Here is a 53222-nt window from a genome sequence, read left to right on the forward strand (position 1 = left end):
TGCAGCATAAAACGCATTTTTACCATCATACTGTCTTTGGTGAAATTAATATGAGATTTATGAATTATGGAAACATCATTTCAGAGATTAACTGCTCTTACTATGAGCTTTAATGCAGGCCCTGGAGAAAATATATGTACAACAAGAGGAGAGATGGATACACCTAAGTCCATGGTTTACTTAGGATGGAGACTATGTAGACACAATCACTGGACACAGTCCAGTTTTGTCCTCTCTCCCTCCTAAAATAACCTAGTTTAACTTAACTTGTTTTCTTTTTCTCTCACTCAGTCTAATGGCATGGTCAGAATCCATCAACCTGAGGCCTAGCACAATTATTGGATGTCTCGAAACCATGAGATGTGATATGATAACCTTTCCACAACATTTTCAGGTGTCATGAACACATTACTAAATTTGGCTTTGATCAGACACATGGTGGTAAGTAGTGTTATAGATTGCATAACTACCTCAACCCTGTATTATATAAAGGAGGGGAATGTAATGGAATATATTAATTTGATCATTGACAACGCTATGCTAAGGTTTAGTAAAAAAATCCAGCAGTTCAAACAGTTAAAGAAGAGAATCCAGCTTTCCAGACCAGAGTCCAGTTTCCTCCTGATGACGTCTTACCACTCCAAGAAGACAAGAGAACTCTGAGACTTTATATGAACAGTTTTGTTTTGTTGGTTTTGTTTTCTCCTTCTGTTATTATATACACCATCTGTAACATGTAGTCTCTGCAGAGGCCCACCCTCTGCAAGACCAATATCAAAGCATCGTATTCATGAGGGACCACCCCTCTGGACAAAACTTTCCTCTCTCCCTTTTCCATATTAATATTAACATATTGTTAGTTAGCATAGGATATTATATTCTGTTATTTTTGGCTATTTCATTGAGCAAACCCATTCGAGTTTTTCCAACTAAACAAAGGGGAGAATGTGGTAAAAATTATTTGTGGTAAAGATTAATATCGAAAGTTTTAGCTGAATCATTTGAGAGGGGCCACACCTGGCCCACCCTGAGATTACATATGCTACTGAGAAGGACCTCCACTTTCGGGGAGGAAAAATGGGATGCCAAACCTCCTCTTTTCAGGGAGGAAAAAACAGAACGCAACTGGAAAGGAGGGAACTTCTGGGAGGCAGGACATGTTCAAAGAGCTCTCACTCTTTTGCCTGGCAATTAGTCTAGTGGGAGGTCCTTGGACCTGGCAGACCCACATGTTTTGCTCCTTTTCGGGCGACTGCGTTTTTCTAACGAGCAACTGTAAATTGACTGGGGTTGGTGAGTTTAACCCTAAATTCCTTTTAACTAGCTTAATTGGGAACACTCTGGGATTGCATAGGCTAAGCTTAGAGTTAAGACTATCTGTATTTCTACTTCCTTATTTCCTTAATTGGTTTCACCTTTGTGGTTTAATTAATTCCCAAGTAATAAAACCTGATCCTTTATGAACTAAAGCTCAGAGGCTCCTTTTCTTATTGGCCTGGGAGGAATGTATAAAAAGGAAAGTTCAAAGGGGAGATTAAACCTAAAAGAGTCCCTCATATTTCCAGGACCCCAATATTAAGGTGAGTCACCCTAATAACACTCCATATATCAAATTTTGGCCCTCACAGTTGGTAGCATTCTTCATCACTGGCCCTCATGGATGATCAGAGCTCTTAAATCTTTCAAAATTGCTCATTTTTACAATGATGTTGTTATAGTATAAATTATTCTTCTGGTTCTATTCATTTCATTCTGCATCAGTTCTGACAAGTTTTCCCAGGTTTCTCTGAAAACATTTTATTCATTATTTATAACATTCTATTATATTCTTATATCATAATTTCTTTACCTCTTCCCCAGTTGATGGGCACTCCCTTAATTTCCCATTCTTTGCTACTACAAAAAGAGTTGCTATAAATATTTTTGTACACATGGGTCCTTCTCTTTCTTTCTTTAATCTTTTTGGGGTATAGGTCTACTGGCGACATGGCCATAGTAATTTTTGGGGCATAGCTCCAAATTGCTTTCCAAAATATTTCAGAATGGCTAGAACAATTCACAATTCCACCAACATTTGTCATTTTCCTTTTTTACCAACTTTGCAGAAGCTTACAGTTTAAAAAACTAAGGAATGGGAGCAGCTAGGTGGTACAATGGATAAAGCACTAGCTGTGGATTCAGGAGGACCTGAGTTCAAATCTGCCTTAGACACTTGACACTAACTGTGTGACCCTGGGCAAATCACTTAACCCTCATTGTCTCATCAAGAAAAAAAAAAGTTAAAAAAAAAACAAACTGAGGAACCCTAGAGTTGCTTACATTTATTAGGCAAATAGCCTACCCCATGAGAATGGACTTTTGCAAAATATACTAAATAGTCACTAAAAATCATGACAAAGTCTCTCACTCACAGGACCTAGCCCTGTACAAGAAAGAGATGTCCAGAGTAAAGGCTAATCCTAAGGCTGTTACCTTGCTGAGATGATCCTGATCTCTGACCTCTGACCTCTTGACTAAGAGGTGACAGGCCTCAGATGGGAGTCCAACAGGGTGAACCATCAGTAGAAATGCTGTGCCCTGTGAGAAAGCAGGCTCAGCATAGCAAAAAAAAAAAAAAAAATGACCTGCCCAATGTAACAATTGTAATGATGCCACCTGCTGGAGACTTACTGTAGAAAAGCTCTGCCATGAGGTGAAGGTCTTTGAGGGCAAGACCATGTGTCTTTTCTTTGGCGTCACTTCATTTGCTGGTGGAAGGAAGAAGGGGGAGCCTGGCGCTCTGACTCAGGCGCTTCCCTGAGGACTCTGGCGGAGAGCGGAGCTAGGAATGCTCTCTCCCTTTAATAGATAGAGGAATCTAGGCCTTTCTCTCTCTTTACCAAGTTCTTATTCTCCTTAATAAATGCTTAAAAGTCTAACTCTTGCTAAAGCTTATAATTTATTGGCGACCACTCATTAGATATTTTAGACAGACTAGCTAGAATTTTAGTCCTTAACACCAGCATATCTACAGGAAAAATAGAAAGACTTCAGAACCCTAGATCATGACAGCTTTGAACTGCCTTGAGACACACACATTTCCTTCTCTGCTACTATCTACTATATGATGTGTCCCCTCTTCCCATTGACTATGTATTGGGTGGGGGGCGAATTAATTTTTGGGAGGCAATCAGGGTTAAGTGACTTGCCCAGGATGCACAGAAAGTAAGTGTCAGATCACATTTGAATTCAAGTCCTCCTGACTCCAAGGCCAGTACTCTAAGCTACTGTGCCATCTTGACTATGTATTTGATTTTTTATTTTGTTTTGTTTTGTTTTTTCTATGATCCTTTAAAAAATTTAAATAATAAACACTTTTATTTAAATTTTGAGTTTCAGCAGGATGATTTCAGAGAGGCCTGAAAAGACTTATATGAACTGATATATAGTGAAGTGAGCAGAACCAAGAAAACATTGTGCAAGGAGACAGCAATATTGTTTGATGAAGAACTGTGAAAGATTTAACCATTCTCAGCAATACAACCAGCTAAGACAATCCCAAAGGACTATTGATAAAACATACTATTTACCTCCAAAGAAACAACTGATATTAATGAAACAGAAAAAAAAGTAATTTTTTTTTTAGTGAGGCAATTGGGGTTAAGTGACTTGCCCAGGGTCACACAGCTAGTAAGTGTCAAGTGTCTGAGGCCGGATTTGAACTCAGGTCCTCCTGACTCCAGGGCCAGTGCTCTATCCACTGCACCACCTAGCTGCCCCCTAAAATTTTAAAATTAAAAAAAAATTAAATTTTGAGTTTCAAATTTTACCCTTCCTTCCCTCCCACTCCTCCCCCCACCTCCTTGACTATGGATTTGGAAGGAGAATGGGATACAGGAGAATGGGGTAATTGACAGGTGGTTACAATTTTTACTGTGCTATTTCATTAAATGCTTTTGCTTTGAGCTAATTTTTCTTCTGGCTAGTAAAGGTAAACAAATGCTGGGGGGGGGTGGAATTATGAGCTATGGTTTTAAGAGTGGGGATCCACAGAGTACTTTGAACTTGGAGTAATCATCCCCTCAACCTAGGAATACAAATTGCTGGGTGCTACAAATATAACTAGCTGATTAGGTGGAACTATATACTCACCCATCAGTCTAGTGGTCTTTCCAAGTTCTCTCTGACAGATGCTCAAGAGATTTCCCTTTTCCACCATTATCCTGAGTATGGATGGGCTGCCTTAAAAACCAGGATGATCAGATGTAGAATTTGGTAATGATCTCATACATAGCTGCAAATTAACTAAAAATAGGAAAATATATGGCTCCTTACACCACCACCCCATATCTCACCAGTGAGAGTCTCCAGGTTCTCAACTCTTTTTTTTTGTTGTTGTTGTTTTGTTTTTGTTTTGGTGAGGTAATTGGGGTTAAGTGACTTGCCCAGGGTCACACAGTTACTAAGTGTTAAGTGTCTGAGGCCAAATTTGAACTCAGGTCCTCCTGAATCCAAGGCCAGTGCTCTATCCACTGCACCACCTAGCTGCCCTTTTTGTTTTTGTTTTTGTTTTGAGGTTCTCAACTCTTAAGACAGTTCCCAGAACAACCCACTACCCAGGAGAGGATGACAGGAATATGCTCTTCCACCACCCCTTCCCCTCACCCCCAAGGACCTCCAGGACCAGGATACTAAGGAAAGACACAGAGTAAGGATGAGAGAGAAGTTTCTTCCTACAGGCAGGAGCTTTGGAGAAAGAAGTGTTTGGGGTTGGAAAATTTGGGAGAACCTGAACAGACTTAGAATAAACACACTTAAAACTAGAAGAGATCTTTTTTTTTTTTTGGTTAGAAGAGATCTTAAAGATGATTTAACCCAACATTCTAATTCTTATTGATAAGGAAACTAAGGCTGAGAGTTGAAGTCAATAAATATTCATTAAGTGCCTACTATGGGCCAGGTACTGGGGACACACATACAAGTTTTTTTAAAAAGTCAGTCCCTGCCCTCAAAGAGCTTACAATCTAATGGAAGAAGACAATACCCAAAAGGAAATTTTGAAAGGGTCGGGGTAAAGAAAATTACTATAAATGATGGAGAACTTCCAAAGCATTGTAGCTGGTGGGAAATGGGAAGAACCTGAAGCCAATGGCTTCAGTCACAGTCAGAGGTCCAGAGTACTTTTTTTTTTTTCTGGGCCATGGGGGTTAAGTGACTTGCCCAGGGTCACACAGCCAGTAAGTGTCAAGTGTCTGAGGCTGTATTCGAACTCCTGAATCCAGGACCAGTGCTTTATCCACTGCACCACCTAGCTGCCCCCAAGAGTACTTATAAGACTCGAGGACCAGGAAAATCCAATGATGCCCAAGGACATACCGACAGTCATTTATGAACAAATGGAATCTGAACCCATATCCCCTGGTCTCCCAGCTCCTAGAGGGCTTGTTGAATTGGATAAAGCCAAAAGCAGATTAAAAAAAACAGGCTACCAGAAGTGGGATTGGGAGGTTAGCTCCCGTTCTCTCCTTTCCCCAATACCCCCTTCTTCTGCACGTGGATCTCCTTGGGAATCTTGCAGGAAAAAGAGAGAACCCCAGAACGGGTATTTGGAGGCAGTGAGGAGTAGGGGGGGAGGGGGCCCCTTAGCTCAATCTCACCCTTGCACTTTCGTTTTCTCGCTTCTGACAGGGAAAAGGACTAAACTTGGGCGTGGCGGTTGTTGTTTGTTTTGTCTTTGCCCGCCAAACAGAGAGCGCTGCTGAAGGCTGATTGGAGACCGGCTTTCCTCGCTCTGCGTCTGGGGGCGGAGCTGGCCAGGGGCGGAGCTGCCTTTGTGCACCGACCCTCGGATTGAACGGTACCTGGGAATCTAGCTAGTGTAGGTTTTAGAAAACCCACTTAAAGCGATCACTTCGTGAGATCAGGTGAGACATTTGGGGTGGAGGGAACCACAGTGCCCCGGTGTTTAACCCCCTCTGTCCCTCTCGGGCTTGGGGGGTGTTGGGGCGGGGGGAGGAGGGGTGGCCAATTGAGAAGTGTTGCCCCAGAGGGTTTGGAGAGCGCAGAAAAACTGGAGCGACTTCATTCGCTCTTCTCTTCTCCCTCTTCCCTCCCCAACCCCCACCACGCTGGGAGCAATGGTGGTTGAGACAATTTGTCTGTGACCCAGGCTTGCTTGGGAGAAGTCCTCCAGGAGCTAACCCTAAAGAGGAAGGGAGGGAGGGGAGAGTGATTAGGTGTCCATTACCTGCCTACTGCTTTAAAAGCCTTGTATTTCCTGAGGTTAGTGTTCTCCAAGACCCACCTGTATTGAATCATCATGACCTCTCTTTCCCACCTGGGTCCACTCCAAGTTCTTAACCCCCAAGGGTGACCAACGCACGCCATTCCATGTATCAGTCTCTCTACAGCATGGCCCTACCACCTGACCCTTCCGTCTTTTTCTTTGGATTGTCACCCAAACCAGGGATACACCCTTCCCCCCACACCCCCCACCTCCCCACTCTTTTTGGTCCCTCTCCCCTCCCCCACCCCTTTCCCCATCCTTATCTAGCCTCCAATTTCCTTAAGTGAGGTATCTCTCACTGTTCTGTGGTCATCCCACCCCCTCCACTCTGCTTGCCCAGGTGAGCTGGTCCCATGAACCAGGAAGTACAAATTTTTGAGGTGCTCCGGGATCTGAAAGATGCGGAGTTCGAGGTCTTCAAGAAAATTGTGTCTCAGCACCAGGTGGAAGCGTCAACCTGGTCACTTCCAACTGCCTCCCGAGTAGATATTGCCTCCCACCTGGTGAGCTCTTACGGCTCCAGAGCCCTGAGTGTGGTGGCCCAGACTCTGGACCGTGTCCCTGTTCGGCACCTTCGGGAAAAACTTGAAGAGCTGAGGCTTAAAGACTGTACTTGGGAACAGGAGACCAGCATCACCTCCCATACTAGAAGAGAAGCACCCATAGGATTAGGTAAGATCTGACACCCATTCTTAGCCTGGCATAGCTCTGCTGATCTTCGGTGTCCCCTTTAACACTCCTTAAAGCTTTTAATTGCCATATTGTTCTGTTGCCTGATCTTTGTCTTAAATAGTTAAGGACCGGAAACCTAATGTAATGTGATCAGCATTGGGTTTGGAGACAGAACTCAGATTATAACCCTGGCCCTGCTATTTTCTATCTTTGTGACACTGGGCATTGGATTAGTTGGCCTCTGAGGTCCCTCCCAACTCTGGAGCTATGCATCTAGATGGTGTCTACTTGGCATTGCTCTTCATTGCCTATTCAGTTAGTGTCCTTCACATCAGTGATTTAAAAAAAACTTTTACCTTCAAATTTAAAAAAATTTAACAGGCATTTATTATTTTTTCCCTTCTAGCTCCCCTCAGCCTATTAAAAATAGACAAAATAAGGGGCAGCTAGGTGGCGCAGTGGATAAAGCACCAGCCCTGGATTCAGGAGGACCTGAGTTCAAATTTGGCCCCAGACACTTGACACTTACTAGCTTTGTGACCCTGGGCAAGTCACAACCCCAATTACCTCACAAAAAAAAAAAAATAGACAAAATCCTAGTAACAAAGATGCATAGATAATCAGTCATATCCAAAAAGGTGTCTCATGCTGAGCCAATCACCTCTCAGGAAGTAGATAGCATTCTTTAGCATTAGTCCTCTGGAGTCATGGTTGGTTTACCAAAGCTGTTTCTTATTTTAAAATCCTTCTCTGGGTCCTACTCATTTCACATTGCATCAATTTATAGAGTTCTTCCCAGGTTTCTCTGAAACCATCTCTTTTGTCATTAATGGAACAATAATATTCCAGTATATTCATATGCCATCATTTGTTCAGCCATTTCCCGACAAATCAGTATTTAACCTGTGCCCATTGCCCTCATTTCCCCCATTCAACCAAGCTTTAGGGACAGGAGACATCAAAGATGATGACCAACTTTACCTTGCCTTGTCTAGCTGAGCCAGTGGTGACTCAGGAAACATTGATGAAGCTATCCAGGCATGTGGGGCATGAATGGCGGGAGCTGGGCATAATGTGCCTGGGCCTTCAACAGCACCAACTGGATAGGCTAGAGGAAGACAACCCCTTCTTAGCCAGCATGCGAATCTTCCACATGTTCCTACTCTGGAGGAACCGAGAGAAGGAAAAGGCCACAGCCACCAGACTCTACCAACTCTTGTCCAGTGAAAGCATTTCCATTAGCCATGAGGCCCTTGCTGTACTTCAGGAAGCTATCTGATCCCTGCTCAAAGGAGGGAGAGAACACTTCAGATCTTCTTTCTAGATAAAGGTAAGATTCTTCTATTTATAGTTATGAACAACCTGAGCTCTGGCAAATAGAACATGTGCGTTTAAATCATCGAACCACAGGATTTAGGTTATACAGGAACAACTAACTGTCTAGCTTTCCCTTGTGCCCATTCTATTTTTTTTAATCTATCTATCTATCTATCTATCTATTTATTTTGCAGGGCAATTGGGGTTTAGTGACTTGCCCAGGGTCACACAGCTATTAAGTGTTTAAGTGCCTGAGGTCGGATTTGAACTCAGGTCTTCCTGAATCCAGGGCCGGTACTCTATCCACTGCACCACCTAGCTGCCCCTTGTGCCCATTCTATTAATGATACCACCACAATCTCAGTCTTATAGGCTAGAAATCCTAGAAGCTGACTTTGATGTTTCCCTCTCTGTCACCCTACCCCCCAACACCCCCATCCAACCCATCACCAATCTTGTCAAAGAAGAGAGGTTCTACAGCAAGGGCTTCTTTACCTGGGATCCAAGGCTCTTTTGGGAGCTCTGGGTATTCTCTAGTGTAGGGTATGGGTACTCCCTCCCCCAACCCAGCCAACAGCCTCTTCATAGTTTAATAAGTAGCTGGTCTTCAAGGGGTGATATTACTGAAAATTCATCTCCCTCAGCCAGCCTGGAGATCCACCACCTCAGATTTGACCAGGCTGGTCCTTAGGTGGCAAAGTATATATGCAATCCATCACCAGGAATGATTAGGACACAATAAATGCTTAAACAATATTTCTTTTCCCTCTTTCCATCCATCTTTCCCTTCCTTTCTTCCTTCCTTCCCCTCCCTGAACCTCCCTCCTCTAAGAGTTCTTAACTTGGCTTCTTAACCTAGAGAACACAAAGCCCCTATGATTCTATAAACTAGGATGGGGGGGGGGAGAATCTTTATTTTAATATAATTGGTTATCTTTGTAACACATGTATTTTATTCTATGCACTTAGAAACATACTTCTGAGAAGAGCACCACAGGTTTCACCAGATTACTAAAGGAGTCCATCTTACAAAAAGGATGAAGAACCCCTTGTAATATGAGTGAGATTTTCCCCATCCTTAGAATGCAAGTGATTTAACTGTAGTACCAATCAGTTTATAGACTACAAATTCTTTGGTAGCTTAAGCGTTAAAAATGTTTAGCTATCTTTGGTAGCTTAAGATTTTTTAAAAATTAGATATTCATTACCCTTTGACCCAGTGGTACCACTGCTAGGTCTGTATCCCAAAGAGACCATAGAAAAGGGAAAAGGACCCATATGTACAAAAATATTTATAGCAGCTCTCTTTGTGGTGGTAAAGATTTGGAAATCAAGGGAATGCCACTCAATAGGGGAATGACTAAACAAGTTGTGTTATATGAATTGTAATGCAATACTATTGTGCTGTAAGAAACAATGAGCAGGAGGGGTTCAGAGAAACCTGGAAGCACTTACATGAACCGATGCTGACTGAGAGGAATACAATCAGGAGAACATCGTACACAGTAACAGCAACTTTGTGTGATGAACAATGGGGATAGACTTGGCTCTTCTCAGCAGTGCAACAATCCAAAACATTTTCAAAGAACTCATGATAGAAAATGTTCTCGAAAGAAAGGAGGGGGGAACATGGTTTCAACCCTATTCTCATTAGATTTGACTCAAAGAGGGAATAACATATTCATTTGGGATAAAGAAACTTAACTCATTCTTTAGGGAAACAAAAGGGGAAGGGAAAGGGGGGGACTGATAGAAGGGAGGACAAAAGCAAGGGAGAAAAGGGTAAAGAAAAGAGAGGGGGGTGATAAAAAGGGAGGGCAGATCGGGGGAGGCAGGGGTAAGAAGTAAAACGTCGGTGAGGAGGAATAGGGTGAAAGAAGGGGGGAAAAGTACAAAGGGGGTAAATAGAATGGAGGGGAATAGACAGTCAGTAATAATAACTGTGAATGTGAATGGGATGAACTCTGCTATAAAACGGAAGCGAATTGCAGAGTGGATTAAAAACCAGAACCCTACAATATGCTGTTTACAAGAAACACATTTGAAGCAGGGAGATACACACAGAGTAAAGGTAAAAGGCTGGAGCAGAATATATTATGCCTCAGCTAAAGTAAAAAAGGCAGGGATAGCAATCCTTATCTCAGACAAAGTGCAGGCAAAAATAGATCTCATTAAAAGAGATAAGGAAGGAAATTACATCTTACTTAAAGGTACTATAGATAATGAAGTAATATCAATATTAAATATGTATGCACCAAGTGGTATAGCATCCAAGTTCTTAGAGGAGAAGTTAAATGAGTTACAAGAGGAATTAGATAGTAATACTATACTAGTGGGGGATCTGAATCTCCCCCTCTCAGAATTAGATAAATCTAGCCAAAAAATAAATAAGAAAGAAGTGAAAGAGGTGAATAGATTACTAGAAAAGTTAGACATGATAGATGTCTGGAGAAAATTGAATGGGGATAGAAAGGAATATACCTTTTTCTCAGCAGTACATGGCACATTTTCAAAAATTGACCATGTATTAGGGCACAAAAACATCATAGTCAAATGTAGAAAGGCAGAAATAGTAAATGCATCCTTCTCAGATCATGATGCAATAAAAATTACATGTAAGAAAGAGCCAGGGAAAAGTAGAATGAAAATCAATTGGAAACTAAATTTCATTCTAAAGAATGAATGGGCCAAACAAGAAATCATAGAAACAATCAATAACTTTATCCAAGAGAATGACAATAATGAGACAACATACCAAAATCTATGGGATGCAGCCAAAGCAGTGCTTAGGGGAAAATTTATAGCTCTAAATGCTTACATGAATAAAAAAGAGAAAGAGGAGATTAATGAATTGGGCATGCAACTTAAAAAGCTAGAAAAAGAACAAATTAGAAATCCCCAATTAGACACTAAATTAGAGATCCTGAAAATTAAAGGAGAAATTAATAAGATTGAAAGCAAAAAAACTATAGAATTAATCAATAAAACTAAGAGCTGGTTTTATGAAAAAACCAATAAAATAGATAAAATATTGGTTAATTTGATTTAAAAAATGACCAGAAAATGTTCTCAACATCCAGAAAAAAAGAACTGTGAATTATCAAATACAGATGGAATCATACTGTTGGGTTTTTTTCCTTCTCTGTCGGTTAGTGAATACAGAAAGACACCAGTTTTTAAAGGACCACCCTTTCAGGGAGGAGACCTGAAATTCACCACACCTTTAAGTTCTTTAAGAGCACAAAAGGGTGCTTAGCGAATCTTTTGCTTTTTATTTTTGTTTCTTTTGCTTTTCTTTAAAACTCAATTTTGTAAACTAAGTGACTTTTCAAAGACATTTTAAGTATATGCTGTGAGTGGGGCCATTGGTTCTAATGGTTTTTTTTCTCTTTTATGGGATTCTGTTTAACTAAAAAAGAGGGTTATTGAACCCTATTGCTTGATACCTCACTGAAAACATTGAATATTGAATCTTGCTAATTGAAGTCTTTCTTTTTGATAAATTGATCACCACTTTAAGCATTTGCTGTTATACTAGAGAATTCATGTATAAGATGATGTGGTTTACTTGCTAAAAGAAGATTATGTAATAATGTCTAATATAATCAGCTATTTACATTCATTTATTACTTATATGTCATTATACTCTGGGTATGGTTTGGAATTATTGTATATATCACTTATATATTCTCAGTTATGCAGCATAGCACGCATTTTTACCATCATACTGTCTTTGGTGAGATTGATATGAGATTTCGGAAGTATGGAAACTTATCATTTCAGAGACTAAGTTGCTGTGAACTCTGATGCAGGCCCTGGAGAGAATATATGTGCAACAAAAGGAGAGACAGGTAAGTCCATGGTTTGCTTATGATGGTGACTATGTAGAACACAATTACTAGGCACAGTCCAGTATTCATCCTCTCTCCCTCCTAATTTAACCTAACTTAACTGAACTTATTTTTCTTTTTGTCTCACTCAGTCGAACTCACCTGTGGCCTAGCATAATCACTGACTGTCTCGGAACCATGAGATATGGTATGATAACCTTTCCATAACATTTTCAGGTGTCATGAACACATACTAAATTTGGCTTTGATCCAGACACATGGTGGTAAAAAGTGTTATAAATTGCATAACTACCTCAACCCTCTATTAGAAGTCCAAGGATATAAAGGAGGGAATGTAATGGAATTTATTAATTTGATTATTGACAATGCTATGCTAAGGTTTAGTAAAAATGCAGCAATTCAAACAGTTAAAGAATCCAGCTTTCCAGACCAGAGTCCAGAATCCAGTTTTCCAGACCAGAATCCAGTTTCCTCCTGATGACATCTTACCACTTCAAGAAGACAAGAGAACTCAGAGACTTTATATGAACTGTTTTGTTTTGTTAGTTTTTACTATCTCCTTTCTGTTATATTATACACCATCTGTAATATGTACTCTCTGCAGAGGTCCTCCCTTTGCAAGACCAATGTCAAAGCATCTTTTCATGAGGACAAAAAAATCGCCCCTCTGGACAAAACTTTCCTCTCCTCCTTTTCTATATTGTCGTTAACATATTATTAGTTTGCAATAGTTATTATATTCTGTTATTTTTTACTGTTCTGTCAAGGAAACATTTCGTTTCTTGAGGAATCAAAGGGGGGAATGTGGTAAAAAGTTTTTAACCATCGGTTAGTGAATACGGAAAGACGCCAGTTTTTAAAGGACCACCCTTTCAGGGAGGAGACCGACGGCCGTGCATGGGCTACATATGCCAGTCCGGCTGCTAAGCACTCCACTTCCCGGGGTGGGAACTTAAAAGGCAAGGAAAGAACAGAAGTGGGAGCTCTTTTCGGCTCTCCTTGTTCGCTGGCTGCGCTGCACACACAGAGGCTGACAGAGGTTGGACTGGGCCCGGCTCGCCGTAGCAGCACGTGCTTGACTCGGCTCTCCCCCCCAAAAGGTGGCCTTGGGCTTTTGGTGAGTTTTATACGGAATATAGACTAAACTTAGACTTAAGACTATTTGTTTTGTATTTCTACTTTCCTATCCCTCTAATCAACATCACCTTGTAATTTCCAAATAATAAAAGCTCTAACTAGAGATCAGAAGCTTCTTCCATTTACTAGTCTGGGAGATAAATAAGGGAAAAGGTTAAAAGGGGAGGTTAATGCTCTAGTATCCAATTTTAAATCTCACATTCCCCTTGTGTTCTGATTTTTTCACAAGATGATTGTACACATACAGCCTATATCAGACTGCTTTCCATCTTGGGGAGGAGGGAGGGAAGGGAGTGTGGAAGAAAAAATTTGGAACTAAAAATCCTGTGAAAACAAATGTTGAAAAGTATCCTTATATATAACTGGAAAATAATAAAATACATTTTAAAAATTAGATATTCTTTACTAATGTAAGATGGCTATTGAAAGGAGCTAAGGCAAATGCTAACTTATCTACTCTACAAGTTTAACGAAAGATTCAACTATTTGACTTCCATTTGTGTTTAGGTATAGCCACCAATCAGCTTAAAGGTCAGATACCTAAAATAGTAACTTCTGAGCTATAAGGGACCAGTCAGAGTGGGAGAGAAGTTGGAAAGCCAAGCTTAACCAATATGGTGGAAAGTTTTGATAGCTGAGAAACAACTCAGAGAAAGGCCAGAGAGGCTACGTCTGAGATGGCAAAGATGAAATCATGTAGATGATTTCTTATGTTATGAACCTGTTACTTAGTAACGGCTATTTTAAGTAAGATATATAGAATGAATGGCAGGTGATCGCACTAGTGTATATCTGATGGTTTCTTTCTTCCTAGTCCATGTTTATTGTATTTGTACCCCTTAGATTATGTTAATTTGTGGGAGGAATCATGGTGTAAAAATATCTGTGGATCCTGAGGCTCTGGGTCTTTGGGTGCTAGACCTGAGACTGACTCTATTGTGAGGCAGGATCCCTCTCAATAAACCTATTTTTTTTTTTTTGGCTTGGAGACTTTGGTTTTTGTTTTGTTGTTTTGTGGGTTTTGTTTTGTTTTTTGTGATGCAGTTGGGGTTAAGTGACTTGCCCAGGGTCACACAGCTAGTAAATGTGTCTGAGGTCAGACTTGAATTCAGGTCTTCCTAAATCCAGGGCTGGTGCTCTATCCACTAAGCCACCTAGCTGCCCCTAGATTTTGGTTTTTTCTTCATCTAAGACTGTGACTTAGAAATCTTTGCAACAGTGAAGAACCCCAGTGAAGCTGGGAGTGGAGGGAGAGGAGAAAAGGGGCGTGGGGGGCTACACCATTGTCTGGATATGTCTTTCTACATCCTTTGCTCTTACTCCAGTTTAGCCAATGGCTTTCTCCTTTTCCTAGGTCAACTGATACCAAGAAGGAAATGCTCTGGATTGTTGAACACTTGGAAATGTTTATTCCCTGACTATAAATGAATAAATTGATGTTCTATTTGCAACCTGGCCTCTGGTGAGTTTGGGTGGGATTGAGCCCCTTCTCTACAGCTTGTCCTTCCCCTGAGTAAAAGAGTAATCTATGTTCTGGACGTGCATAGCTGAAAGATTAGACACTGGATGCTTATGGTGTAGTGCCCCCATGAAGCTCAAACTGAAAAAGCCAGTTGTCCTTACTCATTAATGGTTCACCCATTACATTCAGCACTAGTGAATATAGATTTCAGAATTAAGTGATTTCCTACCTGCTTTTCCTTAAAACCTCTAATTCATCAAGAAACAAGGACAGGGTTACACAAAAGCCAATGGTCATTTTTATTTGTAATGGGCATCAGTAGATCTCTGATCTCACTGATAACAGGGAACAGTTAAATATTACTTGAATCAAAACACTTTACATATGTTGTCATATAGTGGATACTCACGATAGCACTAGAGGCAGCTATGTGGCAGAATGTAATACGGCACCATGCCAGGAATCGGGAAGACCCATGTTCAAATCCATTCTTACAGACTTAATAGCTGTGCAACTCTGGGCAAGTCATTTAACTTCTGTCTCAGTTTCTTCAACTATAAAATTAGGAATAACAACAGCACCTAACACAAGGTTGTTGTAAGAATTAAATGAGATTTGAAGTGCTTAGCACTTCTACCTGGAACATAGGTGCTTAATAAATGCTTATTTCATTTGTATAATGACTATATGGCTAACTACTTACTGAATATAACACATGGATATTTCAAAAGTACACGCATATCTATGCTACTGAGCAGTTAATCACAAGCAAAACACAGCTAACAAACCAAAGTTGCAAAATTACATTAAAAAATAGTTCCGAGGGCAGCTAAGTAGGTGGCGCAGTAGATAAAGCACCAGCCCTGGATTCAGGAGGACCTGAGTTCAAATCCAGCCTCAGATACTTAACACTAGCTGTGTGACTCTGGGCAAGTCACTTAACCCCAATTGCCTCACCAAAAAAAAAAAAATAGTTCCAAGGGGCAGCTAGATGGCACAGTGGATAAAGCACAGGCCCTGGATTCAGGAAGAGGACCCGAGTTCAAATCTGCCTCAGACACTTGACACTAGCTGTGTGATCCTAGGCAAGTCACTTAACCCTCATTGCCCCACCAAAAAACAAAAGGTAGAAAATTTAAAAAAATATTTCCATAGCTAATCTCAACAATATAAGGATCTAAGACAATTCTGAAAGATTGAGGATAAAAATGCTGTCCACCTCCAGGGAAAGAACTGATGGAGCCTGAAGCAGATCAAAGCACTTTTTTTTTTTTTTTTTTGCAGGGCAATGAGAATTAAGTGACTTGCCCAGGGTCACACAAGTAGTTATTGTCAATTATCTGAAGCCATATTTGAATTCGGGTCCTCCTGAATCCAGGGCCAGTGCTTTATCCACTGTACCACCTAGCTGCCCCCAAAAGCACATTTTTTTTTTTAACTTTATGTTTCAGGGGTGGGGGTTGGATGTTTTGCAATGTGGCTAATGTGGAAATATGTTTTACATGATTGAATATGTATAATCTATAGCAGAGTGCTTGCCTTCTCAAGGAGTGGGAAGGGGAGGGAAGAAGGTAGAGAAATGGAACTCAACAATTTTTAAAAGAATATGAAAAATTGTTTTTCCGAGTAATTGAATAAAAGAATTTTTAATGTAATTCTAGCATATGACCAATGTTAAGGGCTAAAATTCTAGCTAAACTGTCTAAAATATCTAATGAGTGGTTGCCAATAAATTATAAGCTTTAGCAAGAGTTAGACTTTTAAGCATTTATTAAGGAGAATAAGAATTTGGTAAAGAGAGAAGAAAAGGCCTAGATTCCTATCTATTAAAGGGAGAGCACATTTCTAGCTCCGCTCTCCACCAGAGTCCAAAAGAAAGAGAGTGAGAGTGAGCTCCAGTCTCTTCCTCCCACTAGCCGGTCCTGACGCCAAAGAAAAGACTCCTGGTCTTGCCCTCAAAGACCTTCCCTTCATGGGCAGAACTCTTGTACAGTAAGTCTCCAGCAGGTGGCGTCATTTCAATCGTTACACCAATAAGGACAAAATGTTGTGTCTCTTCAAAAAAATCTGCTTTCTGGAAAGGGGAAAGTAAAAAAAATGCAAAGAAAATTTGTTTTCTAAAATGGGAAGATGAAATCCCTTTTTGAGATAAAAATGACCATAGCAAAACACATCTGAAACTTTCTAATTCAAAGAAGTTTCCTGCCATTCAGACTGCTTACCTGAAGCAACACACATTCCTCTAGTGTTAGAAAGGAGGCCTCTCTGGATTCAAACTCAAAATCTGAGGTGGGTCAAGGAAATCCTTTAAACTTGTTCTTTGGGGTGTTTTTGCAGGGCAATGAGGGTTAAGTGACTTGCCCAGGGTCACACAGCTAGTAAGTGTCATGTGTCTGAGGCCAGATTTGAACTCGGGTACTCCTGAATCCAGGGCCAGTGTTTTATCCACTGCGCCACCTAGCTGCCCCCAGCAGGCCTTTATTTTTTAAAAAATCCAATATAAACTCATGTAAGAATTAGATTTATCTGATCCCTTAGATATTGTTAGTCAAAAAGAAATGCTTTGGGGCAGCTAGGTGGCGCAATGCATAGAGCACCGGCCCTGGAGTCAGGAGTACCTGAGTTCAAATCCGGCCTCAGACACTTAACACTTACTAGCTGTGTGACCCTGGGCAAGTCACTTAACCCCAATTGCCTCACTTAAAAAAAAAAAAAAAAGAAATGCTTTTTAGATTCAAACTGTGCTCCTGATCACTACCCCTTAACTGGGAAGCTGTGCACCTAATGCCAAATCCAGAAAGAAGGCCAGTAGTAAATAAGGAATAAACCCATTTATCCCAGAGGAAAGGAAAACAAGTCTAAAGAGGCATAGATAAGAGAATATCGCAGTCTATACAGAATGAAGAATGAGATAGCTCACTCAAGAGAGTCTCAGATCTGGGGGCAGCTAGATGGCGCAGTGGTTAAAGCACCGGCCCTGGATTCAGGAGTACCTGAGTTCAAATTCGGCCTCAGACACTTAACACTTACTAGCTGTGTGACCCTGGGCAAGTCACTTAACCCCCATTGCCCTGCAAAAAATAAAAAAATTTTAAAAAATTAAAAAAAAAAAAAGAGAGAGTCTCAGATCTCACCAAAAGGAAAATTCCTAAAAGTCTGTTGTGTAGGGAGCCCTTAGGGATAGATACGATTGAGATGCTACCTCCTCTACTTGTCTTATCTTCTTCCTAAACTTTCTCTCCCTTCATAGACCTGAAAAGAGTCTGGAACTCTCTCCTCACCAATGAGGACTGCATTATGCAAATAGCCTTGAGCATTAATATTACTATGATGAACCTCTCCAAGCTGAGCTAGGCTGGTCCTCAGAAATCAGGAATCATCTGGTGCATTGCTGGGTTCACTGGAAGCATTTCTAATTTTGTAAAATGTGGATGGTGAGGTTTATCAATACTAGATTAATATGATCATTTACTTCTGTGAAGGCCAGTGTTGAAAGTGGATTTGGGAAGCAGCTAAGTAGCTCAGTGGATAAAGCTCCAGCCCAGGATTCAGGAGGACCTGAGTTGAAATCTGGCCTCAGACACTTGATACTTACTATCTGTGTGACCCTGGGCAAGTCACTTAACCCTCATTGCCCTGCAAAAAAAAAAGAAAAAGAAAAAAGAAAGTGAATTTGGTTGGGGTAATGCCCATCAATTGGGGAATGGCTGAACAAGTTGTGGTTTATGTATGTAACGGAATACTATTGTGCTGTAAGAAATTATGAGCAGGCAGATTTCAGAGAAACCTAGAAAGACTTAAGTAACAGCAGCACTGTGTGATGATCAGCTGTGATAGACATCTCAGCAATACAATGATCCAAGACAATTTCAAAGGACTCATGATGGAAAATGTTCTCCACATCCAGAAAAAAGAACTGTGGGTTCTGAATGCAGATTGAACCTTAACTGTTTCTACTTTTGTTTTTGTTTTTTTCTTTTTTGAGGTTCTTCCCTTTTGTTCTGATTCTTCTTTCACAACATGACTAATGCAGAAATATGTTTGATGTGATTGTACATATATAACCTATATCAGATTGCTTTCTATCTTGGGGAAGGGGCAGGGAAGGAACAGAGAAAAATTTGGAACTAAAAATCTTGTGAAAACAAATGTTGAGGGGCAGCTAGGTGGCGCAGTGGATAAAGCACTGGCCTTGGATTCAGGAGGACCTGAGTTCAAATCCAGCCTCAGACACTTGACACTTACTAGCTGTGTGACCCTGGGCAAGTCACTTAACCTTCATTGCCTCGCCAAAAAAAAGAAAAAGAAAAAAAAACAAATGTTGAAAACTATCTTTATATGTAACTGGAAAATAATAAAATACTTTTATGATTAAAAAAAAGAATAAAGTTTCTTAAATGCATGAAGTAAACACACAGGATTACAAAGAGAAACAATTATGTTGAAATAAAAATGTAATTTTTTCTCCCAAAAATAAATAATGAATGATTTTTTTAAAAAAACAAAAGTGGGCCTGGGGGAGAACATACCTGCTCCATTTTGTTCTGTTTTTGCCAGTTTCTTTTGCTAAATCTCAGCACGTACAGACACATATCAGTTTCCTACAATACCTCCTTCTCCTCCCACATCATTTTACAAAAAAAGTTTCTGGAGGACTTGGAATAATTACAAGAATTTATCTCCTCTTTAGAAGAAGTTTAACAAATATTAACTCACCTGTTCTTCAGTCTTTTGGGTAACTTCCAGTTTTCCAGAGTCTATTTTGGGTTTTCTTGGCAAAGATACTAGAGTGGTTTGCCATTTCCTTCTCCAGTTCATTTTACAGATGAGGAAACTGAGACAAACAGAATTAAGTGACTTGCCCGTGTTCACATAACTAGTAAATATCTGAGGCAAGATTTGCACTCAGGAAGATGAGTTTCTGACTCCAGGCTCAGATTTCTCCATGTAATTGTCCTTTGTTGTTTTTGGTCTGTTGTAAATGACTATGCTGAAAGACAATTTTTTCCTTTGTAACATTTTAAGCGTCCTAAGAAGGACTTTTCCACCCTATTTCACCTACATGTTCTTACCGCAAATTGCTTCGTAAGAAACACATCTGGGGGCAGCTAGGTAGTGCAGTGGATAAAGCTCCAGTCCAGGATTCAGGAAGACCTGAGTTCAAATGCTGCCTCAATACACTTGACATTTACTAGCTGTGTGACCCTGGGCAAGTCACTTAACCCTAAAACAAAAGTTCTTCTGATACCACTCTCCAAGGCAGAGTAACTGGAATAATGGACTAGACCTAGGATACCAAGGGAGGAGGCTTAGACAAGGAGAAAGGAGAAATTCTTTCCTGGGGCAGGAGTTTTGGACAGAAGTGTTTGGGGTTGGCAAATTTGGGAGAACCTGGAAAGATGTAGAATAATACATTTGGAGGTAGAAGGGACCTTAAAGGTCATTTAGCCCACCACCCTGGTTTTTATATATATAGGGAAACTAAGACTGAGAGCTTAAGCATCTTATCGAAGATCATGCAGATTGGCCTGTATGAAGAGCTGGCATTTGTTTGTGTGGTTTTCCCCCTTTGGGGAGGGGGGGGGCAGAGCAATGAGGGTTAAGTGACTTGCACAGGGTCACATAGCTAGTAAGTGTTAAGTGTCTGAGACCGGATTTGAACTCAGGTCCTCCTGAATCCAGGGCCGGTGCCCTATCCACTGCGTCACCTAGCTGCCCCCACACATTCCTTTTCAACTTTCATTGTGAAAAGTTACTAAAATCTGGTCATCGTGGTTTGCCTTTTCTCTACCAGGCAGAGAGAACCTGGCTTCCCTTGTTCTGCCTCTGAGACATAGCCAGGGCTAGAGCTACCTCGTCCAGAAGCTCAGCTAAAATCTTCCTGGAAGCTAACTTAAGTTTTTGTTTGTTTGTTTGTTGTTGTTTTAGTGAGGCAATTGGGGTTAAGTGACTTGCCCAGGGTCACACAGCTAGTAAGTGTGTGTTAAGTGTCTGAGGCTGGATTTGAACTCAGGTACTCCTAACTCCAGGGCCGGTGCTCTATCCACTGAGCCACCTAGCCACCCCGAAGCTAACTTAAGTTTAACCTGATTAAAGAGACCCAAGCATGAGAATAGGTGAGACTGGGGATGGAGGGAACCACAGGACAGGGATGTTAAGCCTGCTCTAGGTTTGGATGGAGCAAAGGTGTCTAGGAAAGAAGGGATTTTGCCCCTGTGGAGTTGGGGAGCCTGGAAAAAATGGGGGAATGGCCTTGTTCCCCTTCCTTTTCAGCTCCTCTGCTCCTCCCACACTTCCTTCCTGGAGTAAGCCAGCATCATTTCCCCATAATGTCATGGCACAGGTTGGCTTGGCAAAGCCCTCCAGGAGCTAAATCTCAACAACAAGGTATGAGCTACAAGTTCTCCCAGGATCTACATGACCTGCCTACTGTAAAAATCCCTACATTTCCTGAGGTCTGTGTTCTTCAAGACCCCATTGTGGGGGCAGCTAGGTGGCGCAGTGGATAAAGCACTGGCCCTGGATTCAGGAGTACCTGAGTTCAAATCTGGCCTCAGATGCTTGACACTTACTAGCTGTGTGACCCTGGGCAAGTCACTTAACCCCCATTGACCCCCACACACAAAAAAAAGACCCCATTGTACTGTCATGATCTTACCTTCCCACCTAGGCCCACTCCTAGTTCTTAACCCCCAGTTGAAACCCACTCATTCATCATTCTGTGACTTCTCCACCTGTCCCTTCTCTTTTTCTTTGGGTTGACTCTCCTCTACCTCTCTCCCAACCTTTTGGTCCTTCCCCCCTGGCCCCCCTCAACACCTTCCCTATTTTTATTTAGTCCCCTATCTGCTTAAGTGGCCAGTCAGGTTCCTGATATTTCTCTCCCTGTCCTGTAGCCACCCAACACCTCACTACACTGTTCGCACAGGTGGGTATCCTGGCCCCACTACAATCAGAGCAGCTTTTTATACAGTTTGGTTACAAAAGTTTTTTACATAAAGATCACTGCTGCAAACTTAACAAAGACTGTGATTGGTCCATAATTATGCCAAGTTGCAAAAGGGGGTGGGGATCTCCAGAATCCATAGTAACAAGGAAAACATATAGTTGAACATCATCCTCTAGAAAGTCTCTAAGAATGCAGGCCAACCTCCCCACCCCACCCCTCTGCACCCCATACCAGAAAGACTCAGTGCTAGGAAAAACATCTGACCAGGAGGGATCAATTTCCATCCATTTTCCTTATCTCCCTCAAGAAGCAAGACCACTTTTATTTGGGTACAGTCTCTTATAAACTTTCCTACTAAGGCCTATACAAAGTTAATCCCAATCTAAACCCTAGAAATTGGTTACAGTGTTTACTAAAACTTTTAACTATTTATAAATAACTGATTTCACATTCCCCCTTTTTCTTTTCTTCATCCCAGATTTTTATCACAACAGATTCTTTTAGGCTAGAAATCCCAAAGGTTGTCTTTGATTCTTCCTTCTCTGTCACCTGCTTCTATCTAGCCAGTCACCAGATCATAAGGAAGTCTTGAGTTCAAATCAAGCTTCAGATACTTCCTAGATGTGTCCCCATAGACAAGTCGGTTAAACTCTGTGTGTCTCAGTTTCCTCAGTTGTAAAAAATGGCACTCCCAATGCCCCCTACCTCACAGGATTGTTGTGAGAATCAAATGAGAAATTTGTCAACTCCTTAGCACACTGCCTGACACCCAGTAGTATTCAGTTATTTTTCGACTGTCATCAGACTCTATTTGAAACTGTTTTGTTTGAAAACCCTTTGGGGGGTTTCTGGGCAAAGATATTAGTTTGCCATTTCTTTCTCCAGCTCATTTTACAGAAGAAGGGCAGCTAGGTGGCACAGTGGAAAGAGCACCAGCCCTGGATTCAGGAGGTCCTGAGTTCAAATCCAGCCTGAGACACTTGACACTTACTAGCTGGGTAACCCTGGGCAAGTGACTTAACCCTCATTGCCCTACAAAATAAATAAATAGTATAATCAGATGAAGAAACTGAGGCAAACAGGATTAAGTGACTTAAGTGATTAATTCAATTAATTTTTCTAGGACTTGTCTTTGTCCCCATAAGCTCTCCCTATCCCTGTCTGCAATATTAGATTGATGGACAGCCTTGTGGTAGACTAAATAATAATTTTAAAAAGCCCACTTACAAAGGTAGAAACAGGTTCTTGTTTTCTGGGCAAAGATATTAGTTTGCCATTTCTTTCTCCAGCTCATTTTACAGAAGAGGGGCAGCTAGGTGGTGCAGCGGCTTTAAATTCAAGAGGACCTGAGTTCAAATCCGAATTTTGACACATGACACTTACTAGCTCTGTGACCCTGGACAAGTCACTTAACCCCAATTGCCTCACAAAAACAGATAAATAATTTTTTTTTAAAAAAAGGGGGGCAGCTAGGTGGCGCAGTGGATAAAGCACTGGCCCTGAATTCAGGAGGACCTGAGTTCAAATCTGGCCTCAGACACTTGACACTTACTAGCTGTATGACCCTTGGCAAGTCACTTAACCCCCACTGCCCTGAAAAAAAAAAAAAAAAGATAGTATTCAGTTCAAGCAAAGCTTATGTCTTTCCCTGCCTTAGGAGAAAGGTGATCCTCCTGTGAGAGCCATTCTCAGTTCACATTAAAAGCATTTTAACCAGTGAGTAAATTTTAAAACATAGGGAAATAAAGGGTCCACACTGCACACGCTTCCTTTTCTTTTCTTTGTTTTTTCTTTGTTTTTGTGTGTGTGTGTGTGTGTGTGTGTGAGGCAATTGGAGTTAAGTGACTTGCCTAGGGTCACACAGCTAGAAAGTGTTAAGTGTCTGAGGCTGGATTTGAACTCAGGTCCTTCTGAATCCAGGGCCAGTGCTCTATCCACTGCACCACCTAGCTGCCCCAGATGCCTCCTTTTCAATCAAAGGCACCATGGACATTTGTAGTTACTCTTCCCTTCAGCTAAAAAGACCCTGGAATACTAAGTCACTTAACCCTCATTGCCCCACAAAAAAAAAAAAGTGAAAATTTGTTTATACATATAACTTGGGGGAAAAAAAAGAATAGCACCTAACTCAAGGTTCTTGTGAGTGACATGGGGCTTAGGATAAATCAGAAGTTTCTCCTGTGAGAAGCAAAACCAAAGATGGTCAGATAACATGACAGACATATGGAGGAATCAAGGGACTATTAAAGTTTAGACTGACCAACTAGATATCAGGACGGACACATATAAGAAATAAGGGGGGGGGCAGCTAGATGGCGCAGTGGTTAAAGCACCGGCCTTGGATTCAGGAGTACCTGAGTTCAAATTCGGACTCAGACACTTAACACTTACTAGCTGTGTGACCCTGGGCAAGTCACTTAACCCCCATTGCCCCGCAAAAAAAAAACAAAACAAAAAAAGAAATAAGGGGAGATAAAATTCATTTATTTACTTTTATTTATTTAGAAATTTCCCCAAGTTACATGTAAAAACAAATTTTAACATCAATTTTTAAAACTTAGTGTTCCAAATTCTTTTCCTCCCTTCCTACCCAGCCGGCCTTAAGAACTCAAGCAATTCAATATAAGTTATGTGCTTGGAGGTTTTTTTAGGGGTTGGGGTAATTGTGTCAGGAAGTCTGCGCAGCCACTGCAATTCAATATAAGTTATATGTGCAGAAAACATTTCCACCTTAGTCATGTTGTAAAAGAAAATAGACAAAAGACCAAAAAGTTATACCATCAGATCTTTCTTTGTAGATGGATTGCACTTTTCATAAGTGCTTCAGAGTTGTTCTAAATCATTGCTTTCCTGAAAATAACCAAGTCATTCACAGCAGATCATCTTACAATATTGCTATTATTTTGTATATAGTACATTTTACTTTGTATCAGCTCATGTATGTCCTCCAGGCCTTCCTGATTGCATCCTGCTCATCATTTCCCACAGCACAATAGCGTTTCATCCCAATCTCATCCCACAATTTGTTCAGTCAGTCCACAATTAATGGGAATCACCTCAATTTCAAATTCAACTTTTTAAAAAATCTCTTTTTAGGATACCAACCTAGTAGTGGTATTACTAGGTCAAACACTATGCATGGTTTTATAGTCCTTTGGAATTGGTTCCAAATTGCTCTACAGAATATTTGTTGTTGTTTTTTAGTGAGGCAATTGAGGTTAAGTGACTTGCCCAGGGTCACTCAGCTAGTAAGTGTTAAGTGTCTGAGGCCGGATTTGAACTCAGGTCCTCCTGAATCCAGGGCCGGTGCTCTATCCACTGTGCCACCTAGCTGCCCCTCTACAGAGTATTTGAATCAGGTTACAACTTTACCAAGAGTATATTAATGTCTCATTTTTCCCATATCCCGCACAACATTTGTCATTTTCCTCTGCTGTCTTATTATCCAATGGAGATAAAATTCTTTAGCAGGAAAGTTAATTAGGCATGGCTACTACCTGACCAGAGTTAGGAGGCAGAGATAACCCCAGAGGTCAGGACAATCATTTCAAAAAAATCCCCTTGACTCTCAGGACAAGCATCCAGACTTTCCCCACCCCACCCCCCAAAAAGGAGCTTTCCAGTTTTCAAGTGGACACCCCATTTATCCTCTATAAAAGCTTTTGCCTTCCTTCTGTTCTGGGATGAGGATGTTTCTAAGCCACTTTCTCCCCTTGAGCTGAAGTCTTTGACTTCCCTTTTGGTAACTTACCCTAGTGCCAAATAAAAAAACACTTTAGGGGCAGCTAGGTGGCGCAGTGGATAGAGCACCGGCCCTGGATTCAGGAGGACCTGAGTTCAAATCCGGCCTCAGACACTTTACACACTTACTAGCTGTGTGACCCTAGGCAAGTCACTTAACCCCAATTGCCTCACCAAAAAAAAACAACAAACATTTTAACTCTAATTGTAGTGTTTGAGAGTGTAATTCTTTACTGAGGAATGCCTAAGGATCATGAATGTAATGGAATAGGACTATTGAAGTTTGACCTAGCCTGCTGACAAGGGTCTTTTTTTTGTTTTTTAAGGCAATTGGGGTTAAGTGACTTGCCCAAGGTCACACAGCTAGTAAGTGTTAAGTGTCTGAGGCTGGATTTGGACTCAGGTACTCCTGACTCCAGGGCCGGTGCTTTATCCACTGCGCCACCTAGCTGCCCAGGGGTCTTCTTAAGAAACACCTTGAAGCAGGAGAGATAGGCCCATTGGGCCGGGTTGCTGCCTTTGAGGTTTGAGGGGGACCTAGATGACTCAATCAGAGCTGCCTCTCACCAAACTTCTCCCAACCACCACCAGTGAGAGACGGTCCTCCCCCAATAAGATGATCACCCCATCTGACCACCTTGGGTCCTCTACAAATGGCCTTGGGGGCAGCTAGGTGGCACAGTGGATAAAGCACTGACCATGAATTCAGGAGGACCTGAGTTCAAATTTTGCTTCGAAACACTTGACACTTACTAGCTGGGTGACCCTGGGTAAGTCACTTAACCCCCATTGCCCCGCAAAAAATAAATAAATGAATAAAATGATAGATAGATAGGTAGATAGATAGATAAATGTATTGGCCTGTCTTCTGCTCAGAGAGATAGGTATCTCAGAGAAGCATGCCTTCTCCCCATGAGAAGTCCAAGGACTTTTCTCTTGGTTTCCTTTCCTTAGTGCCTAAATGAAATTATTTTATTCTAATTAGATGTGTGTGGGGCAGCTAGGTGGCACAGTGGATAAAGCAATGACCCTGGATTCAGGAGGACCCGAGTTCAAATTTGACCTCAGACACTTGACGCTTACTAGCTGTGTGACCCTGGGCAAGTCACTTAACCCCATTTGCCTCACCAAAAAACAAAAAACAAGCTAATTAGATGTGTGTGCAAGAGAATTCCTAAGAACCTCTACCCCAAACCCCCCCACCAATGACCTCCATGACAATGAGGATCAAATGAGATAACAGTTGAAAAGCACTTGGGGGTGGGGGGGCAGTTAGGTGGTACAGTGGATAGCACGCTGGAGCTGAATTCAGAAGGACCTGAGTTCAAATCCAACCTCAAACACTTGACACTAGCTGTGTGACCCTGGGCAAGTCACTTAACCCCCACTAACTGGCAAAAAAAGCAAAAACAAAAAACAAAGAAAACAAAACAAAACAAGAAAAGCACTTAGCATAGTGCAAGACAAATAGTAGATGCCTAATAAATGCTTATTTCATTCAACATGACAACAAAGACATGCACATTTTAAAAGTTTGCGCATGCAGAGCACTCACAAGCAAAAAGCAACAGCCAGCAAAACAAAGCTGACTAGTTGCAAAAATCACATTAAAAATAAAAATTCCAGTGTACAACCAGGAAGAAGAAAGTTTTCTGTACTTCATCAGAAAAATCTGGCTCCTGGGAAGAGAAAAAAAATGCAAACAAAATGTGTTTTATAAAATCCCCTTCTGGAAAAAAAAATGACCATAGTAGAAAATGACTGAAATTTTCTAATTCAGAAAATTTTCCAGACATTCAGATTGCTTGCCAGAAACAACACTTGACTGCAAAAATTTAAGTAAGGAAAGGAAGTTTAGAAAATCCCCTCAGGATTCACTATTAAGTAAAAAAATCAGTGCTGAGGCAGGGAAATCCTTTAAACTTGTTCACCCTCCCCCTCCCCCCAAAAGAGCTTTCTAGCATAAAAAATGTAAATCCTTAAACTCACTAGGCCTTTATTTAAAAAACAAAAGGATTTAAACTTATTCTAGGCTAGAATTAGATTTATCTTCTCCCTTTAAGTATTGTTAGTCAAGGAAGAAATTCTTTTGAGATTCAAACTGTTGATCACAATCCCTTTACAGAGGAAACGGGCACCCCAAACTGTTTGTCAAAGGCTTGACATCTTTCCCGCCAAATGCCAGTTGCGCTAGGAATCTGAGGAACAAATAGGAAATAAACTAAGTTTTCCAAGTCAAAAGAAAAACAGAACTGGGGAGTCGGGCATGAGAGAACATAGGTGGGGCAGCTAGGTGGCGCAGTGGATAAAGCACCAGCCCTGGATTCAGGCGGACCTGAGTTCAAATATGGCCTCAGACACTTGACACTTACTAGCTGTGTGACCCTGGGCAAGTCACTTAACCTTCATTGCCCTGCCCCCGCCCCCCAAAAAAAGAATCTAGGAGACAATACCAAGTGAATAATCTCTCCCACCTAGAGAAAGTCTCAGATCTCACCCAAAGGGAAAATTCCCTAAACAGTCTCTAGGGAGCCCTTAGGGATAGAGACATGATTGAGATGCTACATCCTCTTGTCTTCTTCCTAGACTAGTCTTTCTCTCCCTTCATGGACCTGAAAAGAGTCTGAAACAGTATGTGTGATGGAGAGAGAGCCAGAAGTCCAGGATCTCTCATTTCACCAGCTACCCTCTTCACAGCCGCACGCAGCATTGAGTAATCATTCTCCACTGATGAGAGGAATGCATGATGCCAATGGATTTGTGCCAAGGCCCCCTCCAATTTGAGCTAGGCTGGACCTCAGGCATCAGGTACAATACAGTCAGTTGTTCGGGTTGCAATGGAAGCCTTTCCAACTTTGTAAAATGTCCCCAGACTTTCACCTCATGGAGACGGCCCTGATTACACCAGGATCACCTTCCTGATGAGACAGACAGTAGGACTTGAGGTGAGACAGGGATAATACGCAAACAAACAGAAAACAACCTAAAAACTTGAATAGAAACTGTGGAGAAAATGCAGCCCAGGCTGCATAGGAAGGCTACCTTGCCCTCCCCAAAGCCCAGGATAGAGGCCTCAACACCCTGGGGTGCAGTGTCCTGCCCTTAGGACAGTACCCAGAATAGTGCTAGTGTGGAAAGTGGATTTGGGGGAGAATATAAATGTCATGGGGTGCAGAGCACCCCAGAAGTTCTCTGGGGCACACCAAGGAATCTTCTTGAGAAACTAAACCAGGGGACAGATAAGAGAGATAAGCTGAACCAAACCGGACTGAGCTAGCTTCGGATTCCTACCCTTCATTCTGGTCTCCCTTACCCTGGGGTTTGGGTGTGGCTGTGGCCTTTGTGTTCTGAAGAGGGATCCATAGCCACCCCTCACCCAATTCCCCCAGCTACCACCAGTGGGGGATGGTCCTCTCTCACTAAAGGAACTTTTCACAGGCAGATGGTCCACCCCCATCAGTCCTCTATAAAAGTACCTTCCAGTCTCCTGTTCGAGGAGATTTGGTACCTCTGAGCCATGTGCTTTATGCCAATCTCCCCATGAAAGTCCAAGGATTTCTTTCATGGTTTCCCTCCCCCCACCCTTCCCTTCCCTTGCTCCTAAATAAACTACCACCTTATTCTAACTAATTCTAACTAAGTTTTGTGTGCAAGAGGGGCGGGGGAGTGAGGGGTTCTGCAGGGGTCGGGGGGCCGAGTGTGTCCATGAAAGAGCCAGTATTGCACCTGCGGGGTTGGGGCGTTCGGAAAAATGGGCTCCTTCTTCACCCTCCCCCTCTCTCTGCCTCCCCACCCACCCCCATGTAGGAAGCTGAGACAAGATGCCTCTGACTGAGGCTTGCTTTGCAAAGCCATCCAACAGCTAAAACGTCTCAGCAAATTGAGAGGAAGGCAAGGGAAGGTGAAAAGTTCTCCCAGAATCCTCATACTGCATTTGTTTTGTTTTGTTTTGAATTTTCAAAATTATTTAATTTGAGGACTAAAACAAGCATTTCCATAACATAGTAAAATAAAAAAGATGATTGCACATAAAATCCCATCTCTGTTCTTCCAGACTGACCTGACCTGGGTCATCATGATTTCTCTCTTTCCCACTTGGGGCCCCTGCAAATGCTTGGTCTACTGTTGTGACCCACACACCCAGCAATTTATGACGCCATCATACCTCCATAGCATGAGTGAAAGCTCTTTTTCTTTGGGTTGGCTGATTTACCCAAACCAAGGAGATGCATTCTCTCCCTCTATCCTCACTTCTCCATTCCCACCCCACCCCCAAACATTACTTGGGCACTCCATATCTTGCCCCCATTTGCTTAAGTGGTCACTTTGTTGCGAGACCCCTCCCTCCCTGTTCTGTGGTCACCCAATGCATCCTCACCTGCTTGCCCAGGTGAACATCCTGTCCCCAATGAACCAGGAAGTATAAATCTACAGAGTGTTTTGGGAGCTGGAAGATGCAGAGTTTTAGACCTTCAAGGAAGTCCCACTTCAAGGAGAGATGGTGGGAGAGATCAGGCTACTCACTTCCAAATGCCTCCTGGGAAGATAGTGTCTACCAGCTGGTGAAATCTCATGGCCCCATGCCCAGAATGGGGTAGTCCAGACTCTGGACTGTGGTCTTGTTCTGCAGCTCCTGGAAAAACTGGGAGAGCTGAGGCTTGAAGATGGTGTTCCAGGACAGGAAACCAGCATTGACTCCTCTCCCAGGAAAGAGCCAATCATGGGATTAGGAGAGATCTGATGATCATTCTTAGCCTGGCATCGCTCTGCCGATCTTCAATATCCTCCTCACTCTGCTTAAAGTGTACCAATTGCCATATTATTATATTTCCTGTGGCCTGGCATTTGGCCTGATCTCTCTCAAATGCTTAAAATATGAAGCTTAATGTAATGGAATCAGCTTTGGATTTGGAGACAGAACTCAGATGAAAACCCTAGCTCTGCTGTTTTCTATCTTGGTAACACTGGACAAATGGGTGTTGGATTAGTTGACCTCTGAGGTCTCTCCCAGCTGTGTTCCTAGTGTCTTCTTGGTGGTATTGCTTTTCTCTCCCCATTCAATTGTTCTCCTTGTGCCACATCAGTGATTTTTTTAAAAAAGAATTTACCTTAAAATTAAAAAAAAAATAACAAGCATCTATTTCCTCTTCCTTCCACATCTCCTCTGCCCATTAAAAAAAAAAGACAAAACACTAGTAACAAAGATGCACAGATAATTAAGCAAAACAAATTCCCCCATTAGTCATGGTCCAGAAATGTCTCTTATTCTGCACTTTGAGCCAATCACAGCTCAGGAAATAGATAACATTTTTTTTTTTTTGGCATTAGTCCTCTGGAATTGTGTTTTTTCATAATACTGCCTAAGCCTTTCAAGGTTGTTTTGTTTATAATGTTGTTGTAACATAAATTGTTTTCCTGGTTCTACTCATCTCACGTTGCGTCATCAGTTCATAAATATTGCCAGGTTTCTCTAAAACCATCTCTTCAGTTATTTCATATGGCGCAATAACATTCAGTTATTGCGCCATATGAAATAATATACTACAATCTGTTCAGTGATTCCCTAACATATTTTATTATTGAACTAGTGTCCACTGATGTGGGATAGAATTTGGGGTCAAATTGATTGTCCCAAAAGAATTACAAGACTCAGTGACTCAGTTTCCCAAGTTTTATTGCAATACCATGAGTGACCACAGGGAGAGAACCAGAATAGTGGAAAGCTATCTTTCCAATAAGGTAAGGAAAGAGAGTTATATTTATAGTATAGATAAATTGATTTATCAGTGTCATTATAATAATCTCCCCCTTGGGGAGGTACAAGGAAGGGCCTGTCTTTCTCATTATAATATTCTCCACCTTGGAGAGGGTTTATCCTAATTTGGAGTTCCTGAGGGTTTCCTGTGAGAGAAGGGTTTTTTATTCTGGATGGGGGGTAGAGAGAGGGAGGGAGCAACCAACTGAGGGAGACAAGAAGATGAGGCTTGGAGGAGAGGAGACAAGAAGGGAGGAGAGAGAAGAGTTCACGGCTGGCAGAGGATAAAGTTAAATGAGGACCTGCAGGGGTATCTGGTGGGCCAGTTTATAGGTCATATGTCCTACTTTTTTTTGTCCTTATTTCTAAATTAGTTCTCATCAATAAACGCTGTTCTTTTGTCCTTTTGAAAAGAGGCTTTTTAATCTCATTTCTTATCAGTCTAGGAGAAGCAGTTGGGGAGGGGGCAGTGTGGAAGAGGAGGCTCAGGACCTAGAGGTCCCCTGTTATTTTTTTTGTTTGTAACAAACATTTATTTTATTTTTTCCAGTTACATATAAGGGTCATTTTCAACATTCATTTTCATAAGATTTAGAGTTCCAAATTTTTCTCCCTCCCTTCCTCCCTTTCCTCCCCCCTCCACAAGACAGCAACCAGGTTATATATGCATATATATAAGTACTCTCTTTATCAGTTCTTTCTATGGGGGTGGATAATAAGCTTCCTCATTATTCCCTTGGGATTGTCTTGGATCATTGCATTGCTGAGAGTAGTTAAGTCATTCACAATTGCTCATAGAACAATACTGCTGTCACTATGCACAAGGTCCTCCCAGCTCTGCTCACTTCACTATAAGTCAGTTCATGAGTCTTTCCAGGTTTTTCTGGGATCATGCTGTTTGTCATTTCCTATAGCACAAGACCATTCCATCACAATCATATAGCACCAAGAGTTGCTATAAATATTTTTTGTACAATTTTCCCCCTTTTCTCTTTTTCATGATTACTATTGTTAACTGTTTCCCTTCCATCCAGTTCCCTTCCCCATTTTATTTATTCTATTATCCATCTTCTTTCATCCTATCCCTCTTCAAAAGGGATTTGCTTCTGTCTGTCCCCTCTCCCACTCTGCCCTTCCTTCTTTTGCCCCCTTCTCTCTTTTTTTTTTTTGGTGAGGCGATTGGGGTTAAGTGACTTGCCCAGGGTCACACAGCTAGTAAGTGTTAAGTGTCTGAGGCTGAATTTGAACTCAGGTCCTCCTGAATCCAGGGCTGGTGCTCTATCCACTGCGCCACCTAGCTGCCCCATGCCATTTAATTTCTGTGGCTTATTTTACAGATGAGGAGCTGAGGCAAACAGTATTAAGTGACTTGCCCAAGGTCACACAACCAGTAAGTGTCTGAGGCAGTATTTGAACTCAGGTCTTCCTGACTCCAGGCCCAGCACTTTATCTACTGTACCACCTAGCTGCCCTTAAAGAGGTTACTACTCTTTGGTAGATTGGTCAAGGGCCACCTTTCCCTTTTCTGTTGACTCTCTTAATTACTTCAAAAGGAATCCTTACTGGGCTAATCTGAAAAAGGAGCTGGACCCTGCTTTGGAATTAGTAGAGAAAGACCACCAAGTGTTTCTCTTTCAGATTAGAAGAAAGACCTAGGGGGTGGCTAGGTGGCGCAGTGGATAAAGCACTGGCCCTGGATTCAGGAGTACCTGAGTTCAAATCCGGCCTCAGACACTTGACACTTACTAGCTGTGTGACCCTGGGCAAGTCACTTAACCCCCATTGCCCCGCAAAAAAAAAAACAACCAAAAAAAAACAAACAAAAAAAAAAAGGAGAAAGACCTAAAAGGAGAAGAAGAGAGTGGGGTAGCTGTTATGTTTCTAGTGGGGCTTGGAGATTTCCCTGATTTTATAGATGAGGAAACTGATCTATACCCAACTGATCTAAACCCAGACAGGTAACTTATCTAAGACCACAGTTAAATGGCAGAGCTAGGACTAGAAACCAAATTCTAGACATTAAATCAATAAGTACTTATGAAATCTCTACAACTGGTCAGGCACTGAGCTATGTGCTTAAATAAAAAAAATGAAATAGTGCCTGCCCTCAAGAAGCGTACATTCTATTGGGGGAGACAATGTATACATATCTAAGTATATACAGCAGGTCATTTTATTAGGGAAATTACAGGTGGGAAGAAAGGGTACATTCCAGGCTTGGAGGGCATTCAGTACAATGGCAGGGAAATGGGAGGAATGTTGTGAGGAGCAACAAAGAGGCCAGTCTGGTTGGACTACAGAACGTGGATATTCCTTTTCTTTTTTTAAATTCAAGGTGGCTCAGTGATAGAGCACCAGCCCTGGATTCAGGAGGGCCTGAGTTCAAATCCGGCCTCAGACACTTGACACTTATTAGCTGTGTGACCCTGGGCAAGTCACTTAACCCTCCTTTCCTCCCTCCCTCAAAAATGCAATGGGGTTTAAGTGACTTTCCCAGGGTCACAAAGTTAGTGCATGAAGTTGCATTTGAACACAGGTCCTCCTGACTCCATGACTGGTACTCTATTCACTGCACCACTTAGCTACCTGAGTGCAGAATATGGGAAGGGGAGTAATGCATAACAAGAATGAAAAGGTAGAGCTAGGTTGTGTAAGTCTATAAAAGGCAAGTAGAGTTTATATTTTATCCTAAAGGCAATAGGAACCCCATGGAGGTTAAGTAGAAAAGTCCCTTCTGCAATTGTGTGGAAGATGGGTTGGAGTGGAGAGAGACTTGAGTAGGGAAGACCAGCTCAAACACAATTGTAATAATGCAGGTGAGAGGTGATAGGAGCCTGAACTAGGGTAATGACTCAGTGTGGAAAGTGGAGAGAAGGGAATGAGAGATGGAGGGGTGGGGGGGGGGGAAGAGGTTGTGGTTCCTCAATAAAGAATTACAGTCTCTCACACAGTCCAACTAGAATCTTTTATTTGGAGCTAGAGAAAGTGATTGAGTGGGAGGGAAGTCAAAGATTTCACCCTGGGGCCAGCGGCTTAGAAACATCCTCCTTCTTCCAGAACAGAAGGAAGGCAAAACCTTTTTATAGAGGTTAGATGGCATGTCCACTTGAAAACTGGAAAGCTCTCTTTTGGGGTGTGGTGGGGAAAGCTTAGATGTTTGTCTTATTCCTGAGAGTTGAGGGGGATTTTTTTGAAATAATGGTCCTGACCTTTGGAGTTATCTCTGTCTCCTAGCTCTGGTCAGGTAGTAGCCATGTCTAATTGACTTTCCTGCTATAGAATTTTATTTCCCCTTATTTCTTCTTCTTTTTTTTTTTTGGTGAGGCAACTGGAGTTAAATGACTTGCCCAGGGTCACACAGCTAGTAAGTGTCAAGTGTCTGAGGCCGGATTTGAACTCAGGTCCTCCTGAATCCAGCGCTGGTGCTTTATCCACTGTACCACCTAGCTGCCCAAATATTTGCTTTTTTAAGCATTCTTTTCCTTTTAAATTTTGAGTTCCAAATTCTCTAGCTCCCTCCTATCCCTCCCTGACCTACTGAAAAGGCAATCAAAATTATATCAGTTACATGTTGTCATGCATAACATGTTTCCATATTGGCCGTATCAGGAAGGAAGGAAGGAAGGAAGGAAGGAAGAAAGGAAGGAAGGAAGGAAGGAAGGAAGGAAGGAAGGAAGGAAGGAAGGAAGGAAGGAAGGAAGGAAGGAAGGAAGGAAGGAAGGAAGGAAGGAAGGAAGGAAGGAAGGAAGGAAGGAAGGAAGGAAGGAAATTATACTTCAATTCGTACTCAGAGTTCATCAGTTCATCTCTCTGGTGATGGATAGCTTTTTTCATCCTAAATCCTTTAGAATTGTCTTGGATCATTATACTGATCACAATAACTAAGTCTTTCACAGTTGATAATTATTATAACATTGCTTTTACTGGGTTCAATGATCTGGTTTTTCTCACTTCACTTTGCATCGGTTCATATAGGTCTTGTCATTTTTTTTCTGAAACTATTCCCTATGTCATTTCTTACAGCGCAGTCATATACCACAATTTGTTCAGTCACTCCCCAATAAATATTTTTGTACTTATAGGTCCTTTTCCTTTTTTTTTTTTTAGTGAGGCAATTGGGGTTAAGTGACTTGCCCAGGGTCACACAGCTAAGCTACTAAGTGTTAAGTGTCTGAGGCTGGATTTGAACTCAGGTCCTCTTGACTCCAGGGCCGGTGCTTTATCCACTGCGCCACCTAGCTGCCCCTCTTTTTTTTTTTGGCAGGGCAATGAGGGTTAAGTGACTTGCCCAGGGTCACACAGCTAGTAAGTGTAAAGAGTCTGAGTCTGGATTTGAACTCAGGTCCTCCTGAATCTAGGGCCAGTGCTTTATCCACTGCACCAACCTAGCTGCCCCCAGGTCCTTTTCCTTTTTCTTTGATATCTTTGCAGTATAGACCTAGTAGTGGTATTGCTAGATCAAAGGGTAGGCACAGTTTTATAGCCCTTTGGGCAGAGTTCCAAATTGTTCTCCAGAATTTTTGAACCAGTTCACAACATCACCAACATTTTATTAGTGTACCTATTTTCCCTCATCCCTTCTAGCATTTGTCATTTCTGATAGGGTAAGGTGGTACCTTAGAATTTTTTAAATTTGTAATTCTCTATTCAACAATGATTTTTTTTTTTTTTGCAGGGCAATTAGGGTTAAGTGACTTGCCCGGGGTCACACAGCTAGTAAGTGTCAAGTGTTTGAGGCCCGATTTAAACTCAGGTTCTCCTGAATCCAGGGCTGCTGCTTTATCCACTGCTCCACCTAGCTGTACCCCAACACTGATTTATAGCATTTTAAAAAATAAGACTATAGATAGCTTTGTTTTCTTCTTCTGAAAATTACCTGTTCATATTTTTAACCATTTATCAATTGGGTGCCAGCTCTTATTTTTATAAATTTAACTTAGTTCCCTATATATGTGAGAAATGAGGCCTTTATCAAAGAAACTTACTGTAGAAATTTTTTATTCCTTAATTGTCTATGGTACCTTTCAGCAAAATGTAGTTTCCCTGATTATCTTTTTTAATTAAGTCTATTTTTGTTTTTGCTTTGACTGAGATTAGGACTGCTATCCCTGACCTTTTTACTTTAGCTGAAGCATAATAGACTTTGCTCCAACCCTTTATTTCAACTCTGTGTGTGTCTTTTTGTTTCAAGTGTGTCTCTTGTAAACAACATATTGTTGGCTTCTGGTTTCTAATCCATTCTGCTATCTGGGTAAGTTCATTCACATTCACATTCATAGTTATGACCACTATGCATTTCCCTCCATCCTATTTTCTTCTGTTTGTTCTTCTCTTTCTCTTTTGTTGTTGTTGTTGTTTTGTTTGTTTTTTGCCAGGCAATGAGGGTTAAGTGACTTGCCCAGGGTCACACAGCTAGTGTCAAGTGTCTGAGGTCGGATTTGAACTCAGGTCCTCCTGAACCCAGGGCTGGTGCTTTTGCTACTTCACCATCTAGCTGCCCCATCCCCTCTCTCTTTTTATCCTACCTCTCCTCCAAAGTCTGTTTTGCTTCTGATCACTGCCTCCCTTAATCAGCCTTGACTTTCTTCAATCCCTTTCCCTTCTTATTTCCCTATTGGGTAAAATAGATTTCTATACCCAACTGAGTGGGTATATATATTCTTCCATTTTTGAACCAATTCTAATAAGTGAGGTTCAAGAATTGTCCCTTTCACCCTCTCCCATTTCACCCTCCACTATAAAACTCTCCTTTCATGCTTCTTTTATGTGACAAAATTTTTCCCATTCTACCTCTCCCTTCTCCCATTGTATCCTTCTTTCTCATCCCTTCATTTTCTTAGTGAAGGGGGAGATCATCCCAACATAATTGACTTACATTCATGCCCTCTCTCTGTGTAAACTCCTTCTAACTGCCTTAATAATGACAAAGTTCTTAGGAGTTACATGTGTTATCTTCCCATATAGGAAAGTAAACAGTTTAACTTTATTGAGTCCTGTATGATTAAATTGATTTTGTATTCTTTTTTTTTTTTTTTAAGTGAGGCAATTGGGGTTAAGTGACTTCCCCAGGGTCACACAGCTAGTAAGTGTTAAGTGTCTGAGGCTAGATTTGAACTCAGGTACTCCTGACTCCAGGGCCTATGCTCTATCCACTGCACCACCTAGCTGCCCCTGATTTTGTATTCTTATATAATTAACTCTATTCTCTAATTAATCCAATTCAGGCCACATTTCTTTGTCTCTTTACTCATAAGCTAAGTTTAGAAATTGGTTCTCCTGCTAATCACTTTTCTATTCTTGCCTCAAGGAAATTTGTTAACTTTGAGGGATACAAGTGGACTCCAGGGAGTCTGGTCTACTATCTCTAACCTTGCCACTGGACCCAAATAATGAACATTTCATAGTCACAGGAGTTAATTTTTCCCCTCTGAGTTAGTTAAAAGAAAACTTGCTATCCCTCATATCTTTAGCTCCTAGGAAAGTACCAAGACACCTAGTGTTATCTTTAAGTCCTGAAGCTAACTCTAAGAAATATATTGCTTCTGAAATGTCCTTGAACCATTAAAGAAAGCCTTATTTCCTTAATGAACCTTTCTAGGAGCCAGGGAGTTTGCTAAGCCAGGTCTACTAATAAGGTCTGCAATATGCAGATGAGTCCCATAACTCAATCAGTGATTGACTGATATGACAGAGAGGGCAGCTAGGTTGGTGCAGGATATGCAGCCCCATATCCTAACCTAATCTTTTTCCCCCCATTTATTTAGAATTTTATTTTTCCCCCAATTACATGTAAAAACAATTTTAACATTGATTTTTAAAATTTTGTGTCTAAATTCTCTTCCTCCCTCTCTCACCACTACCCCTTAAGAATTCAAGCAATTCAATATGTTCTATGTATGTAGTCATGCAAAACATGTCCATGTTAGTTAAGTTGGGAAAGAAAACAGACCAAAAAAATTTAAGAAAAAGAAACTAAAAAAAATTTATGTGTCAATCTGTATTCAGACACCATCAGTTCTTTCTCTGGAGCTGGGGTTACATTTTTTTTCCTGATAAAAGTTATTTTATTATTTTCCAGTTACATGTAGAGATAGTTTTCAACATTTGTTTATATAAGATTTCCAATTTCAAATTTTTCTCCCTCCCTCCCCCCTCTTCCCCTATACCGCAGGTAATCTGATTTAGGTTTTATATATATATATGTTTGATGTTATTTTATATATGTATATAATAACATCAAACATATTTCTGCATTAGTCATGTTATAAGAGAAGAATCAGCAAAAAAGGAAAAACCTCAAAAAAGAAAAACAACAGCACCAAAACCAAAAGAAATAGTATGGTTCAATCAGCATCCATATTCCACAGTTTTTTTTTTTCCCGGATTTGGAGAGCCTTTTCCATCATGAGTCCTTTGGAACTTTCTTGTACTGTCATATTGGTGAGAAGAATCTAGTCTATCTCAGTTGATCAACACATAATGTTGATGATACTGTGTACAATGTTCTTCTGGGTCTGCTCATCTCACTCATCATCAATCAGTTCATGCAAGTCCTTCCAGGTTTCTGTGAACTCCTCCTGCTCATCGTTTCTCACAGCACAATAGAATTCCATTACATTCATTTACCACAACTTGTTCAGACATTCCCCAATTGATGGGCAACCCCTCAACTTCCAATTCCTTGCCACCACGAAAAGAGCAGCTATAAATATTTTTGTACATGTGGGTCCTTTTCCTTTTTTTAATGAACTCTTTGGGAAAAAGAGATGGGTTACATTTTTTATAAGTCTTTCAGAGTTGTCTTGGATCACTGTGTTGCTGAGAATAGCTAAGTCATTCACAACTGATTATCTTACGATATTGCTGTTACTTTTTATTTAGAAACATTTCACTTTGCACCAGGTTTTTCTGAGAGTATCCTGTTCATCATTTCTTATAGCACAATAATGTTCCATCATGATCTCATCTCACAATTTGTTCAGCAATTCCCCAATTGATGGGCATCCCCTCAATTTAAAATTCTTTGCACCAGAAAAGGGCAGCCATAAAATATTTTTGTACATATAGATCCTTTACCATTTTTAAAAATCTCTTTTTAGATAGTGACCTAGTAGTGGTATTACTAGGTCAAAGAGTATGCATGGTTTTATAGCCCTTTGCCCATAGTTCCAAATTGTTCTACAAAATGTTTAAATCCGTTTATAATTCTACCAATAGTGCATTGAGGTCTCATTATCCCCTACATTTGTTATTTTCCTCTGCTGTCCTATTATCCAATCCAATAGAATTTTTTTGACTTGTATCTTTCCAATCAATAGTAAGAGCATTTTTTTTATATGGCTATAGATAGCTTTGATCTGAAAACACTTCATATCTTTTGATCATTTATAAATTGGGGAATATGCTAGCCTAATCTTTTTTTTTTTTTTTTAGTGAGGCAATTGGGGTTAAGTGACTTGCCCAGGATCACACAGCTAGTAAGTGTTAAGTGTCTGAAACCGAATTTGAACTCAGGTACTCCTGACTCCAGGGCCGGTGCTCTACCCACTGCACCACCTACCTGCCCCAGCCTAACCTTATTGATGTAACCAGTATGATGTCTTCACCCACATGATGCTGCCAGCCCTGGAACTAATTGCATTGTTTTATCTATGTACCCAACTCTATTCTTTAATCTCTTTTACTTCCCAAAACTGTATGAAGGCTAGTAATCCCTAACATGTTATCTTTGGTCATTAAAAGAGGCTTTTGACCCAATTTATTGGTTACTGCTATCCTAATAAATTGATCATGTCAGAACTCTGAGACTAAATCTACCTTAATTTTTAACTGTTATATTTTTTCATGTTTACCTTTTTATGTTTTTCTTGAGTCTTGTGTTTGAGTGTCATATTTTCTATTCAGCTTCAGTCTTTTCATCAGGAATGCTTGAAAGTCTCCTACTTCATTAAATATCCATTTTTCCCCCTGAAGGATTATATTCGGTTTTGCTGGGTAGGTTATTTTTGGTTGTAATCCTAGCTCCTTTGCCTTCCAGAATATCATATTCCAAGCTCTCCACTCCTTCAACATGGAAGCTGCTAAATCTTGTATAATCCTGACTGTGGCTCCATGGTATTTGAGTTGTTTCTTTCTGGCTGCTTGAAATATTTTTTTTTTTGACCTGTGAGCTTTAGAACTTGGCTAAATATTTCTGAGAGTTCATATTTTGGGATCTTTTTCAACAGGTAATTGTTGGATTCTTTCAGCTTCTGTTTTACCCTCTGGATATAAGATGTCAGAGCAGTTTTACTTTATGATTTCTTGAAATATGTGGTTTAGGTTCTTTTTTGTGATCATGGCTTTCAGAGTAAAATAATTCTTAAATTATCTCTTCTAGATCTATTTTGTAGGTCAGCAGTTTTTCCAATGAGATATCTCATATTTTCTTTCATTTTTAACTTTGTTTTATTGTGTCTTAAAGTCTTATAAAGTCATTAGCTTCCACTTGCCCTGTTCTAATTTTTAAGGAGTTATTTTTCTTAAGTGGACTTTTGTACCTCTTTTTCCACTTAGCCAATTCTGCTTTTTTAAAGAGTTCTTTTCTTCAGTGAATCTTTGTGCCTCTTTTACCATTAGGCCAATTCTGGTTTTTTAAAGGTGTTATTTCCTTCCATTTTTTTTGTATGCTTCTTAAACAAGGCTGTTAATTATCTTCATAATGGTCTTACATCACTCTCATTTCTTTTCTCATTTTTTCCTCTGTGACTTTTATCTCTTTCTTTAACTCTTCCAGGAATTCTTTTTGGGCTTAGGTTCAATTAGCATTTCTCTTCCAGGCTTTATTTTTAGATATTTTCATATCATTGTCTTCTTCTGAGTTTATGTCTTGGTCATCCCCGCTTCAATAGTAGCTTTTAATGGTCAAGTTCTTTTTGTTGTTGTTGTTGAGTGGTCATTTTTTCCAGCCTATTTTTAGTAGTATTTTATTTTTTTCCAATTACATGTAAAGACAAATTTTTTCATTCATTTTTATACACTTTTGGCGGGGGGAAATAGGGGTTAAGTGACTTGCCCAGGGTCACACAGCTAGTAAGTGTTAAGTGTCTGAAGCCGGATTTGAACTCAGGTACTCCTGACTCCAGGGCCGGTGCTCTATCCACTATGCCACCTAGCTGCCCCGTGACATTTTTTTTTAAAGATGGGGAGACTTGAGAGCTTGAGGCATATAGAAGAAATTGATAAAGAGAGACTGAAGAGGGGGCCACTAAGTGGCTCTGGATTCAGGAGGACCTGAGTTCAAATCCAACCTCAAACACTTGACACTTACTAGCTATGTGATCCTGGGCAAGTCACTTAACCCTCATTGCCACTCCCCGCCAAAAAGAAAAAGAAAAAAAAAAAAGAGAGAGAGAGGGTGGCACAATTTGCTAAAGAACACTGTAGGGTATGGTATCTAGGATATTAGATTGGTGAGCCTCTTCCATGGAGGATAGAGTAAGGAAGGAAAGAATGTAGAATGTTGTCATGGGTTTTTTTTTGGGGGGGGGGGGTTAGGGGAGGGCAGTTGGGGTTAAGTAACACAGCTAGTGTCTGGGCCCCAATTTGTTTTTTTTTAAATTTTGAATAAAAGTATTTTATTATTTTCCAGCTATATGTAGAAATAGTTTTCAACATTTGTTTACATAAGATTTCCAATTTCAAATTTTTCTCCCTCCCTACCCTACCTCTCCCCCTCCCCCAGACAGCAGGCAATATGATATAGGTTATATATTATATATACATACAAACATTAAATATATTTCTGCATTAGTCATGTTATAAGAGAAGAATCAGAGCAAAAATGAAAAACCTCAAAACAGAAAGCCAACAGCATCAAAAATAAAAGAAACAGTATGTCCAATCAGCATCCATATTCCACATTTCCTTTTTTTTTCTGGATTTGGAGAGCCTCTTCCTTCATGAGTACATGAGTACAACTTTCTTGTACCATTGGATTGGTAAGAAGAATCTAGTCTATTACAGTTGATCAACACACGATGTTCATATTGTGCACAATGTTCTCCTGGTTCTGCTCATATCACTCATCATCAGGCCATGCAAGGCCTTCCAGATTTCTCTGAACTCCTCCTGCTCATCGTTTCTTACAGCACAATAGTATTCCATTACATTCATGTACCACAATTTGTCCAGTCATTCCCCAATGGATGGGCATCCCCTCAACTTCCAATTCCTTGCCACCATGAAAAGAGCGGCTATAAATATTTTTGTACATGTGGGTCCTTTCCCCTTTTCCCATCATGGAGTTTTAAGATGTGGAAAAGAAAAGAGAAAGCTCATAGCAAATAGTTTTTATTTTTCTCAGTAAATTATAAGATATGGAATACACTTAGATGGAGAGTGAAATAGAAAATCAATTGCAGGGGGGGAGCCAGAGTAAAGTGACCATTTTTATCACACTCTCCCAATATTCCCCTCTAAACAACTTTTTTTTTTATCAGAAAAGTATTTTATTATTTTCTAGTTACATGTTGAGATAGTTGTAAACATTTTTTTTTTAGTGAGGCAATTGGGGTTAAATGACTTGCCCAGGGTCACACAGCTGGTAAGTGTTAAGTGTCTGAGGCCAGATTTGAACTCAGGTACTCTTGACTCCAGGGCCGGTGCTCTATTCACTGCGCCACCTAGCTGCCCCAACATTTGTTTTTATAAGATTTCTAGTTTCAAAATTTTCTCCCTCCCTCCCTCCCCAAGACAGCAAGTAATCTATTTATTATTTTTTTTTTTTAGTGAGGCAATTGGGGTTAAGTGACTTGCCCAGGGTCACACAGCTGGTAAGTGTTAAGTGTCTGAGGTCGGATTTGAACTCAGGTACCCCTGACTCCAGGGCCGGTGCTCTATCCACTGCGCCACCTAGCTGCCCAAGACAGCAAGTAATTTGATATAGGTTATATATGTACAATAACATTAAACATATTTCTGCATTAGTCATATTATGAGAAGAATCAGAGCAAAAAGGAAAAACCTCAAAAAAGAAAAACAACAGCACCAAAAACAAAAGAAATAGTATGGCTCAATCTGCATCCATATTCCACAGTTCTTTTTTTTTCTGGATTTGGAGAGTCTTTTCCATCATGAGTCCTTTGGAACTATCTTGTACCATTGTATTGCTGAGAAGGATCAAGTCTATCACAGGTGATCAACACACAATGTTGTTGATACTGTGTACAATGTTCTTCTGGTTCTGCTCATCTCACTCAGCATCAGTTCATGTAAGTTGTTCCAGGTTTCTCTCTAAACAACTTTTAAAAACATGTCAAGCCATATTCTAACTGGAATAAACGAACAGAAAGTGATTTTTCCAGCTTAGGAGGACAGAAAGCATGGGGTTTGAGAGTAGAGGATAGTGTAAACTGACTGAGTTTAAGTAATTAAATTAAATTTAAATTAGTAAAAAATTAATTTAAATTAATTATACTAGTTAAGATTGGGAAAGGAGGAAAGTGAAATTAGAGCAATAGTTATGGCCTAAGAACTAAAGGCTGGAGAGTTTTATGGTCCCTGAGAAATCAAGAATAGGTGCGGGAAGGGGCAGCTAGGTGGTGCAGTGGATAGAACACTAGCCCTGGAGTCAGGAGTACCTGAGTTCAAATCCGGCCTCAGACACTTAACACTTACTGGCTGTGTGACCCTGGGCAAGTCACTTAACCCTAATTGCCTCACTAAAAAAACCAAAAACCAAACAAACAAAAAGAATAGGTGGGGGAGGGGCAGCTAGGTGGCACAGTGGATAGAGCACCAGCTCTGGAGTCAGGAGGACCTGAGTTCAAATCTGACCTCAGACACTTAACACTTACTAGCTGTGTGACCCTGGGCAAGTCACTTAACCCCAATTGCCTCACTTAAAAGAAAAAGAAAAAGAATAGGTGGGGGAGATAGGGAAAGAGAGAATAAACAGATGATTTATTTGATAAAGAAATTTCAGAGGTTTTGGTTATGGAAGGGGATCACTTGTGGGTGATGTTGGAGATAAAGGATATGATCATCCCTGTGTGTAGCTGAGGTAGAATAAAATTTGTTGTTTAGTCATTTCAGTCATGTCTGACTCTCTGTAACCTCATTTGAGGGTTCTTCTTGGCAGAGATAGTGGAGTGGTTTGCCGTTTCCTTCTCTAATTCATTATACAGATGAGGAAACTGAGGCAAACAGAGTCAAGTAACTTGCCCAGGGTCACACAACTAGTAAAGTGTCTGAGACCAGAATTGAACTCAGGTCTTCCTGACTGCAGGCCCAGCACTCACTCTAGCCACTGTGCCACCTAGATTTGAGAAAACTGAGGAATTGGGAGGTTAGAGCACGGGAGATAGCAGCTGTGCATAGAACATTGGGCCTGGAGTCAGGAAAACCGGAAATCAAATCCAGCCACAGATACATCCTAGACGTGTGACCCTGGGCACATCACTTCACCTGTCTGCCTCCATTTCCTCATCTGGAAAATGGGGATAATGATAGTACCCACCTCCCAGGTAGTTGTGAGGATTATTCGAGATGAAGTGCTTAAATGCTTGTTCCCATACCAATAGGTCTGTTGAGGTCTACTAATGACTGTGTTGAAGCGATGTTAGTACAAGAACAGGATTTGGGGTACAGAGGAAAACTGTGAATTCCTTCAGAAAGAGGAAGGGGGGCAGCTAGGTGGCACAGTAGATTGAGGACATGACTCCAGCCTCAGACACTTATTAGCTAGGTGACCCTGGGCAAGTCACTTCACCCTGTTTGCCTCAGTTTCCTCATCTGTAAAATGAACTGAAGAAGGAAATGGCAAACCCCTCCAGTGTCTTTGCCAAGAAACCCCAAATGGGATCATGAAGAATTGGACGTGACTAAAACGACTCTACAATACCACCACCTAACTCCCAAGGTTGTCGTGAGGATCAAATGAGATAATAATTGCAGAGCAGGGGGCAGCTAGGGGGTGCAGTGGATAGAGTACCAGCCCTGGAGTCAGGAGGACCTGAGTTCAAATCCGGCCTCAGACACTTAACACTTACTAGCTGTGTGACCCTAGGCAAGTCACTTAACCCCAATTGCCTCACTTAAAAAAATAATAATAATTGCAGAGCATTTAGCACATAGTAAGGGGCCTAGAACATAATCAATATTAGCCATTATTATTAAAGTCACCAAGTACTGGTGCACCTTGCAAAGCTAGAAGGAACCCTAAGAGACGTAACTCAATGCTTTCTTTTATGACCATGTCTGGACAACTGCCTGAGCAGCTGCCTCTGTTGGACAATTGTCCAAGTAGCACCTAGAACCTGAGAGAAGGAATAAAAACAATCCTAGAAGGGGGCGGCTAGGTGGTGCAGTGGGTAAAGCACCGGCCCTGGATTCAGAAGAACCTGAGTTCAAATCTGGCCTCAGACACTTAACACTTACTAGCTGTGTGACTTTGGGCAAGTCACTTAACCCTCATTGCTCTAAAAAAATAAAAAAAATAGGGGCAGCTAGGTGGTGCAGTGGATAGAGCACCGGCCCTGGAGTCAGGAGTATCTGAGTTCAAATCCGGCCTCAGACACTTAACACTTATTAGCTGTGTGACCCTAGGCAAGTCACTTAACCCCAATTGCCTCGCTAAAAAAAAAAAATTTTTTAATTAAAAAATAAAAACAATCCTGGAAAGGGATTCAGGGTGCCTCTGACCTTCTGAGATCTCACCTTCATTGCCAGGAAGAATACAATAGCATTCCATTATATTCAAATACCAGCATTTATTTAGTCATTTCCCCATGGATGGGCATGTCCTTGATTTCCAGTTCTTTGCCACCATAAACAGAGCTATTATAAAAGACCTTTTCCTCCTCTTTTGATCTCCTTGGCTCTTACCCTAATAGCAGCATTGCTGGATCAAAGGAGATGCACTGGTTAGTACCTCTGGGGGCATGGTTCCAAACAGGCCTTACCCTTTCCGAACTCTGCCAACAGAGCATCAACGGGCCTCGAACAATGGTCCTTTGCCTTTTCTGTCAGTGCCACCAGTCTGATAGGTGTGTAGTGAAACCAAAGGTGGATTTAATTTGCATTTCTCTAATTAGTGAATCGAAGCATTTTTGATAGGCTATCCATAGCTTGGGTTTCTTTCCTTGAGAGAATGTATCCTTTTTTTTTTTTTTTGCGGGGCAATGGGGGTTAAGTGACTTGTCCAGGGTCACACAGCTAGTAAGTGTCAAGTGTCTGAGGCCGGATTTGAACTCAGGTCCTCCTGAATCCAGGGCCGGTGCTTTATCCACTGCACCACCTAGCCACCCCAGAATGTATCCTTTGGAGAAGTAACCACTTATCATGTGCTTACTATGTTGCCAGTCAAGTGCCTGTTGTAATCCAGGCAAAGAGACTTTCTTCATCCACTTCCTTTTCCCTTAACATTCATAATAGCTAACTTTTATACAGCACCTACTGTGTGCCAGATGCTTTACAATTATCCTCACAGCATCCGTAGGTATTTATCCCTATATTACAGAAGAGGAAACTGAGGCAAACAGATGAAAGAGGAAGTGTGGATGGACAGACCAAACTCCTTTGAATGATCGTAGCTCTCTTCTAGGAGCCTGCCATGTTCTGGGGCTCAGTGCAATCAGCATCACGCTGTCCATAAACAAGAGCATCTGAAGGACAGCCAGGGCACACAGGGAATCCATCTTCAGCTTGTAATCTTAAGTGGTTCTTTTCTATGACTCTGGCAAACTTTGATGCCCCACCTGATATTTGTGGTTAAGGAGCATGGAAAAGGATTATTTCTTTTGTTGTCTCCACCTCTACTACCATCCCGTACCCATCTTATTTTATGTTGTACCCCTCCAACTTAGATTGTAAACTCCTTAAGGGCAGGGGCTGTCTTTCTTTTTGCTAGTTGTATCCCCACCTCATGGTAGTAGCCATTTACGAAACTGGATTGATTCCATCCTTCAAGGAACCTTGAATGATTTTGATGTATGGGTGGTAGACACCCTATTGAAGAAATAGTGTTTTTTTCAACTGTATATATTTTTAGAAACAAGTCAATTTTTTTTTTTAAATGAGGCAATTGGGGTTAAGTGACTTGCCCAGGATCACAAAGCTAGTACGTGTTAAGTGTCTGAGGCAGGATTTGAACTCAGGTACTCCTGACTCCAGGGCCAGTGCTCTATCTACTGCACCACCTAGCTGCCCCATAACTGTATATATTTTTTAAATTTTATTATTTTGATTTAACAAACACCAAAGAAAGAGAAAATATTTTCACGCATAAAGTAGAATATGAAAAGAGGCACATATGTGAGCACAAATCTTTATTATGTACAGCTTGCATATGTTTAAAAAAAAAAAGATAACAAATTCATCATGCAACTTCTTTATTTCCCCATTTGACATTTATTTTATCTTCCTCCCACTTCCTTCCACAACTGAGCAACAACAACAAAGAAAATCCTCATAACAAATAAGCGTATTGAATCAAAAATCATTTCCTCACTGACCATGTCCAAAGATATATATCTCATTGGGTGTTTTGAGGGCATCACCTCTCTATCAAAAGGTAGGCAGCACTGGCTTCATCTTTGACCTTCCAGACTCATGGTTTGTCATTGCATTCATCACAGTTCTCAAGTCTTTCAAAGTTGTTTTTCTTTATAATGTCATTGTATCAGTTGTTTTCCTAGTTCTGTTCACTTTGTTCTGCATCAGTTCATAGAGATCTTCCAGTTTCCTCAAAAAAACTATTGATTCAATCATTTCAGAGGTAAAGAAAGAAGTTAAGTGACTTATCCAGGGTCATAACCCAGCTTGTAAGTATCTTGAAGCTAGATTTGAACTCAGGGTCTTTCAGACTCTACCACTCTACCCACTGAGCCATCCAGTTGCAGTGGGTAACCAAAACCAAACCAACCCCTGTCCAGTGTGTCACGGGGACATGAGGAGAGTAGCCATGACTGAGAAGATGACAAGAGAATAGGTACTTTCAAAGAAAGTCAGGTTTCTGTAAGCATCAGAATATGAATGTGTAAGAGGAAGAGATCTATGATATAAAGTAATTAAATCTTAAAGTAGATTCCCAGAAAGCACAATGGGCCATACTGAGCTGGGTAGGGATGAGAAATTAGGAATGTGTTAGGAGAAAGAGGTTTTTACCTCAGCAGTGATTAGGAGGGTAGGAGATTGGAATTTGCTCATCCTCTACAAGGGCTGTCTGACATGCAACGTATGATAAGCAGATTCCTTTCTTTTCTGCTCTCCCAATTCCTATCTCTTGTACCTTTCCATAGACACTAGAAATGACATCACACCAGTTATAATTATTGAGCAATTATAATTATTTTAGGCCCTTTAAGCAAAATAAATTAATTGTCACAACAAGGAGACTAGGAAAGCTCAGAAAGTATCTTAGGGGGCAGCTAGGTAGCTCAGTGGATAAAGCACTGGCCCTGGATTCAGGAGGATCTGAGTTCAAATCCTGCCTCAGACACTTGATACTAGCTGTGTGACCCTGGGCAAGTCACTTAACCCCAATTGCCTCCAAAAAAAAGAAGTCTTTTGGGGCAGCTAGGTGGCGCAGTAGATAGAGCACTGACCCTGGATTCAGGAGGACCTGGGTTCAAATGTGGCCTCAGACACTTAACTCTTACTAGCCGTGTGACCCTGGGCAAGTCACTTAACCCTTATTGCCTCACCAAAAAAAAAGAAAGAAAGTATCTTAGTCAGCAAATACCTGTCTTACTTGCCAAAAGATAAAATCCAACAATAGCGATACCAGACTAGAATAAAAAGTATTTATAAAATATTACAAATGTGAGAATCAGAATACCACCACCCTGCTGAGAAAGACATTGTGAGAACCAGGGCAGCTCCATCCTGAGGAGAAAGCATGTGACTAGCTTCTGAACCAGTACATGCCTGTAAGACATGTCAATCACTGCTACCAGCCAATTAGCTTGGAGCTGTGTGTATAGGGACCTCACCTGGGCGGGCCCACAGGGTGCTTTCACTCCAGAGAACAAGGGATTGCCTTTTGGTTGGAGGTTGAGAGAGGAGCAGCTGCAGGTGCAGGGAGCGAAGGTCTTTTCTTTCTTTTTCCACATGTTCTCTTTACTAACCCCTAATATACTTTAATAAATACTTAATGCGGGGGCAGCTAGGTGGCACAGTGGATAGAATACCAGCCCTGCATTCAGGAGGACCTGAGTTCAAATCCGGCCTCAGACACTTGATACTTACTAGCTGTGTGACCCTGGGCAAGTCGTCACTTAACCCTCATTGCCCTGCAAAAAAAAAAAAGAAAAGAATAAATACTCAACGCCCAAAGATTGGTGCTATACGTTTATTTATTTATTTTTTTTTTGCAAGGCAATGAGGGTTAAGTGACTTGCCCAGGGTCACACAGCTAGTAAGTATCAAGTGTCTGAGGCCGGATTTGAACTCAGGTCCTCCTGAATCCAGGGCTGGTGCTTTAACTACTGCACCATCTAGCTGCCCCCATCACAGTTAGATTTTTAAGCTTCACACAAAGAAGGCTGATGGACTGCTATCTCATAAAACAAAGAGAAGCATGGAGAGGAAAAACCAGTTTTTAAAAAACCCAGCAAGATATCCAACTCAGTTAAGGCCAAGGGTACAAAGTCATCCCAAGGGCATTGAAGAAGAAAAATGGAAGGAAGATAAAAGAAAAATGAAAATTTTGTTTTTAAAAATTATGATAGGGGCAACTAGGTGGTGCAGTGGATAGAGCATGGGCCCTGGAGTCAGGAGGACCTGAGTTCAAATCTGACCTCAGACACTTGACACTTACTAGCTGTATGACTTTGGGCAAGTCACTTAACCCTCATTACCTAGCCAAAAAAACAAACAAACAAACAAAAACAAACAAACCCCCCCCAAAAAAGAAAAGAAAAAAAAAATTATGATTAACCATTTTCTCTCTCAAGGACAATGGAACACCCACCCTTGGACCCTACCCTCATAGTCTTAGGTATGCTTTTAGGGAATGTCAGAAATGACACCAAGGAGAACAAAAGCAGTAAAAGCAGGTAGAATTGACCCAATACATAAAGATAAATCCATGCTAGAAGTGATATAATTGTGAAGGATTGAGGAATCAATATAAAAGGTACCTAAAGGAGGGGGTGACGCCAAAGGCATGGAAACAAATCTCAGATCTTATTAATGCTGAAAAAGGCCAATAAAAAATGCCATAAACTCCTGCCATAAACGTACTTTCCTATCCATAATCTTTATGAAAGTCATCTATACACAAATTGAGGACATCTTTGAGGAAAGTATCAGTAGGGGATTATTAGCCATTTGAAAGTGATCATCAGCAATGGACCATATCTTTAATATTTCACAACTGACTGAAAAGTGGAGGGACTATATAAAACCACACTTTGCTTTCTGTTTGCCAATTATGAAACAGACCAAAATCCCACCCAAGATACTTTTTAAAAATTACCCAAATCACTATTAATTAGAGATGCAAATTAAAGCAATTTTGAGGTGCTCCCTCATATCCATCAGATTGGCAAAGATGACAAGAAGAAAATGATAAATTTTGGAGGAGCTGGGAGCAAACAGGCCCAATAATCCATTCTCGGTAGAATGTGAATCGGTCTAGTCGTTCTGGAAAGCAATTAGATATTGTACCTCAGAAGTTGCAAACCTGTGCTTACAGGTCGCAGGTAGTTACAGTAGAGTGCTGGGCCTAGAGTCAGAAAGACCCAAGTTCAAATTCAACCATAGACACTTAGTAGCTTTGTGATCAGTTTGACTGCTGCCTGCTGCTGTTTCGGCAACTATAAAATTGGGATGATAACAGCACCTGCCTCCCAGAGTTGTGAGGGTTCAATGAGATATTTGTGCATATAGTAAGTAGGGGCTTAATTAATGCTTGCTTCTTTCCTTCCATTCTTATGGACGCTCCTCCTACCCACACTCAGCAACTTCTCCTGCTTTAAAGTTCATTCCTTCGGTTTAGCCCACTCTGGCCAGATCCTCTTTGCCTTAAGACCTCTCAGCCTCTAGGCCTCTCTTGAGGATTTCAGGATCTGCCTCTAAACCCTAAACCCTGCCCTCTTCCTTAGTGATTTCTTTCTTTTTTTTGGGGGGGGGGTGAGGCACTTGGGGTTAAGTGACTTGCCCAGGGTCACACAGCTAGTAAATGTCATGTGTCTGAGGCCGAATTTGAACTCAGGTCCTCCTGAATCCAGGGCTGGTGCTCTATCCACTGTGCCACCTAGCTGTCCCTTTCCTTAGTGATTTCAGTATTTATATATGTCCCTTCAAACACTCTGCCAATGAACTCCATCTCCACTCATTATTGCCCACCAATAGGGGCGATGACACCTCATTCACCATAACCCAAAACTTCTATCAACCTCCATGATCCTGACTTCTGAAATTCCACTTCCTCATCGTAAATCTGTCCTTCCTGCCTCTCCTTCTACCTCACTTCTATTTTTTCTTATTTTATTTTTTTGCGGGGCAATGGGGGTTAGGTGACTTGCCCAGTGTCACACAGCTAGTAAGTGTCAAGTCTCTGAGGCCGGATTTGAACTCAGGTTCTCCTGAATCCAGGACTGGTGCTTTATCCACTTCACCGCCTAGCTGCCCCCCCTCTACCTCACTTCTAAACCTATTCTTCCTCACTGTGACCTCCAGTCCCTCCATCTCCCCCTGTTCTCCCAATTCATCACCTCTCATCTGTTCTTACTTTTTCTCTTTGTAACCTTGACTCTACAATTGACCAGATCAACAAGCACTGTCCACCCTTGAATTCCTTGTTCTACCACTGTTAATTTTTTACTTTTTTTTTTTTGGTTGAGCAATGAGGGCTAAGTGACTTGCCCAGGGTCACACAGTTAGCAAGTGTCAGGTGTCTGAGGCTAAATTTGAACTCAGGTCCTCCTGAACCCAGGGCTGGTGCTTTATCTACTGCACCACCTAGCTGCCCCTGGTTCTACCACTGTTAAAGTTGCTAAAAACTCAGCTCTAGGTATCCCCTCCCTCAAGCATCTACTTTCTGTGCTTCTGTTCTTACCCAATGAATGCTGATGGAAGAAGTCATAGAAAAGTTACAACTTGGTTCACTATAAATTCACTGTTACCATTGCCTTTAGTAATAGATTAGCATCAAAGTAGTATAAATAAAACTAATCACAGCACTAAATTGCTGTCTTAAAAAAAGGAAAGGGGGGGCAGCTAGGTGGCACAGTAGATAGAGCACCAGTCCTGGATTCAGGAAGACCTAAATTCAAATCCAGCCTCAGACCCTTGACACTTACTAGCTGTGTGACCCTGGGCAAGTTACTTAATCCCAATTGCCTCAGCGGGGGAAAAAAAAAAAAAAAAGAAAGGGATTTTAAAAAAACGAATTCAAGAGACATGAATGGAAGGAAATAAAAGTCTAATTATGATAGCTAGTTGGCGCAGTGGATAAAGCACTGGTCTTGGATTCAGGAGAATCTGAGTTCAAATTCAGACTTAGACACTTGATACTAGCTGTGTGACCCTGGGCAAGTCACTTAACCTTCATTGCCCCGCAAAAACAAACAAATAAATAAAAACAAATAAACAAAAAATGTGAATGGATTAAACAATCCTGTAAAACAAAAGAGTAACAATGGATAAGAAAACAAAGTTCTATAATCTATTGCATATAAGAAACTTATCCAGTTAGGCAATTAAGTAGTAGTAGTAGGCTTCCACCAGTCGAGGACGACCATGGAGCAGTGCCTGGAAGAGCCACAAGCCACAGTGTGGCTGTGCAGTCTGATATGGGAGCCGCAGCTCCTGCCGCAATGAGGACATCGGAAAATTGCACTCTCTGTTGCCGTTGGTTCCTGTGCCTCATTCGTTTTTCTTCCTCAGCTGTGAGCAAGCTGCTCCTGAGTGCTGAACTCCATGGGGCGTGGTCCTTGGCCATCTCCTCCCAGCTGCCGATGTCTATTCCCAGAGCCCTCAAGTCTAGCTTGCATACATCTCTGTAGCAAAACTGGGGGTGTCCAGCAGGTTTGGCCTGAGGCTAACTCGCCATAGAGCAGGTCTTTAGGAATGTGCCCGTCTTGCAT

The 53222-nt window shown here is 41.1% G+C and overlaps 1 protein-coding gene across 2 annotated transcripts; it reads left to right on the forward strand.

Moving 5' to 3' along the window:
- The first annotated feature begins 5784 nt into the window (after window positions 1–5784).
- LOC122729800 lies at window positions 5785–9544 on the forward strand. 2 transcript variants are annotated; one of them, XR_006353356.1, is made up of 4 exons: window positions 5785–5903; window positions 6606–6937; window positions 7933–8267; window positions 9224–9544. XR_006353356.1 is itself a non-coding variant. In XM_043968866.1 (3 exons), the coding sequence occupies exons 2-3, from the start codon at window positions 6619–6621 to the stop codon at window positions 8214–8216; spliced, it is 603 nt and encodes a 200-aa protein (XP_043824801.1). In that variant the 5' UTR covers window positions 5785–5903; window positions 6606–6618; the 3' UTR covers window positions 8217–8361. The 2 variants fall into 2 exon arrangements, 1 of the variants encoding a protein (XP_043824801.1); XM_043968866.1 differs by lacking the exon at window positions 9224–9544 and having other exon boundaries at window positions 7933–8361.
- Window positions 9545–53222: the final 43678 nt, after the last annotated feature.

The sequence above is a fragment of the Dromiciops gliroides genome, chromosome 5 (genome assembly GCF_019393635.1).
Source record: "Dromiciops gliroides isolate mDroGli1 chromosome 5, mDroGli1.pri, whole genome shotgun sequence".
NCBI lineage: Eukaryota > Metazoa > Chordata > Mammalia > Microbiotheria > Microbiotheriidae > Dromiciops > Dromiciops gliroides.

Coding starts and splice junctions, on each gene's coding strand:
- LOC122729800 (XM_043968866.1), top strand. CDS start 6,619: ATGAACCAGGAAGTACAAATTTTTGAGGTGCTCCGGGATCTGAAAGAT. Junction 6,938..7,932: donor AGAAGCACCCATAGGATTAG/GTAAGATCTGAC, acceptor TGCCTTGTCTAG/CTGAGCCAGTGGTGACTCAG.